This window comes from Sitodiplosis mosellana, unplaced genomic scaffold, assembly GCF_009176505.1.
Source record: "Sitodiplosis mosellana isolate CC-2019 unplaced genomic scaffold, AAFC_SMos_1.0 Smas_scaffold_6226, whole genome shotgun sequence".
Lineage (NCBI taxonomy): Eukaryota > Metazoa > Arthropoda > Insecta > Diptera > Cecidomyiidae > Sitodiplosis > Sitodiplosis mosellana.
Window position 1 is genome coordinate 21788964 of NW_022601467.1, and position 69683 is coordinate 21858646.

Sequence of the window (69683 nt, forward strand, 5' to 3'; positions counted from 1 at the left end):
TCATATACTTATCCTATTTCACGATTATATAGCTCAACATAAATATTTATCACAAAAAATTCTTTTTCAGTGGCGCTACATCTTCCATTGGCCGGCGCTACTACCATTCGGCCAAATTTCACCCTGCAGCTGATACAATGATGTTTGAAAACTCGTGAAATGGCTTGAAATCACTGTAAATATTAGTAATTCATCGTTTTGCAGCGTCTATGTTGATATTTCATAGAAAATTTTGTAGAAATTCTCAAATAAATCTGTTTGGCCGAATACTTTTTTTGCGCACAATTTCGACCTCTCGACAAACATGGCTACAGAAAAGGCAAAAATTATGTTAAATATTTCCGGAATCGGCCTGAATTTATAAGAACAGATTATAAACTTAACAAATAGATACAAAATAGTTCGGTTTTTGTCATTTATAACACGAAAAAATCCAAAAATAAAAAAAAAATTCAAGTGGCCGAATACTTTTTTGACTGACTGTATATACCCCCAAAAATATGTTGTTTACTATGAAATATGTTCAAAATAGCGATGTGCGTATGGCGTCGTTCGCGTTCGCGTTCGCGTTCGCGTCCGCGTCCGAGTTTTTTGTTCGCCGATTATCTCAAAAAGTTGACAAGATAATTGAGATCTGTAAGAGCCAAAAGTTTTGACATGTCGAGACAAAGCTTCGGATTGATTTTGAGCCCATTCTGATTTACCAATTTCGTACCATAAGCCTCCGACTGAGGACCTGAAAAACCTTGAAAAATGACACTTTTGTACGGGAAGTACCCGAAAAAAGCATTTTTCAGGGTTTCGATCAAGGCAAACTGCCATTTTCTTGCAAAAATAATGGGAGTCTGTGAACAACCGAACACCTACTTGCTTTTCCTCGAAAAATAGACTTTTGTATAAAAAATCACTCAGAAAGCCATTTTTTAGGGTTTTGGTCAAAGCAGACTGATGTTTTTTTGCAAAAATAATGGGAGCCTTCAAACAACCGAACACCTACTTGCCCATAAATTTGGTCCGAAATCGACATTTCTTGAAATATTCCTCGAAAAATAGACTTTTGTATGAAAAATCACTCAGAAAGCCATATTTTAGGGTTTTGGTCAAAGCAAACTGATATTTTTTTGCAAGAATAATGAGAGCCTTCGAACAACCGAACACCTACTTGCCCATAAATTTGGTCCGAAATCAACATTTCTTGAAATTTTGTTCGAAAATGACACTTTTGTATGGAAAATGGTCAAAATAGTTATATTTTAAGGTCAAAAATGCTACGAAAAAAGGGTCTATTAATATTTTGGTTAAACATTAAGCGGGAGGTTAACTAAATTGCTGCGGAGCGGAAAAGTTTGGATTACGTATGTAATTCGTTTTATTTTTCTAACCCTTTAGTGCACACAACCGCCTTGGATTTATGTCAATTGCACTCCCAAGGCTAATTATGCGGAATCCAGCTTTATAAATATTTATCTATGACTCAAAAATAACCAAGAACCATTACTCCCAGCTCTAGACAAAATTTAAGGCACTAAAGGGTTAATTTGAACATAGTTTCCTTTTCATACATGTATTTCTGAATTCTGATAGTCCAGATTTAATGTTATTTACAAAGTTATATTCAACACCTTATACGTCATAACCATAAGCTACAAACTAATTGTATTAGTTCTTGCTACCGTTTTGCACAAATTGATTACTTCTTTCTACAGCAGCATGTCGAATTATTTCTTCGTTTGTTTTGAATTTTTTCTGCAGAAAATGGGGCATACAGTAAGTGAAAAAAATCTAAGCAAAGCCATTACTATAAAAGCTAAATAGTCCGTTCAATAAAAGTAAATGAGTTTCACATTGGTAAAGAAATGCATCCACCATTCCCATTAATTTGTTTTAATTATATTTCTTGTGTGTGCTTCGGGTTGCTCTGGCTGTTTACTCTTTCAAATGGGAAGTCAACAAAACTAACCATTGACTATAGTTTTTTTCATAAAGAATAGTATTAATTATTTTGCAATTTGGTTTTCTATTATCAGCAGGTGGTGAACATGAATCTATCTCTAAAGCTAAACTTAAACCAACTCAAGGTCGTCCTTCAAGCTATAACGGGTTGATTGATACCAAATATCGTTGGCCAAATGAAACTATTGTTTTTGATTTCGATGAAAGTCTCACAGTAGGAGAACGTATAAAAATAGCATTAATGCTGGTATTCCTCACACAATTTTCATGCATTAAATATGAAAATTATGATACGAGTCAAAAGGGATATATTATGTTTACCGTGAGTACCAAAGTGGATATGGATGCCCAAGAGAAACGGCCAATATGTTTATACGCTGTCTATCCGCCAAAAAGACACTACAATATATATTCACGCTTATTGGACGCCGAATTCAATATATATTCTAGTGTATATTCGGTGTATTCTTCAGCGTGAAACATATTGAATCGATGAATGCATTCATGGCCAATAGGGGGCGCCTGAATATGTTTCACGCTGAAGAATACACCGAATATACACTAGAATATATATTGAATTCGGCGTCCAATAAGCGTGAATATATATTGTAGTGTATTATCGGCGGATAGACAGCGTATAAACATATTGGCAGTTTCTCTTGGGTGCATTGTGTCAAATAAAATCAATAGTTCAAAAAAATGTTACAGATTTATAATTTAATAATATATTAACAGAAAAAAAAACCCGGCTGTCACTCTGAGGTTGGATATCAAGGTCGAGAACAAGAGATAAATCTAGGTGATGGTTGTATGACCGATTTGACAATACTACGTCAATTGGTGCATGGTAAGAAATTATGTTCACTTTTGTGGATACTGTTGGTTTCCTTCCCAGGAAAGCCAAATTGAAAGAGTGGCTTCTTTAGAAATTTATTAAATCCAAACGAATTTTTTAACAGCTTTAGGATTTTTCCACATTCACAATACATACAATCGAGATGAATTCGTTGAAATTAAATGGGAAAACATTGGATCTGGTTATGAGCAGAATTTTGTGGCCCAATCTTCTGAAAATGTAACCGATTTCGGATATGAATATGATTACAGAAGCATACTGCACTACAGCGCTAAGGAATATTCGAAAAATGGGGAACGCACTATAGTAACTAAGGCAAGCCACTTAAAACCTATAACGAATATATTTTCATTATGATACATTCGTTCAAAAATTTAGGATCCCGATTTTCAAGACGTGATTGGCAATGTAGGCGTTATCAGTGAACTAGACATTTTGAAAATAAATTCAATGTACGAATGCGATAGCAAGACTTTGAGTACCTAAAACCTAAAAGTGTTTAACCCTTGCTTTATTCTACAAATGAAAAATTTGATGAAAACAAATTGATAATATAATTTAATATAATAATGAAATCAGTGTAATGTACAAGGGGCGAATTACTACTTAAAAATTGAATTCAGTACTTTTCAGTTGTTTTCAGTGGATTTCAGTGCTTTCAGTCTTTTCAGTATTGATTTGCCCCTTGGTAAGGCATATAGGACAGTGCAATTATTGCTGTGGTAGCTGAAATATATTCAAGTTTCAAAAGATAAAAATCGAAAGCTCTCTTTTTATAGAAAATACTGATACTCAAAGATTTTCAAAATATTTGCTGTGGATGTCATCAAAATTATAAAAATTATCCGAAAAATTATTGCAAATTTCCGATGAAGATGATCTATTATATTCGAAGTACTGGCCACGTCCTGCTAATTTCAAATCAATTCGTTCATCCATGAATTTAGACCTAAGGAAACCATCAATACGGGTGGACAAAATTGTGATAAATGAATCACCGAGTCTGTCACTTCGCAAGAAAGAGATCAAGAGTAAATCACTAAATCAGTGACTTATTTCAGAGTAAACTGAATCAGTTTCGGTCGACGATTCAGAATAAATTCATTCCGAAAAATGATCCAGTGATTTGGATTTATGGATCATCACTACTGAGTCCGCCCACGTGTAAACATCAGATAACATAGTGTTGTTTAGTCTTATCAGTTTAACACTCCACATACTAAGACCCCATATTGGCGTTTTGCTGGTACATTTCATTTGTTTTAATTGGTTTCATATCCGCATCTTGTCTTAAGAAATGTTTATTTTGAATATTATCATCTTTCGAAGTAGAATAAACCTTTGACCCACATCGATAATAAATATTGCCAATCTGAATTATTGAAAAGATGGATTTATCGAGCGCGGATTCGAGTTCAATGTGTAAACTTCTATTCACCACATACGGGTCTTATAAAATTTTGATCTAAGTGTGTGTAATAAACACACAATAAGCTGAGGAAAAAGAACAACACAGTGAAGCGCAATGGTAATATATTCAGCAAATCCAAAACCGTTCAGAATTCAGTTCGCATTAATTTTGTCCCTGTCGGAAGATCACTAACTTGAACTATGAATAATGCTACCAACTCCTTTTGGCTGAAATGCAGTACTATCTTACCATCTTTTATCCAAAATCCAGTATCCTGTTCGAAAATGCAGTATAAAAATCCAGTATATTCAAAAACACGTTTAATTGCAGCAAAATATGAAAAATTTGTTATAGTATGTGTTTAATGTAAAAAAAATAGCTTTCAAAACTGATAAATTGAACTATTCTGAATCTACTAAATCAACTGACATTGCACCTGGACTTGATTTTTGTGTTTTGAAATCATATTTTTCTTGTGCACCGATTTTTTTCAAAATATCTTGGCGATTTTTAATGTAGCGGTGGAATTCAATGCATGTTAATTCCATATTGTATTGAATAGTTAGAATTGACTTTAAAGTACTTATTTTGAGAGATGAACTTTCTTTTTTCCAAGCTTAAATCATGAAAAGTGAGCTAATGAAGGTTTGCGTTCCACAAAACTGAACAACGAAGATGTGGCGACAGTGTTTCATATCGTTGTTAGTTACTGTTGACTGTGCAACTTGAATTAATGCCGTTCGTGTATTCTAAATAAGATTTGGGTTTCGATTCAAATGTTTACTTTATGATTTGGTCTGAAAAAATTCCTGGATCTCAACAATAATAATAATGTTCATGATGAAATAAGTCTATGCGAAACCGAAAACATACAAATCTCAGCAAGTGGCAGAATGCAGTATAAATCCAGTATATATCTCCAAAAATCAGTATCAAGTATATTCCAGTATCGAACAAAAAAAAATGGCAAAATGCAGTATAATACTGCAAAATCCAGTACAGTTGGTAGCATTAACTATGAATGACGTTCAAAATATCATTTCTGACAAATGTCATTTCCAACATTCGGATAAACCTTATGACGAAAGCATTTACTTATACTTCCAAATTATACCGTACAGATGCCGTTACAGCATTCATTGCTGAACATTTTCTATTTACAGGGCACTTTGTTGAAAAGGAACTTACGTGAACGGAACAGTACTAGAAACTTTGCTGAAAATCATAGAAGTATATTTCTACTTCTTCTGGTATGAAATATTCATTTCAAAGAAATAAAGTGATGCAAAACATTAGCTTTATTGATTTTTACATTTTAGTTAATAAATTATACATTTAATGTTACTTTTTAATGAAAAGTTTTTTTTTGGTTGAAAATTTTAATGTAAAGCTATTAGAATTCTGATATTTCTTGCAGTTGAAAGTGCCATTTATTTAATTTTTTTAAGTCAATTATCTAAAATCTAGTTGCAGGATTGTATTCCTTGAATCCTGGCATATATGAACCCGTGAACTCAGTTTATAAGTCAATTTGCTCAAAAAGCATTGATACTCTGAAAATAATGTGAAATTCAGGCACATCTTTATTTTGCTATCTAAGTGAATAAATTTTTCTTCGTGCATAAATAGAACTTTGAATAAGAACAAGTAACCTTTTTTTTCATTTTATACATTTTTGAAGAAAGATATTAATGAAAAAAGTAGTGGTAGTTTACATGAACTGGTTGAATTGTATACAGTTGCCTTCAAAGCCTAATTAAATAACATGGGCGGAATACAAAAATTTAGCTTCTTCTTCAAATTGTGCTTTCGTTACATGAATCATAAAAAGATTTTGAATCATCATCGCACACTTCTAGAGAAAGTAGTCCATTACTAAAATACTGACCACGGCCTACTAACTCAAGATCGAATATTTCTGCTGAAAATTTGTTCAATCGTTTGAATGCATCATTTTGATTGGGTGTAGTAGCGCTGTTGAAATTGTTCAGTTTTATTTTCCATGTTGTATACGGACTGAGAAAATAATTATTTTCATATATCGTTTTGTATATAGAGTTTTTGATATATGGTGTTCCATCAGGACGTTTTTTATACGAATAGTCTATTACAATATTACTACCAATTTCACCAATTGGTATGCAGTAGATTTTCGTATTACACCTATAGTAGCTGTTGCCTACCATTGTCATTGTTACACCGAAATTTTCGAGTTCAATGTTCAATTGTTCTTGTGCACTTCCGTTGGCTCCTTTCAATTTGATACCTATTTCATTGAACTTTATGGCATTTTGATCTACACCACTCGCTATATCTGCAGTGATCAAAACCTCTTCGCCTTGTAAAAGTTTAATGATATCATCTTTTATTTCATCATTTTTCCATGTGTAAAATGGACCAATAATGCTCTCACTATTACAGTCAACATCGTCAAATATGTCACTTTTATATGCCAGATAATTTAATTTTTTCTTTTACATAATCTATTTGCTCAATAATTCTTTCTGATAACGATTTGATGTCATTCAATTGAAGTTCTATTGGTAAATCAATATTACGTAAAAATATATGACCGAATGGAAGGTAATGCTGTTTAAATGCGTTTATCAAACCTTCATAGCTTTGAAGCAGAATATTCATGTGGATAGTATGTTTCAATTTCAATATAGCGGCATTTAATTCATCGTCATTTATTTGTTGCTGTTTACCGTATACAATATTGGCTACATTTGTGACCAATTTTATTTCATTTCTATAAAAAGCAACACGGTCGTATAAATGGGTCATAAAATTTATTGCTTTATCAAGTTTGTCAATATTTCCAATAATATCCACTCCATTTTCTTGGTACTTAGAATTTATTTGTTGAAAAGCAATTCGCACATCTTGTATATCATTTTCAACGCGCAATTTATCAATATTTAAACTTTCAACTTGCATTGCATCAGTTACAATCCGACTAAATGCAAAAATGGTTTCTTCTAGTTTTCGAAAAAGAGAAACTTTCAAATTATAGACACTTGGTTCACTTGCATTACTTTCATCCACTATATCTCTCAAAAAGTCAGCATTAAAAGGAAAACCCATTGATGGTGGCAATCGATTTTGAACATTGATTTTGAATATTGTAATTTTGTCCAGTATTTCTATATTCGATGGGGATCTTTTTAATGAAAATAAATTTAACCCCATATTTTCCGAAAACTCGGTCAGTTGTTGAAACATATAATTGATTTCAGTGCCGTCTGGTATGTCTTCTATATCCGTTTTAAATTTATTAATCCCTACCAAATGTTGAAAAGGCATATCTGTGTAAAAATCATCAAACATTAGTCCATGTCAACTCAATGCACTCTGCAATCGACATGGATCTGCCTTTACAGACGTAAAACTTCTCGTCAATTTATCTACCGGTATAAATTGAGCGACGACTTTTGCTGTCCTAGAGTCTCAAATTAACGCGTAATTAAACGCTTCACATAGCCTTTGTCCCTTGGAAACGTTTACCAAAGGTTATCTTGGACCGTTTGCATAGACTAATATCAGGCATTTCCATCTTGGTTGCATGACTGTTTTCGTTTTCATGTTCCTACTATTGTGATTACCGCATAATTTACGAAAAGAGCATGGTTTTTAACGAGGCGAGAACTGATAGTTATCGAAACCTATTGCTACAAATTGTCTATTATTTTAAATATGTAACAGTCTTGCACTCTTTTCCTGCCAAACCTCAATCAAAACCCACATTATATTCAGCCAGAGCTTGGCGGTGTTTAATAAAATAAAATAAAATAAAATAATTATTAGAAAAGAATAATGGAACATTTGAGAAGAAAACTAAAAAGCAAATATTTCAAATTTTTTCAGATAACCAATCGCAGAGTCTTAGAATGTGTAAACATAAATTAAAAGATTGAATTCAGTTGGTCAAATAGTTACATTTGAACAAAACGTTTGAATAATGCCGATTTATATATTTATAAATATAAATAGTAAAAGGGAACAATAATAGCTTAGACAGTATGAACAACATAAATATCACGAAAATAATTTCATCTTTTTCGTTGGTTTTGGCTATGTGCATAGCAAAATCTGATTTCATAAGTAATGTTTCATTAAATGTTGTAAAAAGTGTTGAAAAACAAGAAAAATCTTAATGATCAAGTAGCTTCGGTACTGGAATATCTCGATGAGTGTGCGAGAGGATTTCCTCTTGCCAAACAGAAGGAACTTTTGCTTGTACTAGGCGACACAGGTCTCGATAAAACTGTGCTTGTTTTACTCTTAACTGAGGCTGACATGGAAGCAGTTATCGATGATTCTGGAAACTACATGCTAGACTACATGTTTGTTGACAGATATGATGTAATCCACAAATATTCATCATCCTGCATTTCAGAATTGATAGATGATAAAAAATAGTGGTTTTGAATATTATACTCTTCCATTATATAACCACACTCATCAGAGACATGGAAAAGTTTCGAGACGGCGTTGCATTAGTGGTCCAAAGTGTTGAAAATGATCGTAACGATGATGATAGAAGTGTGATTGAGTGCATTGTAAGCGTACTCATTTTATTGAAACAAGATTTTGAAGACGAAAAGAGATCTGATGATTCAAATGACAATAAAATTAAATTAATAGATATACTGTTGGAAGAAGAAAATGACAAATATGAAAGGATAGGGAATTTTCATTTGGCGAATCAAACGGGACCAGTAAGTGACATATCATACTTGCAGAATGAAAGAAAAGCCATTTCTAACATTTTGTGCAATAATATCATATTCATTGAAAAAGAAGACACTGACTTTGTGTACGACATTTCTAAGAATGTCAAAAAATACTTGCCTGAGCTGATCAAAGAGATGCAAAAGCGAATTCTAATTGATGTATCTAGGATCAGTAGTGAAATACAAAATGTTTATTTAAATAGAGAAAAACGCATTTTAGACATTCATACAACCAAATGTCTACTGCATATCAAAATATATCTCAAGTTGGCTCAACAGAACAGAATTTTGGAAAAGAACTCATCGATGCAATTAATTCATTAGGAATTGACATATCGATTGATAAATTAAAGGTGCTTTTGGAGCACATTGAATTACAACACTTTTTCCATTACTTGGAAGAAACTTTTTGAAGAAATATTTAAATGAATCGACGATTTGGTATGAATTTGCAAAAAAGCTGCAAGATGTTTTATGTGAATACAGTGTGCAGAAGAACGTGACACAATATCAATTAGACATAGCACGAATGATGTGGGAATTTTCTATTGAAGAATATGAGGAAATGAATATTGATGATACTGGTTTGAAACAGTTTTTGTATCGCTTAGATAGTGACATTTATTTAATAGAATAATATGAACTGCTGAGAATAAAAGGCTGACGATTGCAAGTTTTTCGCAAAAGCGGGATAAAAATCAGTTGCACGCAAAAGGGACATTTCAAAAGGCAAACGGAACATTTTATTTTGTCGCATTTCGAATTTTCAAGCCGTGATTACAACAACAATATACTTCTCTCTTGCGTGCAACCTTTTGAAATGTCTCTTTTGCGTGCAACTGATATTTATCCCGCTTTTGCGAAAAACCTGCAATCGTCAGCCTTTCATTCTCAGCAGTTCATATGTATGACCTAACTGATTCAATGTGTCGATTTACTGTAAATCATAGGGCATGGACCTGGCAATTTCGGGAAAGATGCTTTTTAACCTACTTCAATCGAAACGCTAGGTTGACTCCAAAGTCTGAGCTATTATTGCCTTTGACAATTCAAGGGGTGCTATGAAATGTTCATGATAACAAAATCGTCTCAAAATTCTATACAAAAATGCAAAGTATGCGCAAGAATATATTTATAATGCAACGGCTACTCGTTCAATAATGTCTATTCAACCACATAGGATATTATTAATTCCCAGAAAATCTGCATTTAATAAAAACTTCATAAGTCCACGTATAGATGGCACACATAATTTTTCATGCAAGATTTATTGAAAAATCAAGAAAAATAAAAGAGAATAAAAAATTTGCTGCGATAAATGAGAAGCCATAAACAAGCAACTAATTTCAACATTTCATCATTCAAATGGACAAAAAAACGGTGTTCATCATTCAATTGTTGTTTGAGCACTTGGTCTGTTGCTCACTTCGCATCAAATTCGGCGGAGTATTCTGTCAAAATTGGAATCAGCTGTTTGAGCTGGTTCTACATGCATTCTTAGTCGCTAGGATCATAATATTTTAGTCGGTATGTTCGTTTGACTGTCTGTCATTCTAAATTTAACTGGCTATTATTACCAAACGTTCTGTTGGCCAAACTACACAAATTGAGAGCAATTTTTTGTTTTTTTTTCCTGTGAATATGAATTATTTTTACCGGCAAATTTACTAAAACTTAAACCAAATCCCATTCGCAATAAGAGTCATCATTGATAGACATTAAACGTAAGCAATTTAAAAATTTGTTTTCGTGGTTTGTTTGACGCAACGTAACACGAAAATTCAATTCCTATTTACAGTGAAAATAGGAAACAAACATCAAATGGAAAACCAGTGAGAATTTCATATGGCTAAACGTTTGAGGTGTCATCCACTGAATCGAATGAGATAGTAAATAGTGAAACCGAAATTCCTAACGACCAGCGATTTACATTTTATCACAGCCATATGGGTGTTCTAGTCTTTTTCATTGCAATTGTTCATCTTCTCTACACACCATTCACAAAAGTCGAAGAAAGTTTCAATATACAAGCAATTCATGACATTTTGTATCATGGAACGAATATATCACAGGTAATGCTGGCACATTTCATTTGCTTTGATTTCAATCTTTGATCAACTTATCACCGTGTTTCTGTGCAATTTCAGTACGATCATCATGAATTTCCGGGTGTTGTGCCGCGCACTTTTCTCGGCCCATTGTTCATCTCCACGCTGGCTAGCCCATTAGTTTTCGTTCTGCATCATTTCGAAGCAAATAAATTCTGGGCACAGTACATAGGTAACGTACACAAACACATTTTATTACACCAAAAACACATTGAGTAACGTTTGTTTATGATTTTTCAGTTCGATTTGCGTTGGCCACCTGTGTAGTGTTGTCATGGTGCAAACTGCAACGTGTTGTTCAACGACTTGTTGGCTCTCTGTTCTCCGTTTGGTTTACATTGATCACCATTACACAATTTCATTTCATGTTCTACATGAGCCGAACGCTACCTAATGTCTTCGCTCTGCCTCTAGGTGAGCTACAAAAACTTTTGTTCATTGTGATTTTATTATGAAAAAACTAATACGATTTGAAATTGATTTTGTAACAGTGTTGCTGGCAATTGCGTATTGGCTGGAACGAAAGAAGGCATTATTCATTTATTTATCTGCAGCAGCTATACTCATCTTTCGAGCCGAATTGGCAATACTTTTGGGCCTGTTTCTTCTGTATGACATCTCATTTCAACGCATCACAATAAAAGAGTGAGTGCAATTGTATCGGCTTAAACCGATTTTAGTACACTGTTATTATCCTGGTAGGGAGTTCGCGTTTTTGCCAACTGGAACTGAATTAATATCAGCAAATAGCCAGCAATTGTTGTTAAAGCCTTGAAAAGCGAACAGTTTGTTAAGCATATTTTGAGTACGATTACAGTTACAGGAAACGAGATGAGTGAAGATGAGGTTGAAGATTGAAAAACGAGATGAATGAAATGATTGACTGTTTTGACCCTACTGAAAAAGTTGAAGTATTGTCCAACGGAAAGAACCCATGAGCCGTGATAATCAACGGATGAATTCTGGTTTGAAGTGAAAACGAATCCACCTGCATGAAAAAGTTTTTTTTTATCGAAAAATTTCGCCAAAGCACTTGATTTGCTACTTACACTTCGTTTATATTCCGTCGGCACTCCCAATGGCAAGAGTCTATACAGCAGATTGGCACCATGATTGGACTGAAATTTAGTTATCATATATTCAAATCTGTCTAAAATTATTGGATTCTGTTCTCAGTCAGATCCATTACATCTAATACAACGATTACCTTTAGCATAGTGTTCAAACAAACTGCATTCAAAACATATAGCTCAATGAAAACAGCTCCACAATATATGAGAATGTTAACCATCAAAGATGTATTGATTGGATTATCGGATTGATAAGCCTCAGCGATGAAGAGATATGTGAAAAAGAGCTGCACCAGTGAAACAAAATATCAATACTTTAATCAATAATATTTTTCTACATTTTTTTGGACATAAATTCGTCCTAGAATTTACTCAGTCCATCCACAAGCAAAACGATTGAACACTTACCTCAATCAGTAGAATAGCGACAAAGTTTGCAATTACAACGAGCAATTGCCATGCAAATATTTTGTTAACTTTCTTCGTGTGAACTGTTAATTTTCCATCGAGCGTAGCAATATAATCCAAATGTCGGCTTAATTTGTGGAATCGTTCATTCGAATTGCGTTCATATGTATTTTTCATGAGAAAAATGGCATTGTCGGCAATCTTCCGAATTTCCTCATTTAACTGATGGAATTGCATTGAAGCGCCCAAAACGAATGTATAAAACATATTCGGAACGAGTGTTTGCAAAAAATATGCAACGGAAATGATAAAAATCACGAAATAATCCACTTTGCCGGTCATTATTTTGCATAAAGTCACACAGCAATTGATTGAAGCGATCTGAGCTGTGCCACTGGTGACAATGGTCTTGCAAACAAACATAATTCCATAACGGGTGGATTGCCATGTGGAAATCGAATGACAAAACGGTAACAATTCTTCGAATAAAATCCATGTTTCGTTCATTAGGGCAGCCAATTTTTTGGCATGCCAACACTGAATCACAAAGACAATGGTAATTGTGGCCATTGCTAAGTAGAAAAATGCAAATACCACCAATGGATTCAAGTGAACCACTACACTCAATCCACTCGTTGTGTAAAAATATGAAAAATTGATCCATACAAAAATTGAATAAACGATTTCGAATTTCGACCAATCGAATGACCTTCTTTGTGAGCTGTAATGAAATGGACACAAACCCAATAACTTACAAAACCAATAAGAAAATTTTAAAATTAGGAGGAAAATCTGCTGGCGCTTCATGTTTATACACAGCTTAGAATGATACTGCAGAAATATCATTAGATTTTGTTCATTTTGATGATTCTTTTAAACATGAAAAATATCTGATAATTTCGTGTCATTTTTTTCTCCAGATTAATGAAATATGCAGTGCCAGCCGGTCTGTCCAGTTTGGCGTTGACAATTTTGATTGATTCGATATTTTGGCAGCGTCTGCTTTGGCCCGAAGGAGAAGTGTTGTGGTTTAATACGGTGCTGAATCGAAGCTCTGACTATGGCGTTTCACCGTTCCTATGGTACTTCTATTCGGCTCTGCCGCGGTCAATGGGCGCTTCTCTGCTGTTCGTACCATTTGGCCTGTATTACGAGAGACGCATTCGACAGATTGTAATACCATCGATCGTTTTCGTAACAATCTACTCGATTTTACCGCATAAAGAACTTCGTTTCATTATTTATGTATTCCCATTACTGAATATTGCCGCCGCTTGTGCGTGCCAACGTCTGTGGAACAATCGATTCAAATCACTTTTCCAAAAATTACTTGCATTTGGCGCGGCTGGGCATATTTGCCTGAACATATTGTTAACGCTGTTTTTATTGCTCATTTCGGGTACCAACTATCCAGGTGGCATGGCTATCATGAGGTAATTTGGAAATAAACGAAGAATTATGAAACGATTTATTTGGAATTCGACACCCTAATGAAAATTGACATTAAATTATTCATTATTCAATAGATTGCATCGCATTGAAGCTAATACCGATATGGCCTCGGTACACATATGCAATTTGGCAGCACAAAGCGGCGTCACACGATTTACTGAACTTAACAAATCTTGGATGTGAGTTTTTTTTTATATACTTTTTTTCAAATTTCAATACATTGCTGAAGAAAAATTAAAAAAAAAAGCTAAAATGAAATTGAAAAACATTCAAAATGTGAAGAAAACGTTTAAAAAAATGCAATTAAAAAAGTTTGAATTGAATTAATTTTTTAAAATTTATTTTCCCAAACGAAATTGCTAATCGGCTCCAAATTTGTTCAGCTACAACAAAGAAGAAAATGTGAAACTAGACAATCCAAAATTGCTTGCATTCACCCATTTGTTGGTTGAACAGAAGGGGCGTTATTTTTATGAAAATGAGGATATTCGAAACACGCACGATGTTCTAGATAACATCAATTGTTTCAGTAATATTGGTGTCGAGTATCGATCGGTGTTTCCAATAAAAATAAAAACACGTCCATGCATCATAATATTGCGTCGAAAGCCTGGCATAGTCCCACCAAAAATCAAAGTTGTGTATAAGAAATCGGTTAATGATATTCAAAATGGCGACAACGAAGATATTGAGAATGCAGAAAACACCGTAGAAACGGAATTAGAGGATTCCGAAGAAACAGAGGAGAGCGAAATTATTGAAGATCCAATTGTGAATAGTAAAGAGGAAAATGAGAACGACGATGGTGACAAAGAAGCTACAGAAGAACTAGACGATCCTTTGGACTCGCTGGACAATGCCATATCAGATGATGAAGAACAAAATATCATTGTTGAAACTGAATTGAAAAAACCGACAATAGAAACAAAACAGAAGCTAAAACGACTCATCGAACGTCTTTATCGAATGAAAGTAACCAAAGCGTCACAGAATGATCGAACCGATTTAGTGACGGCCAATAAGCAGAGCATTAAATCAAACATCAAACAACTCATCAAGAAAGAGAAGATCAAAGAGATGATTGAAAGAATATCGCAGATTGATCTGAGGACGGTGTGTGATTTGGAACGAGAGACAACCAAACAATGTGTTTTGAAAATCATTGACTCATACATGGACTAAATGTCCAATTGACATTGCTCATTAACCATGGAACAGTTGCAATTTTCGATTACATGTACAACGCATAAATGAAATGAAACATAAGTCTGCTTCCCGAAGCTGGGCACTGAGGCCATTGTTCTTAAGTCAAGATTTCTGTTTTCTAACATTTACATGTACATTTCTACATTTTTCTAAAATTTCTATAATTTTAACAAAAAAACCAAATTTTTCGAAGAAAATGATACAAAATTCGGCCAAATATACAGTCTCAGCGCCTAGCCTTGCATTTCAATTTGCCTTAAACTTGTTGTTGTGTTTGATTAGATGAATAAAACTATTTTTCATACATCTTTTATTGTAATTTGTGATGGAATTTCATTCAATGTTCCATTGTGCCAATGGAAAAGAAAGAGAAACGGCCTGTCATGGGTTTGTGTATGTATTTAATGCATCTTCTTTATTTTCACTGTTTTTCAAGGATTTAAGATTATAACAGAATGACTACTTCAATGCTGATCCATGTGGAAATCTAAGGTAAGCTGTAGACGAATTTGGCGCAGCTAGCTAAACCAACAGCAGTCATAGCACAGGTAATGTAGAACAAAATCTTGTCACGGGCACCACGTTTGAAGTGAATTGGAATACCGTCCGGTTTCTGGAATTATCGAAAAAAAAAAATTATTTTCATTAATTGTTTGATGATCAAAAGAAAAATCAATGAAAAATCCGATTTGAATTTTTTTAAATGAGAATGGTTGATAACATACTTGGTACAATTTCTGGTCGGCTTTGAGTTTGTAGAACATTGGATGAAGATCCTTTGGCAGTTCTCTTGAAGCTTCAATCTCCGCAGCAGTTGGAAGTTTCTTGCCGGACATATTGCGGATATTACGAATCGACATTTGGCCGACACGGCAAACGCTCTGCAAATTCAACACAATTATCAAAACGATTCACAAAAACAAATAACATAAAAAAATTTAATCGAACAAAATTCACGTTTCTCAGCTAAATTGCGTATATTACGTAAGATAAAACATAAATATTTGCATCGATGAAATGGACACAGTGTATTTTCAGTTTTTCGTGAAATTCGACCATCGATCAGTAAATTAAACCACGAGATTTAATGTTTAATTTGGAAATTTTATCAAAAAAAAAAATCAATTACCTTGATTGAATTCATTTTGCTTAGGAAATTATCGAAAGTAGAGGCTCGTATTTTTCTCGCTTGAAGACTTCACATTCGATTTTACGTCTGCCATGCAAATGTCACACGAAAAGATGTCATTGCAAGCGACCGAGCGCGTTCAGTGACGATTTAGTAATGGATGTTGGTTTTTAGTACACACGGTTTAACGGTCACATTTTCGGCGATTGAATGATTTTCGGTGAAAATATTTAATAAAATTCAAAGCATTTAAATTCTGATTCTTTCAATTTTTCTTTTTTGTTTCATATTTTATTTATATTACAAAAAATCTTCTTCTGTCCAATCGAAACGGAATGACTGTTCCGTGATGGAATTAAACGCACCCAAAGAGTTGAATCATCTGACAAACATTGGCTTATTCGCAGTTCCGACAAAGAGGTTATTGATGAAACATAGTAAATAAAACAACGATTCCAAAGAGAAAATAAATCAAATCATTCGTGCATTACAATGGGTTTTCTAACAGTGTTGAAGAAAATGAGGCAAAAAGAGAAGGAGATGAGAGTGCTTTTGTTGTAAGTCCAATTGATATTATCATATTTAATAGAATACATTTCGCAGAGAACTGTGTTCGTTGGGATCATCATCGATTGCCGACAGATTTGTATTGTTCGATTCCATCTGTGGGTTTGTCTTTGGATCAAATCAATTTTGTGGATTCCAACTGATAGTTTTCATGCTTAAGTCTCTTTGAAATGTTGAAAACATTCCGACTGACACTTGGATGACATTTTATGTCGTCAGAATTTCCGAAAGTTCAATTTTTTAGTAATGAATGATTCATTTCGATTCAGGGGTCTGGACAATGCTGGGAAAACAACCATCCTGAAGCGATTGAATGGTGAAGACATTGACACAATTGAACCGACGCTAGGCTTCAATATCAATACACTAGAGCACCGCGGGTACACACTCAACTTCTGGGATGTCGGCGGGCAAAAGTCATTGCGATCCTATTGGCGCAATTATTTCGAGAGTACAGATGGTTTGGTGTGGGTGGTAGACAGTGCGGATAAGATGCGACTAGAAAATTGCAGAGAAGAATTAAATAATCTGTTGCAAGAAGAGCGATTGGGTGGTGCCACTCTCTTAGTTTTGGCCAACAAACAAGACGTTCCTGGTGCCTTATCATCAAAGGATATTAAAGATGTAAGTTGAAACATCGAATATTTACATGAAAAATCTAATCCGACAATGGTTGAATTTTCGGCTGTTTTTCATTCTGACTAATCACACACGAAATTCATTTGCTTTTTCCCTCGCAGATTTTGGAATTGGACAAAATTGAAACGCATCATTGGAGCGTCGTGGGAGTGAGTGCTGTAACTGGCGAGAAGCTCTTAGCATCAATCGACTGGATGATTGACGACATCGCAAAACGAATATTCACGCTTGATTAATTTTAGTCTCTCTCTCTATATTTTATTTTTTTATAACACGCAATTCAATGATCGCACTAACTGTGTTAACCAAACTGCAAATGCTCTAAAGTATTTTCACTGCTAAGAATCATTCTCAACATATTTTGTTATACGAAATTATTGAATAAAAGCTATGAACTAAAATCCAAATTTCATATGTTTATTCGCAATGTTTTATTTTTGTTGTTGTTGTGGATTTTGATTTTAGCTGTGTATGAATTTCTATCCCTTAGCTGCGTATCAATTTTAAATTGGACAATAACAAAACTCCACGCATCTCCGCACAAGTCCATAGTTGAACCATATGGGGTGTGTATGGGAAGTTTTCTTTTGTTCCATATAAATAATGGTTCTTCTTGATTTCAAAAATATTTCAATTTCAAGTACTACTTAATAAGTAAAATGGATTTGCTAGAATGTTTGTGTGAACTGCATAATACCAATTTAATCCATAGATGGTAAATTCGTTAGAAAATAAATGATACAAATTTGTTTTTTTACATCTAGGTAAATATAACCGGTCGAAGAAATTTCATATCAAACATAATATTATTAAATTTTAATTACGGAAATTGATGTTTTTTATTAAACAATTCGAACGACTTTTGAACGGTGGTTTAAGTATTTTAGATGATACTTAATATGTACTATGCTATTGTATTATGTATACATATGACAAATACATATACCAGTGCTATTACAATAATGTCAACGAGCTATCAAGAAAGAGAAATGTACTCAAGTGACTTTCAATTGTTTTTCGAAGAGAATCCGTTTATTTGACAAATTATTTCATTCAGTTCGATTCAGTTTTGTTCCCTGGTGTTTTCGAGAGTAGGTATAATATATAATTCAACACATTTCGAAAATAATTGATTTCTAGATTTCCCCTTTGCAGTTCTTTGTTATTTATTTAAAATGGCTGAAATGGCTGATGCAAAAGGTGAATTGGAACAAGAGTGCACGGAAACTGTAGATGGTCAACCGGGGCAGAAGAAGAAAAGGCTCGATGAGAGCACGGATTCAAATAATCACATAAAAATCTCGGACCTCAACCAATTTTGCTTGGAAAAAATATTCGCTCATTTGTCTTTGGAAGACCTACTTGACGTATCAGATTCCAACAAATATCTTAAATCGGCCACTCGTATGCCATTCGTTTGGAACTATGCTGGGAAATCAGTCAGGATTGATCAGGAGGAAACAATACATTACAGCACTGTTAAGGGGATAATAATATTTGAGTCTTATACAGATATTCGGAAACACCCAGGAGATGAAGATATTGTGATTGTAGATCTAAAAAAGGGTTTTCAAATGGTACGTTGCTTCGGTGGACTGATAACCGAGCTCAATTTGCGGTTTTTTTCATTTTATAAAAAAAATAGTTCCGAAAACTATAAACGCCTTGTGAGTTACATAGACGAATTTTGCGCTGAATCATTAAAAAAAGTTTCATTAGACGAGGGGTGGGGAATTGAATACCTCGAAAAACCATTTTCAAACGTCGAAGACTTAACAATTCACGCTTTAATTAATTTTGAAGAGAAATGTTTGAGCTCGCTGTTTCCAAAAATGAATCGCTTGCATTTAAATGGATTTCTTGAAGATAAACTCTCAGTTCTATCGGAGTATTTTCCAAATTTACAAGATTTAAAATTGCGTTGTCACAGTGTCCTGGTTTTTGATAATCTTGCTACCATATTCCAACTTAATCCAAATATAAGAAGTTTGGAGATCGGTACATGCAATTTCAATAACTTCAATAGCTTCAGTGAACACTATCTACAATCTATTGAAAGTCTTTATATTCATAGCTTTAAAGTCCAAGAATATGACAATTCGATACATTTTTCAAATGTTAAAAAATTCAAAATTCGATATTCATTATGCAACATAAATGCCCCTAGCCTGACAAAAATTCCTTTTTCGTTCAGTGAGTTGAAAGAGTTCGAAATTGATTGTTTTCACACATTTCCTGGGTTTTTCATTAATTTTATCAATGAAAATCCGATGATTGAAAAATTAACGTTTACACGTTATGGTTTACTCAAAAATGTGTTAGTGACAGAGGATTTGGTGGCTGTGCTACCATTTTTAAAAGAAATTATTTTCGATAGAGCGATTCAAAACACTAGAAACGCATTACCAACTTTGTTGCCGTATTTAGAGTCTTTGAGACGTTTTACTTTTCGTACTAGAGATACGGATGAAGAAATCAGGGCAGGTTGCGGCGACAAATGGCGATTCTATCGCCATGAGGAATATAATAGGATCGTAACGTTGGAGCCCAATGAGGCGAATGTTTGAATTTCCATTTATTCAATTCTTTCCCGTGGGAATACACGTGAACCTGGAACACATATACATAAAAACGTGCGGATAAGATGCGACTAGAAAATTACACAGAAGAATTAAATAATCTGTTGCAAGAAGAGCGATTGAGTGGTGCCACTCTCTTAGTTTTGGCCAACAAACAAGACGTTCCTGGTGCCTTATCATCTAAGGATATTAAAGATGTAAGTTGAAATATCGAATTTTTACATTAAAAATCTAATCCGACAATGGTTGAATTTTCGGCTGTTTTTCATTCTGACTAATCACACACGAAATTCATTTGCTTTTTCCCTCGCAGATTTTGGAATTGGACAAAATTGAAACGCATCATTGGAGCGTCGTGGGAGTGAGTGCTGTAACTGGCGAGAAGCTCTTAGCATCAATCGACTGGATGATTGACGACATCGCAAAACGAATATTCACGCTTGATTAATTTAAGTCTCTCTGGGAATTAATCGTGTCGATTTTTCAAAAGATGGCGTAACTTTGCATGGTTGTATCGGGCAATACTTTTTTCTTCTTCACATGAGTGGTCTAGTGTCAAACTACAAAAATCATCATCTATCATTTCATCGAAGTTTGGATAAACATTTTTTTTTGCGCCTTAAATATGTCAAATTTTGTACCGAAAAAGCAACATTTCCCGCAAGCATTAATTTTTTGCTTTCATTTGAAGAAAACTGCGGCTGAAGCGCATCGAATGTTGGTGGAAGCCTATGGTGAGCATGCTCCATCGGAACGTACATGTGAACGGTGGTTTTCACGGTTCAAAAGTGGTGATTTTAGCACGGAAGACAAGGAACGTCCCGGCCAGCCAAAAAAGTTTGAAGATGCGGAATTGGAGGCATTGCTCGATGAAGATTCGAGTCAAACTCAAGATGAGCTTGCCAGAGCATTGAATGTTGACCGAAGCACTGTTGGATATCGTTTAAGGGCCCTTGGTCGCAAAACGAATATTCACGCTTGATTAATTTTAGTCTCTCTCTCTATATTTTAAACACGTAATTCAATGATCGCACTAACTGTGTTAACCAAACTGCAAATGCTCTAAACCATTTTCACCGCTGAGAATCATTCTCAACATATTTTGTTATACGAAATTATTGAATAAAAGCTATGAACTAAAATCCAAATTTCATATGTTTATTCGCAAGGAAACAAATTGTTAATGACAAATAATTTGAGAGAAGGAAAAAGAAAATCGACGACAAATTACATTCGTCGTAGATTATGTGAAAATCCGCTGGATTTTCGAAAATAACGAGAAAATCGCTCATATATAAAAAATATCGACGAAAAAAGAGCAAAAAGTCGAAACGATCCAAGTTGATTTACGCGCACACGGCATCATACATTTGTGTGGCTATATGGAGCTAACAGAAAACATTTATCACATCAACCGAAAAACCTATAGATATTTTTATAATTACACGTGTAAGTGCATGCACTATGCATTACACTTATTTCGAGTGTGCAATTGAGAGTGCAGTGCACACGTTTCATGCGAAATGTTCCGTCCAATGCAAGCGAAATTTGAATTTAATTTTACGCTCAATACACAAAACATGAATAAAGAGACCCGTTTATTTATATGCATATAAAAATGTATTTATCAATTTAACGAAAAAACCAAAGAATGATGTTGAAAATAGACCATAAAAAAATTTTCGTTCACCGACACAAAAAAACCAGCCACGAAATGTATATATATGTAGTGGCACACAGGCATCGCTGCATCGAAATACCGGCTGTACTGCAACGTAGATTCGGTTAGGGACAACATGTACAAGTTGGGATTGTGGAGATTTTGCATTTTTGATGGCATTGTGAAAGACGATCGATCGCATTGGTATACAAAATATCTTTGTTGAACCTGTTTTGGACACTTTTAGGAATAAAATCTTAAGGAATAAAGCCACTGAGTGAAATGTTATTCAAAAAAAAGGAAAAAAAGGAAATAGATGCAAGAAAAACAAATCCACCGCAATTCCATTCGACGCTTGTGCCACAAATCAAAATTCATGAACATGTAACATCTCCCTTGATGTCATTGCCCGAATGAATCGTACAAATTTAGAGTCGATGCGAATATGCTACGAATTAACCCAAACTTACTCAAGTGGTGACAACTTAGAATTGCACGGTTAGAGAAGATTTATTCATAATTTAAATAAATCATACATTCGCTTAACCTCTGAAAAACTAATGAATGCCTCATTCCGTCTATGTAATACTATGCTACAATGCAGTGCTTTTATTAGATTACGGTTAAAGTGCACGATTGATGCAAGTGCGTGTAACGCATGGGTTATGATAAAATCACACAACGCAAATAAATAAAAATTGGCTCGTAAACAGGTGCAAAAGCCAAACAATTGTACAAAATTAAATTGTGGAATCTAAAATTATTACGTACGCACCGTGAAGTCTGTTTGTTAACTTTCTTTTCGGTTTAGGCAGTATATCAATTGATATTTTACAGCCAATGTTGAAGTTTGTCGATTTTGAATGAACGTCAATTGCTTTTTCGTTATGATTTCGGCTCTTTTAAATGAACGAGATGGCGTTTTTCTTCCAGCTGATGAATCATTTTTTGTCCAATTTCGACAACGATTGCAGCAGAGAACATTGCACTGAAATAAATCGCTGATGACTTGCAAATATTTGGGCGCCGCTCTTATCAAACCGCTGATAACATCAATAAATGCGCATATAGAAAAAATGCACCTTATATAATTTAAAGGAGCGTTTTTATTGAAAAATTAATCAACGAATCGTGGAATCGCGCGAAACTCTTCGTTTTTCTTTCTTTCTCTCTCTCTCTCTCTCTCTCTCTCTCTCTCTCGATTCGCATCAAATTGAAATCTCCCGTTGCGAATAAATAATCGAAAATGATGATGGATTGAAAAAAAATTCAAATGACATCATGTTTGAATATGAGATTTTAATTATTTGAAAATTGGCTTTCAATTTCGAATTTCTAAAATGTAATAACAAGAAATAAATAATTAAAATTCAAATAAATTTGCTGTGTTTTTCTTGTTGTTGTTGCATGTCAAATATTTTTTTCCGTACGCGCACAAAATCAATAGAATCTTCGAAATTGTGTGTACGATTGCCGTTAATTGAACTAATGAGGGATTTACTGTTCATAATGTGATATCTAGCCTCGTGCAGAAAACTGATTTTTTTTTTCCTGTCTCTTCTTGTCGACCCAGCATCAATGCAGGCTTATTATTTGGGTTTGGTTAGCCATCATATTAAATTAATGGATGCATTTAATATTTTGGCGACGATTCACAATTTCATATTTTCTCTATCTTTGCCACAGTAAATCGAACAAGAAGCGAAGAAAAAAGTTGTCGCTGGTAAATGAATCGGTCTAGCTGCTGTAAAATGAAGTGTTTCACTGTTGTTTTTGTTTTATCTCACACAAGCGAACCAAAATATGCACGCGCACTGATCTTCGGTGCAAATCGTTCCATCCTTGTTGATGATATGCGCGCACACTTTTATTCACGTTCCATTTGTGCCCAACGCAATTGTTGACGTATCGTTTTGGCTGGCGACAGAGTTGATGAAAATGGCTCAAACAAAAACAAAAACGAACGCCGTTTCCCTAAGAAATGACAGGGAAACAAGCACAAAAATGCATTGCATGACCCTACAAAATGGTTTGCCAGTTTTTGTCCCGTTCGATTCGCCGTGCGGCAATTAATTCTCAGCCGAATGACTTCACATTTAGCATGAACCAATCGCAGATCGCCAAAAAATAAAATGAAATTGCTACAATTTAGCGCCAATACCTGGCGATATTAGGTGTTTCGAATCGTGTGCATTATTTTTGACGAATGAAACGTTGCAATTGATGTCAATATTTTTTCTAATAAAATTTATTACAATTTGAATTCAGTTGGCGTAGTAAAAATAATGAATGTGCCAACATAATCCAAAATTCAGTGCGATTAAATGAACCAACAAGTAGTCAAGTACTCGAAGAATTTCACGACTTTTCGGTCATTTCCATGGCTTTCAATCTCATGTTCACGGCTTTCCGAATTGCTTCTTCGATCGTTTTTTATGCTCATTCAAAAGTAGGCGCTGGGGAAATTCGACTCACTATTCAACCTCAAATTCAGCTGAAAATGGTTGCAGAAAAGAGCCACGGCCACATATCAAATTCATGAAAATGAAAATGAGCAAAGTGAAAACCAAATGAAGACTAAATTGCATCGAAAGAGAAATGAGTTGTGTTCAGAGGCATTTCATCGAAGCGCCGGCAGAAGATTTCATTAAATTAACTGTGAACTGTTGTCTACTTTGTTCAGTAAAATGGTCTTGCACAACGGAATGAATTTCAATGCGAATTTGTGTTGGCCGCACGGATTTCAATTGAAATCGAAACGTAGAACGAAAATTGTAAATGATTTCACAAAAACTTAGATAAACATCAAAGCAACGATCATTCAAATTCTAAAATTTTACAATTCAACGCGCAAACTCGATGCGATGCAATTGCGTCATTTGTTTTTAACACATTACATATTACTTGGTCAATATCCATTGGCATTATGTTTTTTTTTTCGCTCGAAAGATAGGTGATTAAGTGTCAATAAATGAATTCGATTCGCTGCAATTAAAACAAAGTCTTGAATTTTTCTGCTAAGATTAACTGTCTAATCGACCGTAATCGTTTGATGCGTACGTTGAATTACAAAAAGACTTATGGAGATGCATTCAATGGAATGAAAAGAGTCGTTTTTTTGTTTGCCATTGAATGTCTAGTCGCAAGAAGCGCATTTTTGATTGATATACGAATAAAGTGACGCTGACGCGGATGGCATATGATTGGGTGTCCTCCTCTTTTTTTTCCTTTCCCGTTGTTCTCACATTTACATCTGTTTCGTTCGATCGTTGTTTTAAAACAACGATGAGTCTCTTGTATGTGGATTACCTTAAGGGCGAGGCATGAGGTATCATATCATCATACTGATTTGTCTTTATTTTGTTCGTTTTTATTTTAAAACCGAGTAACAAACCAAATGAAGCCTACAATGAGATTGGTTACCGAATCGAATTCGTGCACGACAGCGAGAGAGCGAGAGCGAACGAAAGAGAAACGACCGAAAAATTTCGAAATGCCTAACATTCAATCGTGCACATATGCATACGAATATTTGTGTTGGCTCCGCCCTCTCACTCCGGACCGGATCGACGGATCACATACGCGACAGAGGTAGAGGCACATAGACTTTTATGATATGCGATGATACAATCATGACGATTATATACGTTGTTTTTTTTTGTATTTCCTTCTTCTTTCGGGACAGTACTTACAAATTCAGCCAAACAACGAAATTCATTCTGCGTTTACAGTAATACCGATGATGTTGACGTTGTACTCGTGCACACAATATCACACATTTAGATCAAACACAGGGCTCACCAAAAGATTTTCGGTATGAAGTGTGAATATTTTGTCAAGGGACTCTAATGAATAATACTGCGAAGGATGCAGGTGAATGATATGTAAGAGGAATGGAGAGCATCTCTTTCTGATTTTCCAATGCGAAAAACAAAAATTACTCAAAAAAAAAATCGCAATTTCTTTCGAAATTGATCCAAATTTTTCCAACAAATTTAACACATCATTCAAATATGATTTGTGCCCGTATCTCAACTAGTCGCCTTGTTCAATGTTTATTGAAAGATGAAGCTTTCGCTTGTAAACTGACATTTGAACGAAGCAAAGGAGCGATCGTTCGCAGCTAAGCATTGTGTGAGTTCTATCCGACACATGCTTGTTTCACATAAGATCACCCATGCACAGCACATTAAGAGCACTAATTCGAATACGAGTGAATGAATGGTGTGTGTAAAGACGACGGTTGTTGTTGAGAATGTTTGTTCGAACGAGCGAGCGAGTGAGCAAGAGGCAGCCGCAGCCACAGCCTTAGCTAACGCTCGAACACTAACACACACAATTGTGGGCAAGAACGATCGGCGGCGCATCACCATCGTGTGGCAAGTGATGTGCATATGTGTGCCGATGTGACGATGTGATTTCATATGTTCTTGGTGTGAATTCGTATATTTTGGTGTTCGAATGTGTGTATGTAATTGCAGCCAACCAATTAATGCGGCATGGGTTCTAGTTCCTCTTTGAACTTTTGAATGAGATTCGGATAAGTGAAAATAGTATACAGATGACCCGTGAGCAGTTTAGTACTCAATGAAGTTCAAATGCGTCAGCATATATTCGTTGTGCGTTGTCGGGAGCATTTTTTTTTTTCGTTCGTTCTGCTTGTAGTTTTTTGTACCGTAGTGAACGATTTCGACGGGAAAGAAACAAAATTCAAATCGTTTGGCGATTGAGTTCGATTAAGTTGCGCGCGCGCCAAACACAGAGATTACAAACATAATATCCTATACTCAGTAAAACAACAAGTAAGACGAGAGTGAGAGACAGAAAGACAGAGATAGAGTGCACGGGAGAGAAAAAAAAAACATCGGCGAGAGAGAGCGTGAGTTTGTGGCCCAAGTGCAAGATTATCGGCAACGGTTTTCTCTCGTTATAACGGATCGTGAATCCCGAGAGTGTACGGTTTTTTTTTCTGTTCGCTTCGTTTCGTTTCGTCAAAAGTAACAAATATTTTAACGTTGACCTGTAGTGACAAGAAATAATCGGTTTATCAATTGTTGTCCCTGACGTTCGGCCCCGAACGAAAAACGATACATATTATTCAATCGAATTGAACGCACAATTTTTTGGTTCACCAGCGATTAATTGCAAATGATAACACCAAGACAGAAACAACGCCAACCGAAACAACACACAGAAACAAACAGCAGTCGGCCAGCCAGACAAACATTCAACTAAAAATTGTTCAATTCTTCTTTTTTTTTTATCAACTTAATTTTGAATAACAAGTAATAAATTTTGTGTGATTTCATATGGTTTGACTATGGTGAAAGATTGTTTATATACAAATATACCAAATTTTGGTTTTCAATGAATCATTATGAATTTAATACCTTTTTTGGGAAATCAGTGAAGCACGGTTTATGTGACACAAACAATTAAATGAACGTTGATAAAATAGACGACGAACGGAAAAAAGTGAGTTTCTTTTTCTCACACGAAAAATACTTATCGCTTTGATCGCTTGAAACAAGTGCGCCGGAGACTTAACGAAAAACGGGGAAAAAAACGATACGACTCCAAGAAAATTATTACGACGACGACGACAACAACAACAACAACGACGGCGGCGCTGGTAGAAAATTTGCAAGTGTTTGAAAACGACAGAAATTTATCGGGAAACAAATATGGATTTGGGTTAGTATTTTATTATATATTTTTTTTAGGGAAAAAACTTTCCGCGACAAAGTAGAAAAAAACTATTAATTGAGAATTACATGCGAAAAACAGTGAGCTTTTTTTACGCAAAACTGTGAAGGGCAATCGAAATCGATTCAAAAAAGTGCAGCCTCATTAAAAAAAAATTATTCTACGTCGCAGGAATTCTTCCAGTTTTTCACACTATTTATCGTAGGTGATTTGAATTTGCGTTTGAATGAAGACTTGCAAGCGTTGAGCTTGATTTTGAATGAACGTATTATTTTGTTGATTCCAAAAAGCGTCCATATGGACCATTCCATATCTTCTTGAACAGATTATGCTGTTTTGCTTACCTCAAATGTGACTGTAGTCGCATAATATGTTCACCTTGGGGAAAATTAAGATTTTCCCATTGAAAATTCCATCGATCTAAAGTGAAAAAATCATCGATCTTCGATGTCATAGAATGAAAACTCCGGCCACGAAAAAAATGATCAAATACATGAAAATCATATGGAGCATCTTTTATGATGATAATTGGTATGAATTGACATACACACAAAAAAATCGTATCAATAGAAATCTATAACAATATTGATTGAAAATTACCAGGGCACGGTTTCGTTGTGCGACAATTAGATGCTCTGTACAATTTGGAACAATTTGTGTGGTGGTTTTATTGGAGTATAAAATGAAGACTTTTTTGGATTAAAAAAACGTGCAGCGAACACGAATTCGACAGATTCGATGTCAACTGATTTGTGTTGATTCGTAATTAAATTAGTACATTGAATCGAACAACGACGGGACCGCTACTTTGGTTTTTCGAATATGTTGCCGACGCAATCGTTGACCACTCGGACCCACATATGGAGAACGTGTAAATTTATTAGTTTTTATTTTCCAAGGTGTTAGAACATTCAATGTAAACATGCTTGATTTGAAAACGAATCATCACCTTCTTCGGTTGAAACAACAGCGTTTTTCCTGTTTGTTTTTAATAACGTATTTTTGTGTGATTTGGTCCTTATTTTCATATGAAAGAGATAAAAATGAGATTACGTGAAACGAATTTCAAATAAAATGTTCTTCCATGAAAATTAAGGACTTTATCCAATGAGACACGTCATTCAAATGGTCATCTTTGCCCTTTAACACGCAATTTCTTGAAAAATATCCAAAATTCCCCAAAAAAAAAATCCATGACAAAATCAAAGCGACCGAATAATGAAATTGGCGTTAAAACGAATTAAGGAAGGTGTTAGGTAAAAAGTAATTGCTGTTGTTTTCATGAGATAAGTGGAGGTGATATTACTTAAACCACTTCTTGAAATTGATCAATCGATGCGACACACCGCGAAAAAAAAGTCACACATTCCTAGATTTCCATCCACAAAAGTTCGTCAAGGATGTAGGCAGAGCAGGTCTGTGTGCGGTAAATGCGCACGTACATTGTATTTTTTTAAAGATAGATTTACATAAGTACTTTGAATAGAATGTGTTAAGTAAAGGGGGAGCAAGAGACACACACAGAGAGAAGACTACATGTTAATTTACTAATTTTCGAGAAAGAAAGAAAAAAAAAACACTGGCTGACCGAACAACACGTCGAAAGGTAGCGCGTTCGAAAGGCAAATAATGAGCATAATAATTATTAATTTACATTACCTTTTAATGGCATTTGAACAGTTAGACTTGAGATTATAAGTAGCTCTATTTGAACTTTTAAATGAGTAAATATAAACACACGGTAAATATCATAAAAAGGCAGTGTATTTACGAAATCATATATCTTCGAATGCATTAAGAGACTAACATTTGGGAGTGTTCGCGAGAGCGTAATGTGCTTATACGATAAATCGACACCCGCCACACACACACAAACACAAACACAAAACAATATAGACGTATCCCTCTTCTTTGTCTTCCTTTCTCTCTTGTCTCCGTCTCTGTGTTCCCTCTGGCTGCCGGTTGCTGTGGCTGTGGCTGTAGGTGTTGTTGTTGTGATGAGCCTCTCATTGTGTGTACACAGCAACCAGCGCGCATTTGTTTTCCATTATCCCGTGTGGGCTGGCGTCAGTATTTTGCTTGACCAACAAATGTTATATGGCTTATTGAAATTGACACAGATAATTCTTCATCAATTTCAATCGGTTTGTTTTACTTCCATCGATCTCTTGCCGATCGATAGACGATGCATGCAGTGCACAATGTATCTCGGTGCGGCGAAGAAAATGAATAGAAGTACCAAAAAAAAACACAAGCGTATAAAGCGACAGAGAATTGATTTTGTCCAATGTCTTAAGCAAACGGCAACGTACAAAAATCGAGTATTTGTTATGCCTTCATTGTGCTGAAGATTATTATTATAAAACAAATAAATAAACAGACTGAATGAATCAGGTATTGGCAGTGTGTTGTGGCGAAGCGCGCGTATGCATTCGGGTGTTTTTAAAAAGCGGTAGCGATTTATGTTTGTTAAAAGTTGTTAGCATTTAAAAGGCAATGAGCAGAGCAGAGACGACAACGACAGAAAAAATGATAAAACAGAAGGTAGATGTTTATTTGGGCTCACCACGCATCATGGCCAAACATTCAGCAGCTAGAAATTCAATCATATTCAACACGTTGTCATACTAATTCCTGCCACTGGCTACTCTTTCACTCTCTCTTTCACTCTGGCTCTCCTCCTCGCTCACTCGCTCGTTTCACTCTTTTAATATCTAATCGAATCGGTTTATTTGATTACCATCACGTTTAAACATGAAGACAAATCGGCGCATAAGTTATTAGTCGCGGCCACTTCCCTTTTGACTGGATGCTGTGTTGTCATTTGTGATGGTCGTATTTTTATTTTCGCTCTTCATCTTTTGTCTTTTTTTTGTGATACGATTTTTGCAAATAAAGCCTAAAGGCTTTAGAGGCATCAAATCTGTCAGCACAGACCCGTCATTGCCCTGTGTTCTTGTTTTTACTGGCGGAGTCGACCGATCATCAAATGGAATGGAATAGAGAAAAAATATGAAATATGCAGACGTTTTTACGAGAAATGCCAAGACACATCACATTAACGGCAATCTTTGATACTTTCGAATGCGCAAAAGGATACAATGAATTTTAATATCCGGAAACGGTCGCAAAATCACAAATAAAAACAGTTTATTTTCCGTCGTCTATAAAATTTGCCTCGTTCTTTTTTATTCTCCTGCGCCACATTTGGTGACTTGTTTTAATTGGACTCACATAGAGAATACGGAATAATACCAACAACTTGCAAATTATGATAAAACGAACACAATGTTGACCGCATGTTTCTCAGATTGACTCGAAATTAAAATAAGTCACCAAATGTGGTGGCAATCTAAATTACACTCAAACCATCGAAATCATTCCACTTTCGGCGCGAGTGATTTTCAAAAGAAATCAAATTCTCAAGCGCGGTAAAAGTGGACTTATCCTTGATTTGTACGGTGATCATCAGTCGATTATTAGTTCGGCGTTCGGTCACAAAAAGAGGAAATGAAATGTTTTCATAGTTTATTATAGCAAATCTTCAACAAATGGTTGTGTACACTAGTTTCTTCTGTATGATGATTGTTGTTGTTATTTCTCCTATTCAAACATTGAGCATTTTGTTTGTTTGACGTTTTTCGTGTATTCTTTGATTTTCTCCGTGTTTTTCTCTCTTCGCCTGTCTCTCTCTCTCTCTCTCTCTCTCTCTCTCTCTCTCTATCTCTATTCATTAAACACAACAAATAGTATTAGAGTGCGGCTCCCGGTTCGAGTGTGTACATGTCAACAAAAATTAGTGATGCTCATGCTCATATGCTACCGCAAGACAAAGTGTTTTCATGTTGTGTGCCGATCACGATCACCAACAACACCAAACCGCCTATATAACCGGCTAATACGGAATAGATGGATTTTCGAAGTTTTGATGAAAGGCAAGCATTCGCTCATGTTCATGGTGCCAACGAATTTTTCGACGACAGTTTTATGTGCTTAGCGGATATGCAACTATTCGCAGGCAGAGAAAACAAACACACACACACACACACACAGAGAGAGAGAGAGAGAGAGACAACAACCGCAATCCAATTTCATTTCAAGTCACACAAGACACACCAAATTGCCCGATTGAAGTTGAATGAATTGTTGATAATTTGTGAAAAGTGAATGAAATTGTGGCCGCGAAAGCCGCCAAATACCAATTTACTATACATCGTCGAAAAATAAATTTCATTTATCAATGGCCATGTATTCCATCGTATATTGACGATTAAATAATTTCGTTCCATTTAAAAATGGATTATTATTGAGTTGTATGTATATACATATATAATTTAATTAATGTCAATTTTGAACTAGCGCACTTTTTTCTTCGCTGTGTTGTTTCTATTTCTGTTGATATATTAGGCATGCGAAGAAAAAGATTCCGATTCGTTCTATTCGTAGTACGCTCGTGCTCTCTTTGACAAATAATTTGAAGGAATAAAAGTACATTACAATAGAAAGCACCAATCATTGGAACATCGCCTTTCTGCGTTGAGGCAAAGATTTAAAATCTGATTTGTGGCGATAGATAGTGTGTCAATGTGACAGAGATCGTCAATAAAAAGTAAATTTTACAGTTGTACAAATTAGCATCGATCGCGATCGGTTCATTATCAGAAATTCCATGGCGAACAACGAACATAGATAGAACAAGCATCAAAGTCGTGTACAAACCAAAGCAAAATAAAAACAAGATTTCATGTGAAACCAAGAACAATTTTTCTTATCATTTTCGACTGACACATTAAATAACCTCGGAGAAAATGTTACTCATTCGTAGCTAGCGGCGATAATGCACGTTTTCGTTTTTGTTCAACATGTTCAGTCAACTCAAAGGGCTTTGAGCAATTTAGTTTGATGCTGGAAAATTATTCAATTGAAACTAGAATATTGGACGCATAATAGTTAAATGGTGCAAGTGTGGAAGAAAAAAATATGTGACATTATCGATTGCAACGGAATTGAGGTATGATTGATTTTCGAACAGTAGCACAACAACAAAATGTAATTGCTTCCTTTGGTGACTACGTTTTTCAATTGCTTTACGGTGTAATAAACGCGAGAGTAAGAGTGATTTATTGCATCTAGCGGAGATTAACGGAGATTTTCGCATTGTTCTACACGAGAAAGTAAACTACGTCATACGAAGAGTTTTTGTTGCAAAAGTTGCGTCGAATTTCAGCATAAGACTTCTGCAAATTTGGGTACATGAAGGAGATTTTGAGTTTTGTCTTCGAAGGTGCATTGTAATTCGAAATTAATAGTGACATTCTACTGTCGAACAAATTGTTGTTGTTTTTTTCCTTTCTTACATTTTTGCTGATTAATTGTTATATTTGTTGAACTTCAGCCATTTAATCGTTAATTCATTTCTGTTCTTTTTGTTCTTCTTGTGCGTTTCTTTTTCGTTTCTCTGTTTTTTTTCTCTCTTCATTTTCGATTTCAGAATCTCAGTCACAGCAATACGGTGAAGTAAATCAATTGGGTGGTGTGTTTGTGAACGGTCGACCGCTACCAAATCAAACGCGGCTACGCATTGTCGAGTTGGCTCGTTTAGGAATTCGTCCATGTGATATATCGCGACAGTTACGTGTCAGTCATGGTTGTGTATCAAAAATACTCGCACGATACCATGAAACCGGATCCATATTACCGGGTGCCATTGGCGGTTCAAAGCCACGCGTCACAACACCAAAAGTCGTTAGCTATATACGTGAGCTGAAGCAAAAGGATCCGGGCATATTTGCATGGGAGATTCGGGATCGTTTGCTCACCGAAGGTGTTTGTGATAAAAATAATGTGCCAAGTGTTAGTTCGATATCACGTATACTGCGCAATAAATTGGGCACGGTGAATCATTCAGGCCACACCAGCAATCATCATTCACATTTATATAGTTCGATTTATTCATCGTATCCGTATACATCGTTAAAAAGCTCAACAAACGCATGCAATAGCCCATCACCGCCACAATCATCATCCGTACCAAATGCATACTGTTGGCCATCATCGCATTCGGTCAACGATATTTTAGCAAGTGTTCATCATCCGGCCGCTCTTCTGTGTGGCACATGTCCGACTATGTTAACCGTACCAACAACGAATCAACACCAGCTACCGTCGGCTGTGGTCGGCAACGATCCCATACAAAACACTCAACAAGTCTCCTACAACACCTATCATCATATGTACATGCAAAACAACAGCATACCATTGCATCATGGACACGGCAATCTTAAAACCCCGAGCAACATATAAGCACGGATCGTTACGGATCGGTACGAATAGTGTCCAACTCATTCACCACAACAGCAGCAGCATCACCGTAAATATTCATTCATTCTAGAAGTTAACGTATGTATTTTAAACGACCATTGATCGAAAGTGAAGTTGCAATAATTCTGTTTCGCTTTTAAAAATATTTCACTATAGCCATTGGATAACATCTCGACATCGAGATATAAATATATATAAATATTTACCTTTCTGATTTTGATTTTTGCCACAGTATAAATCAGACATCATTCAGCTTTAGCCGAGCGTACAAACTATTTATCTCTCTGTTTGACAAATTGTACATACGGTCAGTTTCATTTTTGTGACGAAAAATTTTTGTATTCATCGAAAAATTTAGTGTAGATTCAATGCAAAATTTAACCGAATAGCCCATACGAATTGACAGAGTTTTCGCAAAATAATACATTAATAACTAGAGCAAAATCATGTGTTCGATTTACCTGAAAGAAATCTAATGAAGTGTATATTTTTCATATAAATGTGACGCGAGCCGAAATTTACGATTTTCAAACAAAAAAAACACGCATTTTGTATTCACAATTTTCTTCTCTTTCGTGGGCATATTAAAAGTTGATTTATTTTTTTTTTTTTTGATTTTCGTAAACTATGCCAATTTCAGGCCATTTTCACTACGTATCACAAGCGTAGGAGCGGTGAAAAGACATTGAATTTTCACAAAACGATTGAAAATGTTCAGGTCAAAGAACCATTTCGAACGGATTCCATGAGCAACAATCGTGAGACTTGCTAATGGAAAACGTCGTCACGCACATGTGACAATCGCTTAATTCCGTGCAAAATGTCACTATAAACAGATTTGTTTACACAAGCACACACATACTGAACAGTGGTGATAAATATCAAAAAAAAAAATTATTCAAATTATGAAATGCAGAAACGAAAATAATCTGATTTATGTGCATTTTGCTGGCTGTAAAAAAAGACGATTCCGGAAATTAAAACAGCCAAACTTTGAAAACAGAGAAAAGTTGAGAAAAAGACGGTCACAAAGAAGGCGTATTTAAGCGACAAACGCGTTTCCGTAAGAAATACGTTGGTGAAAAAAGAAAGTTAGCAAAATCAGATGAAGAAAATCCAATATTTTCCATGTACAAAGATCGAAGGACATAATTTTCGCTTTTGATCTGATCGATGAAAGCGCGGGGTTTGATTTAAATTCTTTGTAAATTGAAATAGACCACCCTGTTTTTATGTACATGCTAGTCTTGAGCAATGTGCCTTGGTAAATAGTTACAAAAAAAAACGCAGATTGCGAAATAAATAATTTTGATTGAATATTTCATACTGAACCATGTGAAACACAAATTTATTAACGAAGAAAAGCTTTACTGCTCATGTGAATCAAAGTATGCAATTAAACTAACTACTGAAAATCGATTTGAATCTTTAGGAAGTTAACTTTTGAAAAAAGTATTATAGATAAAGAAAAAAACAAGCCATATATTATATTACCTTGTTTTTAAAGTTTTCCTATTCAGATGGAGAATCTAGTGAATGTTAAGAAATCTAGTGTATCGGGCAATTTTCCCGAATTTGTTCCAGTGAACAATAGCTACGAATCTTCTCTTAGTTTTTTTTTTCTTTCGATAATTAAGTTCATTTACATTAGGAAAACATTTGTTGTAATACAATTTGATGAACCACCTCCCCAATAATTACTACTTAATTCGATTTTTATATACTTGCTCATACAATGGTTTGAACACACAATTTTTTTTACCACATTGAAACTGCTCAGAAAATAAATAATAATTTTTAAGATAATCCTATCTATTTATTTAGACGCTAAGACAAATTACCAATAAAAACTCCTTGTTTGATACGCAATATGATAAAAATCAAATGGTCTTGGATTTAATTTAGAAGAGATTGTGTTATTTCCAACAGCGAACAAAGTTTCACGTTGGAATAAGATATAAGTTATAGCTCAAGATCGTCATTTGGGATTCCAAATTTTGAAAACTTTTCAAAAAATCATGTAAGTAAACAACTTCACAATTATTCGACTATATAATTATAAATATCTTCTTGAAAAATTCGGAAAAAATAATGAAAATTCAAATTTTTCTACGAAAAACAATAATTTACTCTACTCTGTCGTGATAACTGTTAACATGATCGATCACATTACCGAAGGAAAACCGTTTGAGAAAAAAAAAACTTGTTGCATCGTAATTTTAGACCGTGTGCGTTTTCATATAAAATGCAGATACCGTAAGTCGCGAGCGCACGCATGAAAAAGAAGACAAAATGAGCGTGATAAAAAAAATTAGAAGCAATGTACAAACGAATTTATTAATGGATGTGGTTCCGTTGTGCGAAATGTCTGCTTGTGAAGAGATGAATCCATTCGAAAATACGTAAGTACGGATTCTCTGGCTTAGCGTCTCGCCTCAAATATAGCACTGGAATTTTCCCAAACACATACGACGCCAAATTAAATTGCCTTGGTTTTTGTTGAAATTTTTTTTCTGTCTTTTTGTGGCTTGACAATGCGACGGCAAACCAAAGTGAACATATGAAATTAAGAAAGCGAGGAAAATCGAAATTTTAAAACCAAAGTTGATGGCATAGCAACAGTCTGCAGCTAGATGCAACGATGGGATATGGCAAGGAGGACGATTTTAGAGGCATATTTCTTGAGTGGGGAGTCGACTTTTTCGGAAAATTTCGGTAATTGTTGGAATTTTGTAAAATTTTGATACGCTTCGATTCTAAATGGATTTGTTTAAAACCATTGAATGATGTTTATTGGGAATAAAATGCAAAACATTTCTAGATTTTATGATTCAAGTTAGTGAAACCAAACGTTTTAATCCAAATTTACCGCATCGTGTTTCCCCCTGGTTGCATCAGTCGGACTATCCATTTGATATTGAGTCTCTGCTGCTCTGCCTTTCACTCTGAAGTTCTGATTTCCCATTTAGTTTACAACTGAGAGAATCGCTTACCATGTATGAAGTAAACAGATTGCTATCATATTTTTCCGTATGTTCTACAAAATGCTCTGACATTGGTTCATTATGTGTATTCGCATTTAGCTTACAAATTGGCTGCTCCTCTCTATATTTTGCAAGCCATAAAAATGATATAAATTAATCATGACGGCTAATGTTCGAAATTTTTAACGAAAAACTAAGCAAAACAGAACAGAAGGGAAACACAACGAAAAAGAAGAAATAAAAGAAAGATGGAAGAATAAACTGTTTGTTTTTGTAGTGAAAATTTTATTTTGTTATTCTTTTGTCAACACACATTTCCATATCATTCACGCGAAAATTGCATTCGAAATGAAATGTGGTGGTTGGTGGAGCGCTATCTCTCTCTCCATTTATTCGGAAGAACGGATACATGCAAGAAGAGCACGCGAGAGAGGGGGTACAGAGAAAAAAAAACGAAAATCAAAATACCAAAGAAATGTTGAAAATGCGACAAACACGTGTTTCACTTAAATGTGTTTAAGTCATGCTTTGATTTAATTTGTAATATCTGTCTCTTTGGCTGTTCCCTCCTCCATTTACTGTGTCAAATGTATCTGCATATGTTGGCAAATGCATTTTGTGATTTCTTGCACATGAATTAAAGGTGAAGCGCTAATGATACGCAACAATACGAAATAATTGTGGAATATCTAGTCCGAAATAGATTTTCACAGGATTCAAATGCAATTGTGTTCTTCATTTTTTTGAAACTAACGATTTTTTTTTCCTCAGCTAGAAGTCGAATTGAGACAAAATTATTCGGCGTATCCTTTCGGCAGTAATGATCTCGTGGAAAAAAGATTGTAAAATGCTCCCTCACTCAACTTGTGGAATCGATATTGCCCGGTTATTTATGAGATGCAATGGCATCATGTGCTTCCATTGCAAAGAGTGTGCCGAGTCGTGAATTGCTCTATGAAAATTCTTCTTCACCAATTAGAAATAAATCAATAAATTCATCGCGAAAAACTGTGCTAATTTCGAATTCGCGTTTGCTGGCAACCGATGAATGTCATTGATGAGTAATTGGCCATTTTCAAAACAATTTTCCGTCAGCAAATTAATTTAACCAAAGATTTAACGATTCGCATGTCGTAATATGTTCACAATTTGTCAAAACTTGAAAATTCGGCCCGGCGAATTCAAAGCGCGATGCATTCAGAACACATGAAATTTGAATAGGAGCGATGGAAACAGAACGGTCTATCATTGTGTTTTCTTTGAACAAATTCTTTTCGTTCGAAGTTTTAGCATATTGGTTGATAGTTTAATAGCATCAAATTGATGATGTTTGAGTGTGTGCAGTGAAAAATTGGCAAACGATTGAAATTTGTGGTTTGGAGTGGTCACATTGTATTAGCAAAATTGTGTTTAAATTTTAAATGAATATGGAAAAGGATTTTTCCAGCCAGTATTCATTGTGGCTTTCGAAAAAAAAAATGTAAAAACTGTTCTTCAAAAATAATTTTCAAGAACATCGAAGTGAGTTAAAACAGTAACTTGGAATTTAAACAATTAACGTAGAGTGTAGGAAACCCGATCCCTTCATTAGCTAAACAAAATGATGCTTGATGTAATTTTTGACAATTTCAAAAAGACAAGAGATAGAGAGAAAAAAAGAAGGCGGCACTCTAAAAATGGCTCAACCCTGCATTTAATTTTAATGATAATTCTCCCTAGTAAACAGTTGTGTGAGTTGAACTCATCCAAAGAGCTTGGATAGTACCGCAGAGTGTTCTAGGAAATACTAAATTTTTTTTTTCGTTGCTTCACGGTTGGTTAACGGATGCGTAAAAGTTTTTTTTGTCACATAATTCACTTCACATCACTGTCGTTCATGTGCACACAACTTGATGCTGGTTTTTTTCCCTTCTTCTTTGCGAACATAAAGCTATTTTTACTTTTGGGTTAAGCTTACCATTTTCACGATATTCAGGTGAATATAACAGAGCAAAGCAACATAAAGTAAACCGTCATTAAAATTCATTGAAATCGAAATTTCCTACTTCTTGAACCATACGCATTGGGCAAAAATGTCATAAAATACATTGTAGCAAAACATTTCATTTGGCTCAAATAGGGTCAGCGATATCATTGAATGAAAAGTGAAAAAGTGCAAGTATTTGTGTACTATTGCTTCAATTCTTTCCTCCCTTTCTTATCAACTCGGCTACTGATGCTAATTTGAATGTTTATAAACGCTAATTTTGTAACATGTAAAACTGCATGCTCAAGTACACAATTGCGAGGGGCTGGTCGAGGCATTGTAAAAGGCATGAAAATTACAATTTTCAGTCAAATATTAGTCTTTTCGTTATTGGCGATCTTCATGTCCCTGTTCATCTCTAGTTACATTAAGTTGGTTGGTCAAAATTATCCCGTTATGATCGAATGATCTTTTATGAAAACTAATACGGATTTGTTGGCATCTCTATTCACACAAGCAATCCCTGTTCAAGTGTAGTCGGATTAAATAGTAAAAATGATCACTCAAAACCCATGTATCGATGAAACAAGTAAGTCAATCCCCTCGATTCGCAACGAATAAAATTTACGATATCCACAAATATGGGTCAACTAGCTTATTTTTGCAATAAATTTAAGGTCTAAAGTATTACAACTACAGCTACAGAGTATTTTGTGTTCACATTTCAAAATAAACATGGCATTAAGCCGGAAAAAGCGATTGGAGAAAAACGGATTGGCAAAAGAGTACGGCATAATAATAAATGAAACAATAGTCTAATTCTCACATCATCTGGTAGCAGTCAGAGCCGAATTGAAAATTGCATCGAAAACAAGCGTTCGAGAGAGAGAGAGAGAAAAACTCATGAAGCAGTTATTTAGAGATTGAGATTTGCATGCTTATATTAGATGTTTAATGATGACAATGTAATCACAAAATGAAAAACCATGACGATTTAATCGCTATTCCGATTCAATGCTTAAACCAAAATGTAAAAAAACGAGCAGAAAAAGAGCATAAAGCCAAGAAAGATCAGAAAAGATCCACACGACGGGAAAAAAAAAGTGTTGCACAGTTTCGATAGTTGTTTTTATTACAGAATCACACATTTTTTTCTCGTTGCACTAGAAACTAAAATATGGAACATAAATATATGTTTCAAGTACAAATCGGTCGGTGTTATCGTTGTCGATTTGTATGTTTTATGTGTTTCTCCAATAGAACGTGACTAATCTCATAACAAACCAATCACATTGAAATGTGAGTTACGCGGCTGCCACCGGATATTTACCTTTGGTTAGCATTCAAATCAATAGAAATAGCAACTTTGCAAGCAACAAACAAACGAGAGCCCAGTAGAAAAAATTAAACAAGTAAAATAATAAGTGAGCGAAACAAATGTATTTAATACAGAAATTACATCTTAATTCATTAGTGCAGCCTATGGGCATTTGGTATAGGCAGCTTCATTTTGGGTCCAACAACAGCATCCTCTGTGCATTGCCTTCGGTAAAACATCAGACGATTTTCAATGTAACAACTTGACTTGCGATGGAAAAAATAAAAATAAAATAAAAACAACAACAACAACATTTGTAGAAAGTGTTTGAACGCAACAAAGTTTTCAGTGTGAAACTCGATTTGCATCACATGGACAATTTCGAAATGGATAGTTTGTCTCAAATATCTAGTTACGGTTTGCTACCAAAAGATTAGAAACGGCATTACTTCACACATAAATAGGGAGAAAAAAATCAAATAGAAGAGTGTGTGTGTGTGTGTTTGTGAATAAGAGTGCGAGATGCAACAGGCACAAGGCCACCACAAATCAAGCGAAGGCATGGGCCAATTGCAGCATAACGCATGTTGTGCCGTTATTTTGCGACTCATCGCACAGAAACAAAACCAAGAGATCAGATGGCTGAAATGATGTTAATCTTCAATAATGCCATCTATGCCATCTAATTTATCATACGGAACACAGTAGTTTGAAAATTGGTCCCGATCACTTTTTGGGAAGGCATCCGCAATCGAACCCGCTCTCACATGCCTCATGAACGATCTGCATTAGGCATAGAAACAACAAAACACACATATACGTATGTCTAAGGCAGAAAGGGAAACAAAACATATATATATACTATATTTATGGTCGCAATCTTTTCAAAGGAAACACTTTTTTTCCATGCCGAAAATGTTATTTATTAGTTACGCAATGTGACACTCGCATGATGAAGACGGAACCGCCAACCAGAGCACCAAAACAAAGTGAAGCGAATTTACTGCTTTGTCAATTTTCGAAATATGGAAATTAGTTCACGAACACACATGTGTGTGAAATTGGCCTTTGTCGGTATCGTTTCTTATATTTATATTTTTATTTTTATTTCTCTCTCTCTCTCTCTCTCTCTCTCTCTCTCTTTATCTGTATGCATTTTCTCGGTTTTTTTGTATTCTCTATTCGTTCCTCTCTCGGTTCTTTCTCTCTTTTACATTTGTGCTGAGATTGCCCTTTTTCGGTGTTCCCTCAATATATACATATATATAACATTATTTGGCTATAATATGTCTCTTAAATCGTATTTTATGTGAAATGGTACCGCTTCTTTAAGCCGAAATCCTTAACGGTTCTGGACGTTGACTATAACTTTTTGGTGGGTCGTCGTCGACATTTTCAAATCACATTTTCCATCGACGGCATTTTCACTGAACAATTTCGTATTTTTTTTTTCCTTCTTCTCTTCGTATTTTGATGAATTTCTGTGGTATACAAAGTTCAAGCCGATGATTTTAGACGCATTTCATTTGTGACAGATTTGGTAGTGCAAGAGTTCATGCAAATGACTCAGCTTCCAATTAATTTTCATCGTTTCAAAATGTTCAAAGGAAAATGACATTCTGACATGTAATTACTGTACAAATTTGTTCCGTTTAATTATTTTGGATTTTTCAAAGTTCTGATAAAGCTGTGCCGCTGCTGCGGCACACTCTCAAAAATAAATACCCGAAAAAGATGTGTACGTTAGAAATAATGCGCTTTATTAAATCGTATACTATGTGACTCTTCATGGTTGAACCAGCGAGATGAGCTTGTGCGAAAAATGTTATGGTTATTTAAAAAAAAATCATCGAATTTCTTATGCCTTTTTCGGTTCCGAATGATTCAATATGACGCCATAAACTAACATGAAACGTCATAGCACATTTCAACATGAATGCTCGTATTCAAATTGCCAATGACCGCGACTTTCGCATCACTCATAATTTAATATCGTCAATTTTTTTTTTAAACAACAGCCAACCATATCAAAACCGCACACAATTATCTATTGGGTCTATGGTAAGCCAATGTTTCCATCTTAAGGATGATGATGATCAAGCGATGGATACATATGACTAGTTCCATGTGATTGTCAAATGGTAACATTTCGAGATTTTTTTGTTTTATACTTTTCATCATTTATTTGATTAAAAATCTTCCATTTTTGGGAAATTTCAACATTCCCATTGCAGTCTTGGTTGAAAATCAATTCACTGTGTTTATAGTTGTGCCGTTGGGAATAAAAATGGGTGTAGCTGAAACCGCTCGTTTACATGCGAATCATTTTTGTGTTCCTGGTAAGAGATAGAAGATGTATGTCTTCTGCAATGTTTTCAGAACATTTCAAGATCTTTATCTTTGCTTGCCTCATATCTCGTACCAGAAACACAAAAATGATTCGAATAAAAACACGCGGTTTCGGCTAATGCCATTTTTATTCTCAACGACACAAGTTGATTTGAACACTATATCCAAGGCGCATACAATGGCGAACGATCTTTTGTATATAAAATGTACGTAAACAATAAAACGAACATTGTCCATGATGAAAATTGGTTGCTTTGGAAATAGTAGCTTTGATAAACTGAAGAATTGAACGTCAGGAAGAATATCAATAGTCGACAAAAAGCCACTAGATTAATGAACCCGGCCAATCGATTTGATGCTAAAAAATAAAACCTAAAGAACTTGAACAAATGCCCACCAAAATGTGGAGATTAGAGATTTAGAATGCAATGGTATTGATACCTTTTTGGGTCAAGTATAATGATATACTTGATCAAAGATAAGTTAATTAAGTCAAATCCAAAATATTGCGGGAGTAAAAAGCATCTAAAGAACACCGCAAATGAGCAGACTGATGGTACGATTTTAATACGTAGAGTCTACAGCTTTCAGTGGCGATTTGCATCTTACTTTAGATATTTTCCGTTATTTGATTAATTGAGATACATGAAATAAAATGTGATCGTTGATCCCATGTTTTCCAACACTTAGCAACCTTTTCAAAGTTTTCTAAATATCGAACAGTTGATAGTTTTTGACAATCCAGAAATAATTATTTAGCTTATTGAAGAAAACAAAATTGGAATTCTTCATTTTTAACTTGGCCACTCTTGTCTATAGCAAGTTTTTCGCAATACCACAAGTATGAATACAAACCCGAGTTTCAACAGTGTTTTGCATTGAAAATATCTGCAATTTCAAATTCAATTTTTACACCAAATTTGGTTTTTCAATTCAAGCGGTTTGAATAAAGCGACAAATCCATTTTTCTTAAGAGAAAAAGTCCAATTTGTTCAGATTTCAATACCAATCCTCATAGAAAATGCATTTTATTGTACATCTAAAACGTTTTTACATTAACAAATTCAACGAATTTACGCAAAAATATGGCAAACAAAAAGATTTTAAAATAGACGTAATAGTATAAAAATGTTAGTATGCAGGCATGTTGTTCGTTTTGGCTTGGGCCATTCGGAGAACTATCATCCTCGTCGGTATAATTTGGAGCAAAATTGTCCTCATCAGTGATGTTTTGCATTAGTAGCGTTCAATTATCAGCACCACACCAGACCTCCTGCAAACCAGTTTAAAATATGTTGTAAATTTTGGTGGGTTAGATGAAGTACAAGCCATGCAAATCTGTCCGAAATGTGTGTTAAAGTTTTAGATTGAAACCGGGATTGTTGAATAATCGTTTGTGATTTCAAACAAAATCCACGACCCGAGACCCATGCAAATGGTGCGAAATAAAATTACGAGTGCACTTAAATCTAAGGCAAATAAATTCGAATTTACATCGATTTTTAGCAGCTGATTGTTAGTGTGTTTAATGAAAATTAAAAAAAAAAAGATCAAATATTTCGATAAAACTTATTTTTGTTTTCTTTAAATAATGTCAAGACGCTCGTAGTAAATACACCACGGTATTGTTCTCAATTTTGTGTTGATATGTTTATATGGAATGTCAACGATGTACTAAATTGTTGTACTAAAAATCTGAACGCCAAGCAATATGACAGAAGTGTTCGAAAAATCAAAGATGGAAACTACTCCATAATGGACAAATAACAAACTAAAGTTTCGACAAACATTTTCCCTAACATAAATCAATATCAAAGCGAAAAGAGTACGGTTTCGGACGAGATTGTAAAAATAAACGCCGTTCAAAATGATGTAAGTAGAAAAAATGTGGAGTTTTTTTTATATTTGGAGCATATTAGCGAGAGTGTAGACTTTGATGCTTGTTTACAATACAAACCAAAGTGTACTGTGGAATTTAAGCGGCAAATATTGATGCGATTGTGCGTTTTTGTTTTGCAGGATGCCAAGACGAGGTGGCAAACGCATCCGGATGGACGATCCGGTGCCAATGGAATACGAGGAAGATATGTATCGTGGTGGAGCTGGGTAGGTTAAAATGAAATAAACAACAATTGAAGGCAAAAATTCAGTGCGATCCATTTGTTTATGTTGTGTGTTAGGGGCAGCAGTGACCATTTGAATGAAAGCTACTCAGACCGTGATGATGGCGAATCACCCGTTAAAGGTGGCCGTATGACAAGATTAAGAGCCAGAGGTGGTATCAGAGATAGACCGCCAATTATTGATGACGACGATGATGAAATCTATCATGCACCTCCACCAACACAATCAGCCCGCAAACGCAAAGCAGGCGCTGGACGAAAACCAGTCGCTGAAAAAATCGTGGAAAGAGTCGGTAAGTTTCCATTCCAATTAAGTTGATTCGATTCAATTGAATTTATTCGGTGGTTGATGAACAAGTAGAATTGCAAAGAAATTATGCTAACCATGAAAATGTTACAGAAAAACCGGTCGTTGAGAAACCACCCGTTGTTCATCATCATCGTGGTGATGACCGTGAACGAGATGTCACCGAAGACGAAAACAGCCTGTACTACATCATTAGAAATTCAAAATCGGCAATCGCGGTATGATTGATAGTTTATTTTATTGCATTTTTTTTTCGATTCAAATCAAAAGTTTTCTGCTCATCATTTTTCATGTTTCGTTTTTAGAGCATTGTTGACGAATGGATTGAAAGCTATAAACAAGACCGAGACCATGCGTTGATGGTTCTGATGCAGTTCTTCATCAATGCCAGTGGTTGTAAAGGTCGCATCACACCCGAAATATCGTTCATGGAGCATACGGTTATCATTCGAAAAATGACAGAGGAATTCGACGAGGTATATTTTGCCAAAACAATTTACTTATCCATGATGTGTCAATGTTTATTTTGTAAATAATCTTCTTTTGTGAATGACGACCATTGTTGTTCACTAATCACGTTGAAATTAGTCATACATTTGTGTCAGATTAACTTCCAAATGCAACTGCTTTCTCTGTCACTTTCATTTAAACCAAATAACAAATAAACCCTTCTGTCCAAACAGGAAAGCGGCGAATATCCATTGATTATGCCAGGTCAACAATGGAAAAAGTTCAAAGTGAACTTTTGTGACTTTGTACAAACGCTTGTCAAACAATGCCAGTATTCAATCATATTCGATCAGTTCTTAATGGATCATTTGATTTCGTTGCTAACCGGTTTATCGGATTCGCAAGTGCGAGCCTTCCGTCACACAGCCACACTGGCCGCCATGAAACTGATGACCGCTTTAGTTGATGTGGCACTTTTGGTATCGGTTAATTTTGACAACGCGGCACGTCAGTATGAGAGCGAACGATTGAAAACGCGAGATAAACGGGCCAACGATCGATTAGAATCATTGTTGACCAAACGCACCGAATTGGAAGAGAACATGGAGGAAATCAAGAATATGCTGACGTACATGTTCAAGTCGGTGTTTGTGCACAGATATCGAGACACATTGCCCGAGATTCGTGGCATATGCATGAGTGAAATCGGAGTGTGGATGATTAAATTCCCCGTTAATTTCTTGGACGATTCCTACCTCAAATACATCGGTTGGACACTTCATGATAAGGTATGTGAATGCAAAAATTGGAATTTGCCGGAAAAAAAAGATATTTTGAACAATAAAACTCAATAGAAAGAATTGATTTATTGATTTCGACATTCAAACACAGGTTGGTGATGTTCGTTTGCGATGCTTGCAAGCCTTATTGCCACTTTATGCGTCCGAAGATCTGAAAGGCAAGTTGGAATTGTTCACATCAAAATTCAAGGATCGCATCGTTGCCATGACACTCGACAAAGAATTTGAAGTGGCGGTTATCGCAGTCAAACTTGTCATCAGCATTCTCAAGTAAGCATTACATTTGGAATCTTTTTTGCGGAAAGATGGACTCATTATTATATAAATCATTTTTTCGAATCATTTGCAACATTCTGATACCAATGTTCATTTTATCTAATGATCTCAATGCAGAATTCACCCCGATATATTGACCGACAAAGATTGTGAAATCGTCTACGAATTGGTATATTCATCTCATCGCGGTGTCGCACAGGCAGCCGCCGAATTCTTAAACGTTCGACTATTCCATTTGGATGAGGATTCAATGGATGTGGTAAAGACAAAACGTGGCAAGAAACGACTGCCGAACACTCCATTGATTCGCGATTTGGTACAGTTCTTCATTGAATCCGAACTGCACGAACACGGTGCATATCTGGTAGATTCGTTCATTGACAACAATCCAATGGTCAAAGATTGGGAGTGCATGACGGATTTACTGATCGAAGAGCCTGGTCCAAATGAAGAACAATTGGACAATAAGCAAGAATCGACATTAATTGAAATTATGGTCAGCGCTGTGCGTCAGTGCTCAACAGGTAGGTTGGATGAAATGTAATTTTTGGATTGAGAAATTGAAAATTTAAAAAGGATTTATTGAAATTTTTGGAGATATATTTAGATAAGCTAGTCTCTTCAGGTGTTTACAATCCGAATCAAATGCTTATACCAACTTTTGAGTCATTAATAACCATTATTGCATCTTTACGTTACAGGCGAACCTCCAGTCGGTCGTGGAACCAGTCGAAAGATGGTAAGACCACTTAAAATTTGCATCACTTTCAGTTCTATGCATCATTTACGACTCTTTAAACTCATTCCAGACACAAACATCCAAAGAGGTGAAGCAAGTCCAAGAGGACAAACAAAAGATGACTGAACATTTCATACAGACGCTACCAACCCTGTTGCAACGATATGGTGCAGACGCTGAGAAATTGGCCAACTTGATGGCTATCCCACAGTACTTTGAATTGGTTGTTTACACCAATTCCAGACAAGAGGCTGTAAGTCTTTTTTTTTACATCTTCTTCGCTTCTTTTTAAATTGCATTTTCCCAAAATTTGACCTTTACCTCATTCGAATCGCCAGAATTTGCAAGCGTTCTTGGATAAAATGGGTAGCATAATGCTGATGCATAACGATCGTGATGTATTGGAAACATGTTCAAAGACGTTGGAATTCTTGTGCACAGAAGGAAGTGGTATTTTCACAAAGTGTGACATCGCTCGATCGAACATCATCGATCAATGTGTGAATCGGTACAAAGAAGCCATCGATGATTGGCGTAACTTGATTGCCGGCGAAGAAATTCCAAATGAAGATGAAATTTTCAACATTATCGTGAGCCTGAAAAAAGTGTCCATTTTATACTCGTGCCACAATTTGAATCCGTGGGGCATTTTCGATTCGTTGTACGAAGATCTTGACGAATGTCAGTCACGAACAGCAGAAGGCAAAGCTCTTCCGAATGAAGCACTGGTCTACTGCATCGAATCATGCTACTTTGCGATCACATGGGGACTGCACTATTTGGAAAACACATGCGAACCGCAGAATCAAGAAGACGCTTCGGTCATTTTGCAAAGAAATCTCTTCAAATTCATGAATGTGTGCACCGAATTGGTTCGATCCAGCAAAGTCATTGAGATTCAAGAAGCGGTGAGTCGTTTGAACAGAACCGTTTTCTTTGTGGATTTTTCGATTTTGAAATTTATGAATTAAATATGAATTTCGTATTGTTTGTATTTCAGGCATTCAAGTCGATCTGCGATCTCTTGATTATCTTCTCAGATGTTCTCGGTACGATCAATCCAGTGTACAAAAAACTTCACTATGTTTCGACGGCTGAACAGCAAGCGGTACTGAATGGTTTTGTTCAGCAATACGTATTTGCTACTCAAGAAGAAGGTTTGTAACTCTTTTGATTGCATTTATGGTGTTTTCGTTCAAAACGGAAATGAATTTGTTGAAAAATGAAGTGATTTCAAAGATTTGAAGTTGAAATATGCGTTGAAATCTTTCACTTGTAGAAAGCCACGACGAAACTCGTATCGAAGAATTGCACAAGAAGCGAAACTATTTGGCCGCCTATTGCAAATTGGTGGTGTACAATGTAATTCCCATCAAGTCAGCTGCGGATATTTTCAAGCATTATTTGCGCGTAAGTTTCTCAAATCCAAATGACAAGAGAGATTCCAGATGAGATTGATTGGATTTTTTTTCGTTTCAGTGTTACAATGAGTATGGTGACATCATTAAAGCAACCATGGGAAAAGCGCGTGAAATCAACAAAATCAACTGTGCACTGACAATGTGCCTAAGTTTAATCACCACATACAAAGACATTCAAAAAGCAAATGACTCGATTTATGTATCGAAGAGCTCGCAGCCATTCACAGACCTCAAGGTAACTGCTTCATTCAACACAAAGTGGGACTATTTTTTCAATTCCACCATAGAAAATTACTTTCTTTTAATTTTTTTTCGGACAATTGGCTGTCCTCTGTACAAAACAATTATCTGGATTTCAAACACTAATCCGCATGCATGTTGCAGGAATTGGCAAAACGATTTGCACTCTCATTCGGTTTGGATGCAGTGAAAAATCGTGAAGCAATCATCTCGTTGCATCGAGCCGGTATTCTGTTTGCAGTGCAAAACAATAACGATGCAATTGACGATCCATCAGCACCGCCACCATGCTTACTATTCCTCGAAATTCTCAATGAATTCACAAACAAACTCTTGAAACAGGACAAAAAAGTTGTGTAAGTGGAAGTTCAAATCCAACTTCTTTTTCTTCATAAAACGATCAAATTGTGAATTCCTTTTCTACATGATCGAATGTAAATAAGTGAATTGTGATATGAAAACGATAAAAACGAAATTGTTCATAAAAACAGGTTAAATTTCTTGGATCGTCGCATTTCATCGGGCATACCATCGAGTCGAGTAGAGGATTGGCAACCATTGCTCAATTATCGTAACTCGCTGATGCACGGAGAAACCGATCAAGTTCCAGTCACATCGAAGCGAGCATACACAAAACGTCGAAAGGAACAAGATGCCAACGAGGAAGATGACGAAGAAAATGAAAATTCAGATGTTGATCCAGACTTACGTGGATAAACCCATCACTAGAGTGAATAACAAATAGACAAATCTCGCGCAACTTTCGACAATTTTTCAAACCATAAGTTAAAATAAATTAATGTACCTCATTTCAATAAATTCGAAATATAAGTAAATGAACCAAGAGAATTGTTTTTTAATTTATTCTCCATGAATAAAAAAAAATAGTATCGCGATCGAAAGAAGCAAAAGAGATCTGTTGAGAATAAAAATGGTATAAGCCGAAACCACCTGTTTATGGTATACTCAATCATTTGCCTTGTTTCATTTTTACAGCTCTCCCGGCATACAAAACACACCACCATCATCGTCTGTCTTTGAGAGAGAACGAATATTGTTAGACAGAATAAATCAAATCAAACAAATTATTCACCAGGTGAACGAATGCATTTCGAACTTCTATACAGTTTTCTTGTGCCCAATTGGTGTGGTGTGATCAACATATATGGGCGGTTTCGGCTAATCCCGTTTTCATTCTGAACAACACAAATACAACTACAAAAAACGTATGTCAGTGATATTATGGTAATGTCAACAAAGATTGACTACATACTGCCTAGTAATTTCCAATTGATAACTGATTTTCCAAAAAATTCAATTTATTTATTAGATATTTGAAAAATTTACTTATTCAATTCAGTTCAGTTTTGTTTGCTGGTGTTTGAGCAGTATGTAAAAAAGAGAGTATGTAAAATTGTTCGACACATTCCTAAAATATTTGATTTATAGTTTTCTTCTTTACAGTTCTTAGTAATCTCATTCAAAATGGCTGATGCAAAAGGTGAACCTGAAGAAAAGAAGGAGGAAAGAGCCGATGAGACCATGGTTTCAAATAATCACATAAAAATCACTGACCTCAACCAATTTTGTTTAGAAAAAATCTTCGCTTATTTGCCCTTGGAAGACCTTCTCAACGTATCGGACTCCAATAAATATCTTAGATCGGCTACTCGAATGCCATTCGTTTGGAGCTATGCTAGGAAATCAGTCAGAATTGATCTGCAGTGTATAATGAATTACGATACTGATAAGGAGATAATAATGTTTGAGCCTTATACAAATATTCCGAAACAACCGGGAGATGAAGATATAGTGATTGTTGATCTAAAAAAAAGCTTTCAAATACTACGTTGCTTCGGCGGACTGATAATCGAGCTCAATTTTTTTCATTTCTCATTTTCAAACAAAAAAAAATCCAAAAACTACAATCGTATTATGAGTTACATAGGCGAATTTTGTGCTGAATCTTTGAAAAAGGTCTCATTTCATAATGGGTCAGGATTTGAAGGGTTCGAGAAACCATTTCTAAACGTCGAAGATCTTACAATCCACTTTGTTAATTTGAAAGAGAAATGTTTGAGTTCGCTTTTTCCAAAATTGAATCGCTTGCATTTCAATTGTTTTCGTGACAATGCTTTATCAGTTCTATCGGAGTATTTTCCAAATTTGCATCACTTAAAATTGGGTATGGGTGTCTCGGTTTTTGATAATCTTGCTACAATATTCCAACTAAATCCACATATACGCAGTTTGAGTATCGGTATACTCAGTTTAAATAATTTCAAAAGCTTTAGTGAACGCTATCTACAGTCTATTGAAAGTCTTCATATCTCAAGCTTCTTAGTCCGAAAATATAACTATTGCATACATTTGTCAAATGTAGAAAAATTCAAAATTCGTTATGTAGGTGACGTATATTTTGCCTCTCCAAAAATTCCGTTTTCGTTCAATGAGTTGAAAGAGTTCGAAATTGAGAGTAATTGCACATTGCCTGAGTTTTTCATTACTTTTATCAATGAAAATCCATCGATTGAAAAATTAACGTTAACATCTATTGATTTACTCAAGAATGTATTAAGAACAGGTGATTTAGAGGCTGCGCTACCATTTCTGAAAGACATTATTCTCGATGATGTCATTGACAACACTAAAAAGAAATTATGCATTTTGTTGCGCAATTTAGAATTTTTGAAAAGTTTTACATTTCGTACTAGAGATATGGATGAAGAAATCTGGTTAGTTTGTGGCGACAAATGGCGATTCTATCGCAATGAGGAATATAATAGGATAACATTGCAACGCAATGAAGCGAATGTTTGAATTTCCATTTATTTCATTCTTCCCACTTTCATTCACACGCAAACTGGAACGCGTATGCATAAAGACTTTCGGTTTTCAATATAAGTTCAATTTGTATTTCATACGATAACAAAAGCCAGTAGTTAGTAACACGTTTGCAACAAAAGCAAAGAATAAGAACGGAAATCGGGGAAAAATAACGAAAAATTTGAATCGAATGTAAATGTAAACGGTACGTCGGATCTTTCGAACTTTCGACAATTTTACAAGTTTTGATTTAAAATATATATCAATGTACCAGGTCATAACTTGATGTCCCCCCCCCATTTCAATGAATCAACATTTAATTAAGAAAAGACGGTTTATTTTTTTTTTTAAATATTTTATTTGTAAATATTGATCAAAACTTTGATTCAAGTTTTTTTTTACTGTAAATACTCTGTCTACAACAGTCATAGAAGAGAATGCCGGCATGTTGTTTGGTTACGTAATTCGATATGATACAGCGAACTCGAACGAACAACAACGTGGTTTACACACGAGCATTGAACAAAACACTACAGCACACTCAAATAACATCATTTTGTACTTTGAATTATCGGAAGATTTTTTTTTCGGTTTTAGTTCAAGTGTTTGATTGATGGCAAATACATACACATCGTCTCGCTTAATCATATAAATCACCTAATTCCTGGTGCAACAACAACGATGATTAGACGAGTTTAAATTGGTACGAGACAAGGCTTTTAGTGGCAATTCTGATTATTTCTTCTTCTTTTTTTCGTTAATTCCGTCTCGCTTTCACTTAAAATATCGAATTAGATAGCGCCAAAAACATGCCAACATCTATAACAATGCCTTTGTTTCTTTGTGATAACTCTATTGTTGTTGTATTTAATTCTCTGTTTCATCCATTTTGGCATAAACATTTTTCTATGGTTAAGTGGAAAAAATGTGCAATCGGAAATGATAAGTAGCTCACACGAGACACAGAAATGATTTCAACACAATGTAAAAAAAAAAACATGTGACCAAAAATGCAAGACATATCTATTTCCTGTGGATTGGATGAGTTTCTCTTTTTTACTCAATGTTAAGCTGAACTGATTTTCAAGCGGCTCTCGTTCCGTTTCATACATTCATCGCATCGATATTGAATACTTCGAACTTGAACAATGGAATTGTTTAGTAAAAAATAGAAAGAACAAAATCAGACTTAAATGTTCATTAATTCCTTTTTCGTCAAGATTTATCACACGATCAAGCGAAAAAGAAACATCGAAGATATTATGTGTTAAGTAAAAAATAATAATCAACGATTGATATATACTCAATATCGAATGATTGATGTGGCCTGTTTTCCCTTTAATCATTTCTTCAACTTGGGTCAGAGTTCAACATTGAGCAAACGATTTTCGGAATTTTTTTTCTTCTGTTTTTTTTTTACACGAAAATCTTACATTTGAGATATGATTTTTTTGTTTTCGGTTCAAATATAATTAAAATTGTTCAAGTTATTAGGTTGTAAATTCTGTAATGTAATATAATTTAATCAATAAATGTTTGTTTTGACTGTTTATAGTTATTTTATAATATGTCTTTCAAATAAATATCAATTAAATGATTTAAATTAATTTATTGAATCTAATTCGAGTTTAAAAGAGTTCATATTTTCTCGCTTTTTTTGTTTTGTTTTTATACTTTGCTAAATTTGTTTTTTTTTCCTTTTCATTTTCATGATGCATTCAATCAAAATTCATATTCCCTCTGCAATAGAAATAGAATCTATTGTAACATTTGTTTTAACACAGCCATTTCGATTCTACTCACCTCCCATAAACAGTTTAAAATCGAAAGTTGCTTTTGTCGAGTGCTATAATGCGAATTTGTTTGGTGAATTGAGAGAGAATGAGAGATAGAGAGAGATTCATTTTAGAAGAATTTCTCCGGCTTTTTTTTTTCTTTCGAAAAGTTAATTGTTTTTGGTTTTCTGTCTTTTTTTTTTCAAATAGTTTGACCAAAAAACTCGTTTCTTCAAACGAATCCTAATGAAATAGTTTTTCTGCACTAAAATGGTTTCGGAAAAGACTACACTAGCTATTTAAAAAAAAAGTCTTTGTTGTTTATAATAATAGTCGAACGCGTGTTAATCTGATAAAATCTATTGTAAATAGTTTAAAGTTAAAGATCAAACCAACTGCGATCGATGTGACGCGTGAGAAAAAAAACAAAACATTCAAACTACAATAATATCTCTCTCGCGCACGCACGCACATGCTATGAATAAACGGTAAATATTGCAAACATTGCTATTAAATTTTAGATTTTCTGTGATTTTTATCTCTTTCACTCTTTCTTTGTTCTCCCCTCTTCGCTTCACTCTATCTTTGATAAAGCAATGAAGGCATTTGATTGCGTTTGTTAAATTTTTCTCTCTTTCTCTTACGTGTTGTAATAATGTGTTTCATTCAATTGTTTACTTGTTTCTTTGTTTGTTTGTATGTGTCATTTTTTTGTTCATTTTATTAAATTTTTTGTTCTTGTTCTTTTTTTTAACAGTACAAAACCAATTATTTACTTAAACTCATTTTAGCTAAGTCTACGTGGTATAATAAATTGTTTTTATCACTGTTGCTTGGTTTTGTTCGTCAAACTGACAGATGTTGGTTTTCAGCATTTTGAGACGGGACTATTGTCGGTGCCGCTTTGTTTGTCGACTTCAGCAAAGAACCTGCATTTCAAGTAAAAAGAAATATTGGTATAATAAATGTTGTTCAATGTTCAATTGAAAGAAGACAAACAAAAAAAAACTCTCAAATACCTGTCTCAATGTCACTTTCATTTCGTGAATTCGAGTTTCTTTGACGAACCAAAAATGGTGATGCCGATGGTGATGGCTGTTGATTCTGTAAATTGAAACATGTGCGATATATAGAATTTGGTTGGAAATTCGGCGAAAGACAATAAATTGTATGGTAATAAAGCAGACCTTGTTATTTGTTTGGCAGCAAGTGGCTTTAACACATCCTTCGTCTGTGGTTGGGCAATCCAGAGCACAACCGTCCTGAGAACCATTCACATTCAATGCTGTGGTGATACCATCTAATAGGAATAGAACAAAATATTCGTTAGCATTGATCATTTGTCGGAAATTAAATAAAAAAGAAAACAGAGAAAAAAATTCCTACCGTCGGTATTGAATAAACCTTCAATTTCCAAAAATTCTGGCTGAATGGTGGTTGAGTGAATGCCTTCGTTATGAAAGAATTCTTTGACCTTTTCGGCGATTTTCATATATTCGGATAGATTTCTACATCTAATGTGAGCTGATGCAATGATACGATCACCAGCTAATTGCCACACGTGAAATTCATGAACGGCCAACACACCGTCAACTTTCTCAAGTAGTCGTCTTTGAATGGCATCAACCTATATTAACCAAAAAAAAAAATGTTAGGAAATAAAAATTAAATTGTTGAGTAAATCACCCCAGACTATGCTTGGCCAAATTAAACCTGACGAGATTCATTAAAATACACAATAAAAATTGATAATAACCTGAATATGAGTTGGAACCGTTTGTAAAAGAATCAAAGCGCTTTCGCGCAAAAGTGGCCACACGGAACTTAGAATGAGGATAACAAGCAGAATGGAAAGTGCTGGATCCATGAAGTAACGGTATCTCCATTCGGTGCACCACACAACTAAGGCGCTAATCACAACTATGATACTTCCAAGCGCATCACTGAGCACATGCAAAAATGCACCGCGCATATTCATGTGCGTCGAGTTGTGAGAGTGATTGTGGCCATTCGATTTGCTCGCTTGTTTCTGATCCTGAAACGAAATTTTTTTTGCTTAGAATGTTGTTGCAAATGAAAGAGAGAGAGAGAGAGAGAGAATAAAATGTAAATTTGTTATGTAAGGCAAAAGCCATATAAAGACTTACCCCTTCCGCGTAGACAAATGAATTGTTTTCATTGTCATCAGTGTTTGTCAATTGAGCCAGTTTATTATTCGAACGTGCAATACCGTGTGAATGACCGTGATGTCCACCATGTTCTACATAGACAGATTATACATTGGAAAATAATCGTTAAATTTTCAATAAATATCATTGACATTCAAAACGCGGAGATCAATATTCTTACCATAAAGCAAAACCAATCCAATTAAATTGACTAGAAGCCCGATACAGCCAACGAATAACAATAGCTCTGGCTTGTGAATTGGTTCCTCTTCAATAAATCTGTAGAACGAAACGAGAATGTAAACAACAACGAATGAGAAACTGATTTCAATTCAAACACGTTCAATGTGGTGAATAGCATGAGGTATGACATAATAATTCACCATGGCCGTTGGTTGATGTGGTGTTGTGAATTTTCAACTCAACACTCATAGCTACACTGTCAAATGTGACACATTTCGAGTTTGATTTTATCTGGTAACAAACTTCACATCAGTTCAACATTGGAAAAACAACAAGCAACATCGTGAACAGATAAGAGATCATACCTCAATCGTCATAATATGTTGCCTAAGCTTTTTTCTATTTGAAAAAAAAAAAAAAAAAAAAATATTGTTCGAACTTTTTGTAAATAGTTTCATTTGAAGCGACGTCAAATTTTCTCTGTGTGTTTTTGTGTTTTTCGTCGTTCACTTCGTTGGAAAAAATTCAAGTTTCAGTTTCTATTTTTTAAATATTTTGACATAACATATTTTCCAATTGGAATCATCGTTCATTGCGGATATATTTTTTATATAAATTTGTTTGTCTTCTTTTTTGTCAACACTAACTTGTTGCAAGATAAGGTTGGATTATATTTTTACCCTCACTCAACTCTTTTTTTTTTCTTCAACTTTTCTATTCATAAAATTTTCAATGATGAATAGTTTAAATGGTTGTGTATGTGCAGTTATTATTATTATGACTTTTTTTCTGCCTTCTCCTCTTTAATTATTGGTGTAAATATGCGTGAGTGTAGTTGCAAATGTATGCGAATGACTTGACTAGCGGCATGCGATAAATATATATATATTCATGAACAAACAACAACAACGCCAAAGAAGTAGGAACAAAAAAAATACACACACCGATTATAATGAATTGATATAAGCCGCGCAGCGTTACGGATATTAAATGAAACGAACATAAAACGAAACAATTGGTGTGTGTGTGTGTGTGTGTTTGAGTGTGTGAACGGATTTTCAAAAAAAAGCATAAGCTTGGAATAAGGATCGAATGTATTGGCCACCGCAGTGGAATTAGCAGAAGGAGAAAAAAACACAACACAAACAAGTGATTCAATTAAATCCGTTGCAATTGCTGCATGGAGACAAAAAAATATTATCATTTTCAATAACTAAATACGTTTTAACAGATTACAATCGGTTTCGATATACCCAACTAAATGTGAGCAATTATTTTGTAATTTCTACGAAAATTGCAAACCAGTCGGTGCAACAAGCATTCTCATCAAAGCAAAAATAGAATTGTGTGTTGTTGTTGTCGTTGGTTTGTTTCTCTCTCCTTTAATTCTTGTGTGTTTTGAATTTATGATTGATGTGTGTATGTTTTTTTTTTTCAAAACTTGAATCAGTATGCATTTCAGTTTGGGTCAATTAAACTCATTTTCTTATGATAATCTCAATACTTCATTCGACCAAGTTTAATTTTATTTCTTTCATGTTTTTTTTTCTTGCTAAAATGCACAACAATTTCGAAATCAACTGAATTTGATAGGGTGATGTATTAGTCATAGATTTTTTTTTTGCACTGGGGAATTTCCGAATGATTATCAAACCGAGCATAACACATATAAGAAAAGTGCAAAACGATTGAGACAAACAAATCTGGCAATAAGAGAGTAGAATTAGAAATATGCTCGATTTGAGAATTAGACGCCAAAAATATAAGTTGTGTATAAATTTGAATGACTATTTCGGCAACGTGCCGCCCAACGCAATCACGTCAATGATCAAACATGATTTTTGTCAGTCATTTGTGATAAAAACGTAACTTTTTCATGGCTCTCATTGAAGGCAATATCATTCAAGCAAACTCATAGATAGTCCATATGTTACGAATGTCATAACGTCTCTTTTCGTGTTTTTTTTTTACCTCGTCTCATTCTTGGTAATGATACGTCATCGACCTATGTATGTATACATATGCGCAACAGTGATTATATACATATGTGCGTGTGTGTGTGTGTGTGTGTGTGTGATTGTATTTATTTGAATAACTTACGAAGAATGGTTATGAAAAATGTCTTGTCAATCGAATTGAGTAACTAAACCCAACCGTTTCATTCGCATGGTGTTTGGTTGAAACGTGTCGCGCGCGCCGCAAGATTGTTGTGGTAAATCGATTTTCGTTTTTAATTAGCATTCATTGCAACAACGTCTCTATCTCAGTGTTCATATATTGTAAATATTCAATAGCAAATGTTACATTTATGCATGTCGATGGAAAATTCGCGCGTTTTCTTTTTTTGTCTGTACCAAAATGTGAATAAATAATGAGACCGCATTGCATCTCTTGTTGGCATATGAACTAATCGTATTCCAATGACAACAATCTTTCCATATTTAAGCAGCATTTTCAAATACAAAATCAACAGCGATAAAATCGTGTGAGAGTGTTCAACGAGACAGTAATAAAATAATTCGGCGCAGCCAATCGCAATTTTACTTCCTGCTTTTTTGACATACAGGTATTATATAAACGTTTGCTTGTTATTTTAACGGTATAATGGGTTTAATTGTGATGTTGTAAATGACCTAAATTCAATTTAAAAAAGGAACACATCGTCGTCGTCATCATCTTCACATCTGGAATTCATACACCACACAAACACTCACATACACGGAAAGCGCAATGCAATCAACTACAGCGAGAGATTCAACGCGACAACCAAAATCGTCTCCAATCACAGAAGCATATGAAATTTCGAATACCGTCCTCGGTCTTGGTATCAACGGTAAGGTAGTTCAATGTACCAACCGAACAACGGGCCAAAAGTACGCGCTCAAAGTACTGCACGATAATCCAAAGGCAAGACGTGAAGTTGATTTGCATTGGGCAGCGAGCGGATGTCGCCATATTGTCAATATCGTTGATGTATTCGAAAATTCCTACAGTGGCAAAGCATGTTTACTAGTTGTTATGGAATGGTGAGTGCAAATCAATTTTATATATTGGGAGGAAAAAAAAAACGAAACACGAATTAAATGGATCGGTCAATATTTCTTAGTCATTGCGGACAGAAAAGGAAAAGAACTTGAAAAAAAAACATCGTATGATGATGATCTGCTAATTTTTTCCTAAATTGAATACATTTGAGTGTGTCAACCGTATTTTTTTTTTCGCACATCTCATCGTGCATAAAAATAGATAGAAACGAATAATAGGGAGTTGTTGTTGTTGTTGTTGTTGTTATTATTTTTACAGTATGGAAGGTGGCGAATTATTCCAGCGAATTCAAGATCGCCAAGACGAAGGACCCTTCACTGAACGAGGTAATCCAACTTATTCTATTATACTAGTATCAATTTTTATTCTCATACTAATAAAAAAAACTTTTTTTATCTTTTTCATGTTGTGTCGTTGTGTCTCCCACTGTACAGAGGCAGCTCAAATTATGCATGAAATTTGCGTGGCTGTGAAATACTTGCACGATTTAAACATTGCACATCGCGATTTAAAACCGGAGAATCTGCTTTATACATCACCAGCAGTGAATGCTGTTTTAAAATTGACTGATTTTGGCTTTGCCAAAGAGACATTCACAAAAGATACATTGCAAACACCATGCTATACACCGTATTACGTTGCGCCCGAAGTGCTTGGTCCCGAAAAATATGACAAAAGCTGTGATATTTGGTCACTTGGTGTTATTATGTACATTCTGTATGTGTTACATCCGCTATGCCAAAAATAGAGTCTTATCTGATTGTGACATTCCATTTTGCTTATTCGTCCACAGATTATGCGGTTTTCCACCATTTTATAGTAATCATGGATTGGCCATTTCACCCGGCATGAAAAAACGTATTCGTTTGGGCCAATTTGACTTCCCGAATCCAGAGTGGCAAAATGTGAGCGATCAAGCGAAAAAGCTGATACAAGGAATGCTTAATGTTGATCCAACCAAACGGCTGAGCATCGATCAAGTCATGAAAAATCAATGGATCGCTGTGAGTAACATGCATTTTTTTTCTATTCTTCCCAGCACAAGAGTGTTCATTAACTAAACTAATTCTTTTATTGATTTTGCCTTTGACTCATGAACTTTGTTCATTTCAGCAATACACGGCCGTGCCACAAACACCATTGCACACTGGACGCGTTTTGCGAGAGGGCGAAGACATTTGGCCTGAAGTTCAAGAGGAAATGACCCGCTCGTTGGCCACCATGCGAGTCGACTATGATCAGGTACAGTTCATTCTACCAAATACCGCATCGATTTTGCACCTTTTTCAACAGGGCCTTTAATAATCTTTGTTTCTTCTCAATTCTTCCAGATGCACATCAAGGCATTGGACAATTCAAACAATCCATTACTCAACAAGCGTCGCAAACGTGCCGAAGAGCAGACAAAATGAACAATACAATAGAAAAAACTACATAGATTTTAAGCCCTCCATTCTCTTCTAGCTTGACACTAAAAGTACTTAAGACTAAACGAAAAAAAAAATTGTCATGATTCTTTAACGTAGACGATGAGTTCAATCCAAAATTTATAACAACAACAAAACTACATCTTATGAAATGCTTAAAAAATGTGTCAAACAAATAAACTGATAGGACAGAAGCAGTTTTTTTAAAATTGGAAAAAGTACAGTGTACGTGTAAATTTGTATTACGATGTTATAATTGTTAGCTTAAATGCATTTTATTTGGGTCGAGATTAGGAAGCGACTTTACATTGTGATTCAATATATTTTTTTTTGGTTTGGAGAAAGACAAAAAAAAACGAGCAAAATTTTCCGACGACACAAACTCGTTCGAAAATGTTCAATATACATATACATAAGTTTCGCAAAGGAAAGAAAAGTAGGAAAAAAAATGTCACAAAATTTCGAACACAAACGCTATAATGCATTCGTTAATTCTCACAACAATATTCCGAATTTCGTTTTAGCAACGACACGAAATGGAATTTTGGAAATTACAAGTGTTTTTTTCTAGTAAAACCATCAAGAGAAATAATAAATGAAAGACAAAGATATATAGTAAATAGGATTGACTTACAAAACAACAAACTTATAACTATTCCATATGTTCTTGTTCTTCTTTTTTTTGTAATCGATTTGAAAAAAAAAATTATGTGTAAGGTATTTAATCACGAAAGAAATTTTGGTTGTCTCTTTTTGTGCGGAGATATATGGATACAGTTTCTTGAAAACATTATGAAACCACTTCATACCAATGTAATCGTTAAGAAAGTGTATATTTAATTCAATTGTCAACAAAAATTTGTTATTTGCGCGTTTGAATGAGATGTGAATATAATTGAAAAAAAATAAAATAAAAAATGACGAACAAATTGCAATTAATGCAATAACATTATAGCTCTTTGTGTAGCATTTTCTCTTTCACGTGTGCTCAATCGTTTTCCCTTTGTGTGTCAATCGTTTCAAGTGACGAATAAAGTAGATAACAGTGCATTTCCAATAAATTACCTTTTACACGCTTCGATTGTGATGCTAAAGCATAAAGCTACTAAGAATACGGCATTCACTAGAGCGCCCAACACCTCGGCACGAGCCCATCCGAATGTATTTTTGGACCATTTCTTTGGTGACATCTACATTAGTTCAACGAAAAATGAAAACAAAACACAAATGCTTAGCACCATTTTTCTTTTGTTTTAATATCCAGAGCAACGGTAAATGAATCGCTCGGATTATTTACCTTTACAGATAAAAACGATATGACCAGCGCCGCTATATCACCCAGCATGTGAAAACTATCTGCCACTAATGCCATTGAATTTGTTACATAGCCGACTATGATTTCCACAAAGAAAAAAAATCCAGTCAACACCATCATGGTGAGAAGGCGACATTTTTTCCCTGAAAATCGACCCATTTTGTTGAACGAATTGTTTGTATTTGTTGTTGTTGCTGCTGCTGCTGCTGCTGTCGTCCTCTTGTTCTAGTAATGTAGTCACTGTGTTGTGAAATCGTTCTATTCAATCACAATCGATCAATGTCGCTCATTAAAATTTATGTCTATTTGTTCGTCAAGTGTCTGAAATGAGATTTAAAAAAGAATATGATTTGTTAATGAGATAAAAGAGAATATGCTCGTCTCGTGCTTGTCTATGTGGACTTTTTGTTTAACAACAGATGAGTTGATAAATAAAAACCATTTAAATTCAGTCTGTTTTTGTTGCGGATAATAATTCGATGTACTTAGTTTTACCGCGATTTTTCTGCAATGACAATGATTGATTTTGTGTTACAATTCAGAAAAAAAATACGTTTTTGTTGTTGATACGTAGTGTTGGCCGTTGAGCCAACATTATTGATACGACCCGAAACACTGTTTATTTGCTCAATTTTTGCATATTGATTTCTGTGCACGCCATTTGAAATCATTTCGTTCGACATTTTAGATCGAAGTTTTTGGAGCATACATCAATGATGACAATAGATTTAAACTAGTATGCATCGTTTTTCGGTGATTTTGTATGGCATTAGACTCACTTGATTTGCACACATATCATTTTCAATGAGCATTCGAATGTTTAATATTTGCAATAAACGCTTTGAATACTTAATCACCATCGAAATGATATATATATATATTCGTTGTTCCATTTAAAGAATGTGCTTAGCAATCATTTTAAATGTTGGCTTTTGCATTCGAATCTGTTCTCCATTCAAGTGAATAGCATTTAAAGAGAGCGGTACAAATGGGCAAGTAAACAACTTATCATGCGGTGTATTTTTGTCGATTGGACGCTGTGTGAAACACTTGTTGATAGACACCAAACACTTTGTCGCTTATCACCATGTGTTAGTTGATCAAAGTATGCATAAATTGTTCCACAATTTAATATAATTCTATTGACTAGATCGAGAGGAGAGTAAGTTCATCTGACTTTGTTATGCCTAGTGGCGAAGCGTTACGAGTACGCGTAGTACTACGTTCACTAATTCCCTAAACGTAGTGGTTCGTAGTGGTACGCGTAGTCGTAACGCTTCGCCACTATGTTGTTATGAAAGAGAAGAGTAAGTTTCTTTCGACTCAAAAATGGTTAAAGGCGAGTATGTTCATTTTTGGCGGGTCCTCGCGGTTTTCCATGGTTTCCGCGGAACTGATAAGAGATAACAACTTGGTGTCTTCGGCAAAGTTGTAGCACTCGAGGTCTTCTATAACATTGCTGAAGTCAGTTATCTCTTATCTTTTATCAGTTCGGCGAAAAGCGCGAAAAATGATAAGAAAAAAAAAGTTCTATATAAAATTTGCTTTTTTATGTGCGCGATTTGCGCGCAACTGATAAGAGATAAGAGATAGATGTCTTCAGCAATGTTATAGAAGACCTCGAGTACTACAACTTTGCAGAAGACACCATGTTGTTATCTCCTATCAGTTGCGCAAAAACCGTGAAGACCGCAGAGTCTAGACGGTACTACAACATACTCTACTTTAACGCCAACAGAATCATCAGGAAACATACTATCCTCTTTCAAAATATATTAGAATTTTTTCACATACTCTCCTCTCGATCTAGTCATTAGAATTATCCAATTTTTGTTGTTGTTGGGCCGAAGAAAAAAAAGTACCAAAGCCTCTAATTTGGTTGATTAGCAACTTAGGGATTATTCCATTGACAGCATGTTTTCTACAAATATGCAGAAACCACTTCGTTGCTGTTTCGGAGGCTGGCTAACTCTTCGAAAGTAACACTCAACTGTATGTTGATCCCAAAGTTTGCCTTTGGCATAGGATTATATGAGCCTACGGAATCAATTGAATCGAAAAAGTTCTGTGGTCAAAATGATATCGTTAGATATTACTTAGGTCGATGACTCAGATAATTCAGCGAATGGATCACAGGTGTTTAACGCGTATTCCCTACAACTCACAGAACAAACACTCACTATGTTTCTAATGAAATGTCGATGAATGATTCCATAACTGTTATTCAAAGTGTCAAGTGATTGTATGCAAAGAATTTCTCGCAGAACTTCAAGCAACAAACAATGCATTGATTGCGTAAGCATCTGGTTTTGATAAACGAGAAAGATCTCAATGGATAGATGCATTAAATGAGCAATAGAAAAAAGTTTTAGAATTAATCATGTGACCTTAGGAAGCGAGAAAATCGATTTGTTGAGCGAATAAACGGTTGTTGCTGCACTTGTGTTTTCGTTATTCTGAATCCACATAATGAATCGTGCCTAAAGCAATTGCATGTGCTTGTTTGTTGCACGAATTTCTCCTCTGTTTATCCTTGAACTCGCTGGGAAAATGCGTAATTTGTTCGTAAAATGCAGCCGAATAAAAGTCGTAAATTTCTACGAATTTAAATCTGCGAAAACGAAGGAAAGGAAGAAAAAATAGAGAACGAGAAAGAAAGAAAAATACTTCGCAGAACACGATAGAGAGTGCATTTAAATAGTTTTGTATCGGTTTTATTTGGTTTGAAATTGATTCGCTCCATCTTCATGGTGTGATTAATTAAAATTATTGTTTTGCATTTGTTCTCGGCGGTGGAGAACTTTAATTGGGGTGATTTTGAGACATTTTATTTGCGTGTTATTGCATACGCAATGTGTTGAAACGACCGTCTAAAATGGCCTATATTTAAGTCAATTAAAATAAATTGTGGTGGAATTCGAAATATACTACCATTGCAAGTGTGGCTGCGGAAAATAAAAATACATAACTAAACAGAAATTGATTAAATTGAATGGTGTGAAATAAAGTATATTGCAACTGTACACCAAGCTTCCATTCGAATCGATTAATTCACCTTGATCATAAAACAACAACGAAAAATTGCATGCATTTTATGTTAATGTTTAAAATTGATGCGAAATCATTTGATTGCATTATTTTGAATTTCATTACAAAGTCCAGCTGGATAAAATGCTTGCCGCGTGTGCTATCAAAGTACTTTCACAACAACAAAGCGGGAGCGAGAAAAAACCCGACATTTTTACACATATTTTTATATATATAAATGCAATGACTCACAAGCAAATGCCAGCAGCAAACGTATATATTTAGGTCTGTGATGTGGCTGACAAGCGATATATGAATGGATTTTAATTATTGTCTTTTCAAAAGAATTCTATTCTTGTGTCTTTTTTCTGGCATTTCAAAATTGGTTACTTATTGAGTTTTGACCTCATTGTTTGTACTGTGTATGGATCGGATTGAATCGGTTCCAAGATTCAGTGATATTTATTTGTTTGTTCAATTTGTTAGTCACGTTGAATTTGTGTACTGTTTGATGACACACACATAAAAATGGAATAATTTCAATGGTCGGGTTACTTAGAAATGGCCAAAATCAACCATACAAATCAATGTTCGACCAAACAAACACGATATCATTCGGTTTTTTGGAAATTGATTGATTTTAGTTTGAGCGACACGAGTCACTGCATTCCCAACGAAAACCATGGGGTCGAACAAAGTTCGTGACGGCAAATAATCTCTGTTATTGGCAACATTCGAACGGAACGATCACACTTTTTTTCGGGAGGTCAATGCACCGAAGCAGCGCTTGAAAGAGAGAGAGAGAGAAAAAAAAACAATAAAAAATAACATGAAATTTGCGGTCATAAATATCTCATTTCCTTAAAATTCCCTCTCAACCAAAATCGGTCGCTGCTTCCACAAATGTCAATCGTGGGTTTCACCGATTGTAAATGACGAATAGCAAACCAGATTTCTCTATTGTGAGTGTTTGTGCTCGCTTCTTTTTTTTAAAAACACTTATCAACTGCAAATATCACATTGAAGATAGAACACAAACCGTTTTCACTCTCTCTATTTGTGTGAGTCTCAGTCCGCGCTGTTAAGCGACAATTAACGTATTTAACTCGTTTTATTCATTCAAAACATTTTAATTAAAATTTTACAGTGTAGGGCACGCAAACCGACTATTTCAACACAGTATAGATGCATGCACAAACAAACTGTAAATAGATGAGATAGTGAGTTCAGACGAAAAATGCAAAAGAAGTACGCCCGAACATACAAACATACACACACAAGCGGCAAATGACGAAAAGCAAAAAGGAAATAAAATGAAAAATCAAATCAATGATTTGTGTAATGTGCACACAGAGGCATTTAACTGCTGACTAATTGAAATCATATGGAATTTCATTCGATTCCAGTAAATGCAACCGCAAATCGAGACCGGGTGAATGTTTTTCTTCATTGTTTTCCATTTTGAAAGCCACTCTCGGCACATATCAAATCATAAATGAATAATATAACGACAACAAAAAGTCAAATAAACAAACAGTTTCAAGAGAGTGGTCGGTCTTTTCCCTAAGTCGAGGCTTTTCATACCACATACTTATTCTTTTTTTATCGACAATGTATCTACAATAACACTCCAAATAAAATATTATTGATATATCAACTGTGTATAGACATATAGTACGTGAAATGATTTGTGACTGAGTGCCGAGATTCAACTGCGCATCTTGAAATGTGGCCTATACGAAGCGGTGATGCATATTAATTGATGAACAATTCTGTGTTCTTGTCGTCGTCGTCGTCGTCATCGTCGTTGTATGCATATTGTTTTTTTTTGTCTTATTCCATATCCTTTGTTACAATCACTGTTCCCTCATACACTTGGCTTCATTCTATCAGTTCAATTTGTAGCGTTTGTATGGGACCTTTGCTAGGTACTATCTACATATTCTCGTTCTCTCGTTTCTCGCATATTACAATCAGAAAAGAAAAACATTTACAGAAAATGAAATGTATGTGTGTGTTGTGTGTCTGCTAAATTATTTGCCTCATTATGCAGTTGGCATACCACATTTGTGTATGAGCTGTTCGGATGGTTGATACTATTGTCTTGGCATCGGTCGCATGCAGGTAAAAGGCATATGGCCATAAACTCGAAACGGTTATTAATATTCTATGAACTTTAGATTGGCCCAAAATCGGTAAGCCAAGAAGTCTTCGTTGTTGCTATATTGTTGTTGTTATGCAGATAGCAAACATTGAGTACATTTCTAGAGAAACAATTGCAATCGAGACAAACACACACATCCAAAAGTGAAAGTCTACAAAAAAAATTGATGAGGCAAAGTTTACCGTCGTAATCTTTGAGTTGAATTTCACGTGAGTCGAATTCTTGATCGGTTGTTTGGTTATTATTTTTTGCTGTTCCTGTGCCGATAACGGTCATTTATTAACCTAGACCACGGTCATACTTAACATTCGTGTGACTAATTGGTAACTCCATGAGGCGAACCATAAACGCGATGTGTCACGTAAAACAGCGACCGGGCATTGAAAAAAAGCGTATCGTATCTATTTTGCATCGCTAAGAAGACCGCTTTATCTACAATTTATATGCTTGGATCGGCGAAAATAATTGACGAGTTGCGATGAATAATAAATGTTATTCCACGATTGATTGCGTTGCATAATTTCGTTTTAACAATGGTTTCAGTCATTGAATGCCCATTTCGTTATCTCTCTCTCTCTCTCTCTTTCTCTCTGTGTATGTTTTTCTGTTTTTTTCTGTCCATTTTCAAATACAACATCAATAAATGGAATCGGTTGTGACGTGCATACAAATCAAATTATACAATTAACAAAAACAAAAATCAAACATTAAATTTCCAAGAAATTATTATGTTCGTTTGCTTACTTGTTCGGTTGTCTTTTCTTTCATTTTTTTTTTCATCGAATCATTTGAACCGGGCAATGAAACAAACAGAGCGGCAATTTCAGTTCAGACGAGAGAAAAAAAAACAACACACGCAGACACATATCACATTTTTCGGAGAAAACGATGATGTGTTGCCGATCGACGGCTGCACGGATACATGTTATTATCAATAGTGGCAAAACATCGACCATAAAGTAATCAATAAATTGATGATTACACGATTACACCTACCAAAATGTATGTACCCGTGTTGTATCTCACACAGAATTCAGCACACGTTAGATAAAGGTTGTATTTTACGAAGCTTATCGCTTAAAGTCATGTGTCAAAGTGGCTAATTAAATTGTGCGTACAAAAAAAAAGCTTTGAACACCGGGTTTTTCGATTTTGTAGCACAGGCATTTGGAAGCGATAACAAACCACAAACGAACTAAAACGGAGCATTGGGGCCAATGCTGAAATACACAAAAAAAATAACTGTGTAACTAAACCACCGATGTTGTACATAACGTGCGAATTCAATTCACATTTCGTTCGATATGAGCATGACCACGTGCGAAAGACAGACGAATAAAAAAACAACAGAAGAAAGAAAAAAACCGTAATATGCCTCGAATAAAGTCAATGCTTACAGCCAAATGTAACGCGACGAATGATAATTGTACAACAATGAGATTTTATTGACAATAGGTTTGTGTTTCTCTTTCTTCGTTTCATTTACTTATTTTGATAATGAAATCAGATGTGTGCGAATATATTTGCGTCCTTGCATATCAACGCCCAATTTTTTTTTTCGGTCTTGATTTATGGATGTACACTCTTTTCATAATAGTAACAAAAGTAATGACGATACAATTGATTAATTTTGCAATCACAATACGAATTTCATTATGGAATTTTATCATTTTCGTTGAAGATTCGCGGTCGGGGAGATAAGAACGCATTTGAAATGAATGCACGAATGATAAACGAATGCAAGTGTTGAAAAGAAAATGCTTTTTTTTTTAACAAAACATTTGAAGTATTTCATGGTTCACAACAATAGGTTAGTTCGATTGTGGTAATAGTAGACAATTTAGAGAATAAAATGGTTTAAAGTTCGTCTGTTTGTGTGTAGCATGACTTTATCTAAAATACTAATGAACGACAGAATGGAATATAGAACTCACATTTTGAAAACAACAAAACGAAATTCGTTGATGACGAATGGTCAATTTTCCTGCTTCACTCTATCCCAAACACATACATACACACTGCACCACAGCAGTGTTTGTATGCAAATACACTTTGTAATCACAAGAAAACAATTAAAGATGCTTAACGAGAAAAGCGAAAAATAAACACACACGCACGAGAGGCGAATGAACAAAATAATGAACTGCACTTTCGTGTTTTTTTTTTTCAATGAATAAATTCCGTTTATTGTTTTCTTTTCGTTTTATTTAAACTAATTTTCGTTTTTGATCAAATGCAATTTAATGCTGGCGAATTTTTTTTTCTATTGTTCTCGTTCACTTTCGGTTCCAAAACGGGTACACACGCGAAATAAAAAATCGAAGGGAAATCCCGAGAAAAATCAACGACAAAAACAAAACATCAAAGAAATTATAACCAAAACAAAAACAAAAGAGAGAAAAATAATGATATTCTTTTGACAGCACAGATCATCTCTTTCTCTGTGTGCTGTTTTTATTTTAAATCTTATATATGTATGAATTTTTCACTACACCAAAATGAACATTTCTACTTTTGTTCGGATATCGAAATCCCTTTTTGAAAATCGTACAAACGAATCGGTCACTTTTATCAGGTCAGTAATTCTTTTTTTTTTGTTCTGTCAGGAAAATTCACTAGCACATGTACGTAAAAGTCTATATACATATATGTATCACAAAATTAAAACTGTTTGGCAATCACACTGTGGCATGGTTGAAGTGTGGAAACGTTCTTTCGAATTTTCAATCACTGTCCCTCTGAGTGTCGAAAAATGTTTCGTGTGTTGTTTGTATGTAAACGATTTGCACGGTATATCGGTTCTGTTTTCTAATTGCCTTTTTCCACTTGACGACTACTCGGTTAATACAATGTTACAATGTGGAAGAGTACATACGATGCCTCAATATTTAACACACTGCCTCTCTATGTGTGTATGTACAGGGAATGAAATTATTCGTATCAAAGGACCAACTTCACGGCAGTTCAAACGCTGCACTG

General features: G+C 35.0%; 8 protein-coding genes and 1 long non-coding RNA gene across 23 annotated transcripts in view; 7 read left to right on the forward strand and 2 right to left on the reverse strand.

Annotated features, from left to right (window-relative positions):
- Nucleotides 1–10404: 10404 nt before the first annotated feature.
- LOC129577805 (probable Dol-P-Man:Man(7)GlcNAc(2)-PP-Dol alpha-1,6-mannosyltransferase) lies at nucleotides 10405–15519 on the forward strand. The gene is made up of 8 exons (XM_055465399.1): nucleotides 10405–10680; nucleotides 10755–11028; nucleotides 11104–11236; nucleotides 11305–11478; nucleotides 11556–11709; nucleotides 13463–13975; nucleotides 14069–14173; nucleotides 14378–15519. The coding sequence occupies exons 2-8, from the start codon at nucleotides 10903–10905 to the stop codon at nucleotides 15174–15176; spliced, it is 2004 nt and encodes a 667-aa protein (XP_055321374.1). The 5' UTR covers nucleotides 10405–10680; nucleotides 10755–10902; the 3' UTR covers nucleotides 15177–15519.
- Nucleotides 15520–16718: 1199 nt separating this feature from the next.
- LOC129577806 (ADP-ribosylation factor-like protein 2) lies at nucleotides 16719–17936 on the forward strand. Its single transcript, XM_055465400.1, has 3 exons — nucleotides 16719–16886; nucleotides 17166–17520; nucleotides 17637–17936. Exons 1-3 carry the CDS (start codon nucleotides 16822–16824, stop codon nucleotides 17769–17771), a joined length of 555 nt encoding a protein of 184 aa, XP_055321375.1. The 5' UTR covers nucleotides 16719–16821; the 3' UTR covers nucleotides 17772–17936.
- A 461-nt stretch (nucleotides 17937–18397) lies between these two features.
- Nucleotides 18398–21256, forward strand: LOC129578324 (uncharacterized). Of its 3 annotated transcripts, XR_008689089.1 has the most exons (4): nucleotides 18398–18626; nucleotides 18691–19112; nucleotides 19994–20311; nucleotides 20428–21256. XR_008689089.1 is itself a non-coding variant. In XM_055466674.1 (3 exons), exon 2 carries the CDS (start codon nucleotides 18711–18713, stop codon nucleotides 20100–20102), a length of 1392 nt encoding a protein of 463 aa, XP_055322649.1. In that variant the 5' UTR covers nucleotides 18398–18626; nucleotides 18676–18710; the 3' UTR covers nucleotides 20103–20311; nucleotides 20428–21256. The 3 variants fall into 3 exon arrangements, 2 of the variants coding, with proteins under 2 accessions (XP_055322649.1, XP_055322648.1); XM_055466674.1 differs by having other exon boundaries at nucleotides 18676–20311; XM_055466673.1 differs by having other exon boundaries at nucleotides 18691–20311.
- A 5031-nt stretch (nucleotides 21257–26287) lies between these two features.
- Nucleotides 26288–35681, forward strand: LOC129578325 (paired box protein Pax-1). The gene is made up of 2 exons (XM_055466676.1): nucleotides 26288–27468; nucleotides 32972–35681. The coding sequence occupies exons 1-2, from the start codon at nucleotides 27459–27461 to the stop codon at nucleotides 33781–33783; spliced, it is 822 nt and encodes a 273-aa protein (XP_055322651.1). The 5' UTR covers nucleotides 26288–27458; the 3' UTR covers nucleotides 33784–35681.
- A 7749-nt stretch (nucleotides 35682–43430) lies between these two features.
- LOC129578331 (uncharacterized) lies at nucleotides 43431–44041 on the reverse strand. The gene is made up of 2 exons (XR_008689090.1): nucleotides 43913–44041; nucleotides 43431–43756 (listed from the first exon to the last, which is right to left on the reverse strand). It is a non-coding gene; the product is annotated as an uncharacterized LOC129578331 (long non-coding RNA).
- Nucleotides 44018–49618, forward strand: LOC129578326 (cohesin subunit SA-1). Of its 3 annotated transcripts, none has more exons than XM_055466677.1 (16): nucleotides 44018–44290; nucleotides 44438–44524; nucleotides 44599–44834; nucleotides 44942–45066; nucleotides 45154–45324; nucleotides 45532–46086; nucleotides 46190–46368; nucleotides 46492–46898; nucleotides 47076–47113; nucleotides 47184–47366; nucleotides 47452–48021; nucleotides 48114–48270; nucleotides 48393–48523; nucleotides 48593–48769; nucleotides 48919–49130; nucleotides 49266–49618. In XM_055466677.1, the coding sequence occupies exons 1-16, from the start codon at nucleotides 44286–44288 to the stop codon at nucleotides 49489–49491; spliced, it is 3459 nt and encodes a 1152-aa protein (XP_055322652.1). In that variant the 5' UTR covers nucleotides 44018–44285; the 3' UTR covers nucleotides 49492–49618. The 3 variants fall into 3 exon arrangements, with proteins under 3 accessions (XP_055322652.1, XP_055322654.1, XP_055322653.1); XM_055466679.1 differs by having other exon boundaries at nucleotides 44608–44834; XM_055466678.1 differs by having other exon boundaries at nucleotides 44130–44290; nucleotides 44605–44834.
- Nucleotides 49619–50041: 423 nt separating this feature from the next.
- Nucleotides 50042–53163, forward strand: LOC129578327 (uncharacterized). The gene is made up of 2 exons (XM_055466680.1): nucleotides 50042–50178; nucleotides 50239–53163. The coding sequence occupies exon 2, from the start codon at nucleotides 50260–50262 to the stop codon at nucleotides 51592–51594; it is 1335 nt and encodes a 444-aa protein (XP_055322655.1). The 5' UTR covers nucleotides 50042–50178; nucleotides 50239–50259; the 3' UTR covers nucleotides 51595–53163.
- Nucleotides 53164–54056: 893 nt separating this feature from the next.
- LOC129578328 (uncharacterized) overlaps nucleotides 54057–69683 on the reverse strand; it is a 15865-nt gene continuing 238 nt past the window's right edge. Inside the window, exons 1-11 of one of the 5 annotated variants that reach the window (XM_055466682.1) lie at nucleotides 68102–68612; nucleotides 67701–67924; nucleotides 61496–61834; nucleotides 61264–61388; nucleotides 55725–55822; nucleotides 55523–55635; nucleotides 55132–55410; nucleotides 54762–55002; nucleotides 54563–54675; nucleotides 54395–54479; nucleotides 54057–54304 (exon numbers count right to left, since the gene is read on the reverse strand). In XM_055466682.1, coding sequence (XP_055322657.1) covers nucleotides 54222–54304; nucleotides 54395–54479; nucleotides 54563–54675; nucleotides 54762–55002; nucleotides 55132–55410; nucleotides 55523–55635; nucleotides 55725–55822; nucleotides 61264–61388; nucleotides 61496–61672 — 1314 coding nt within the window. In that variant the 5' untranslated portion in view covers nucleotides 61673–61834; nucleotides 67701–67924; nucleotides 68102–68612 and the 3' untranslated portion in view covers nucleotides 54057–54221. Of the gene's footprint in view, nucleotides 54305–54394; nucleotides 54480–54562; nucleotides 54676–54761; nucleotides 55003–55131; nucleotides 55411–55522; nucleotides 55636–55724; nucleotides 55823–61263; nucleotides 61389–61495; nucleotides 61835–66131; nucleotides 66227–67448; nucleotides 67615–67700; nucleotides 68613–68638 lie in introns of those variants that run through there. The other 4 variants (XM_055466683.1, XM_055466684.1, XM_055466681.1 and 1 more) reach the window with 4 other exon arrangements.
- LOC129578329 (MAP kinase-activated protein kinase 2) lies at nucleotides 56002–61152 on the forward strand. Of its 7 annotated transcripts, none has more exons than XM_055466688.1 (8): nucleotides 56002–56388; nucleotides 58173–58292; nucleotides 58380–58752; nucleotides 59030–59097; nucleotides 59206–59488; nucleotides 59565–59775; nucleotides 59885–60013; nucleotides 60103–61152. In XM_055466688.1, exons 3-8 carry the CDS (start codon nucleotides 58457–58459, stop codon nucleotides 60181–60183), a joined length of 1068 nt encoding a protein of 355 aa, XP_055322663.1. In that variant the 5' UTR covers nucleotides 56002–56388; nucleotides 58173–58292; nucleotides 58380–58456; the 3' UTR covers nucleotides 60184–61152. The 7 variants fall into 7 exon arrangements, with proteins under 7 accessions (XP_055322663.1, XP_055322662.1, XP_055322666.1 ...); XM_055466687.1 differs by having other exon boundaries at nucleotides 56005–56388; nucleotides 58176–58292; XM_055466691.1 differs by having other exon boundaries at nucleotides 56043–57938.

What these genes read in the sequence shown, in the direction of transcription:
- LOC129578326 (XM_055466677.1), top strand. An exon ending in CTTGTCATCAGCATTCTCAA is followed by an intron (nt 46,369 to 46,491) that starts GTAAGCATTACA and finishes ATCTCAATGCAG; the next exon opens with AATTCACCCCGATATATTGA. An exon ending in TGTGCGTCAGTGCTCAACAG is followed by an intron (nt 46,899 to 47,075) that starts GTAGGTTGGATG and finishes TTTACGTTACAG; the next exon opens with GCGAACCTCCAGTCGGTCGT.
- LOC129578324 (XM_055466674.1), top strand. Translation starts at nt 18,711, where the DNA reads ATGGCTGAAATGGCTGATGCAAAAGGTGAATTGGAACAAGAGTGCACG.
- LOC129577806 (XM_055465400.1), top strand. Translation starts at nt 16,822, where the DNA reads ATGGGTTTTCTAACAGTGTTGAAGAAAATGAGGCAAAAAGAGAAGGAG. An exon ending in GAGATGAGAGTGCTTTTGTT is followed by an intron (nt 16,887 to 17,165) that starts GTAAGTCCAATT and finishes ATTTCGATTCAG; the next exon opens with GGGTCTGGACAATGCTGGGA. An exon ending in CATCAAAGGATATTAAAGAT is followed by an intron (nt 17,521 to 17,636) that starts GTAAGTTGAAAC and finishes TTTCCCTCGCAG; the next exon opens with ATTTTGGAATTGGACAAAAT.
- LOC129578327 (XM_055466680.1), top strand. Translation starts at nt 50,260, where the DNA reads ATGGCTGATGCAAAAGGTGAACCTGAAGAAAAGAAGGAGGAAAGAGCC.
- LOC129578329 (XM_055466688.1), top strand. Translation starts at nt 58,457, where the DNA reads ATGCAATCAACTACAGCGAGAGATTCAACGCGACAACCAAAATCGTCT. An exon ending in GGTGTTATTATGTACATTCT is followed by an intron (nt 59,489 to 59,564) that starts GTATGTGTTACA and finishes ATTCGTCCACAG; the next exon opens with ATTATGCGGTTTTCCACCAT. An exon ending in TGCGAGTCGACTATGATCAG is followed by an intron (nt 60,014 to 60,102) that starts GTACAGTTCATT and finishes CAATTCTTCCAG; the next exon opens with ATGCACATCAAGGCATTGGA.
- LOC129577805 (XM_055465399.1), top strand. Translation starts at nt 10,903, where the DNA reads ATGGGTGTTCTAGTCTTTTTCATTGCAATTGTTCATCTTCTCTACACA. An exon ending in ATGGAACGAATATATCACAG is followed by an intron (nt 11,029 to 11,103) that starts GTAATGCTGGCA and finishes GTGCAATTTCAG; the next exon opens with TACGATCATCATGAATTTCC. An exon ending in TGTCTTCGCTCTGCCTCTAG is followed by an intron (nt 11,479 to 11,555) that starts GTGAGCTACAAA and finishes ATTTTGTAACAG; the next exon opens with TGTTGCTGGCAATTGCGTAT.